At 40.3% G+C, this 72,089-nt stretch overlaps 1 long non-coding RNA gene across 1 annotated transcript; it reads left to right on the top strand.

Moving 5' to 3' along the window:
• The first annotated feature begins 26,970 nt into the window (after window positions 1-26,970).
• Window positions 26,971-54,586, top strand: LOC128579007 (uncharacterized). Its single transcript, XR_008378030.1, has 3 exons — window positions 26,971-27,491; window positions 29,350-29,456; window positions 54,455-54,586. It is a non-coding gene; the product is annotated as an uncharacterized LOC128579007 (long non-coding RNA).
• The last annotated feature ends 17,503 nt before the right edge of the window (window positions 54,587-72,089 follow it).

A 72,089-nucleotide genomic window follows, 5' to 3' on the forward strand; every position in this document is an offset into this window, starting at 1 on the left:
TAAACTTTATTGGCTACAACCATTCCTAGCCAAAAAAAAAAAAAAGTATTGTATGACCAAATCAGCTTTCAGTTCACAAAAATAAAGAAATAAAAGTAGCTTTTCAAAAAGGAAAAAAAAAAATATATATATATATATTATTCCTTTTTTTATAATTCCAATATTTGTAAGAACCCCTTTCTCCCAAATTATAGTGTTTTCAATGTAGCAAATAGTACTATCTTACTTCATTTTCAATAGTTCTTTATTTTCTTTGGAAAATGTTTTATCAAAATATGTAATTTCTCATGATGCTGAATTCGCATGAAATAACTTGAAATAACAAAATAACTACTTTTGGGATAGGAAACTTGTGATCTATGTATGTATAGGAAATATAATATCCTAATGAAATAAAATATAAATATAAATATATATATCATTATGTATGCATATGTATATGAATTACTTTGGAGAATTAAAAAGTGAGCTTGCTTAAATTAAGTTATTAAAACACAGTGGGAAGATACCAAAAAAAAAGATACTTGATCAAATTTATTTCACAAAGGAGGTCAGTGACCTCTAAAGTTGGAGGTTCCATAAACTACACCTTTCACTCTGGATATTTCTGTGAAAGAACACAAGATTGAGTTTTAGATGTGTTTTCTGATGCTTTTTTATGTTGCGTTACCAGGGAGGCGAACGAACAGCAGCTTTGCCATGGGTGTAAACTTGCTCCTGTAATTATTAAGTCAAGAAACAGACTACACAAGATGAGATGGCATGTAGCGAAGATCTTTATTTAGGGGTTTGATTTTATACCTTTCTAGTCACATACACACTTAATCTATTATCTATTACTTTCACCATTACCTCAATTTACCTATCTGAAATCAACTAAAAAGGAAATATCCTGTTACCACATCAACACAATCACTTTTGCAGTAAACATCTTCTTCTAAACACTGACTAATCTCTGGATAGGTATGTAAACAAAATCATAAAGAAGAAAGTAGCCATGGGGGAACAGAGTCAATAGAAGAATATCTTCAAGCATTCATTCAGTTTACTCAGTATAAAGTAATGACTGTGTCTTTTCCTCAGGGAAGAGCACCTATAGACCTCTGACAATATGTTGTTAACATACATCAACCCTCTGGCCCTTATCTCTGAGGAAGGGCGGCATGCCCTTTGATTTCATGCTTCATGGGGTGTACAGCTTCAAAGAAATGGCTTATGGAATTAACTCCAGGGAAGCCAACTCTGCGTGTATCCCAGGGGGCCCCAGGTCCCTTAAGCCTCTGGAAGAAAAGCAAGTCATTTTAAACTCACACTGAGTTCATTTTGTGTGCTTGATTTAAGATATGTTTATTTCTAAATATTATTCTACACTTTTATTGTATAACTGGATTATTAAATGTTCTCATTTTATGTTTACTATTCTCATTTTAAGGAAACCCAGTGCAAAAAAAAAATGGAGTTAAATAACTAGGGAGTGATTATTTGACTATGATAATTTACCTATGTGTTTTTCTTAACAGTGATCTGCTACTTTAAGGAGTTTATATATTATTAACTAACATGTCCACCAGGAAACTGTGGCTGATAGAGAAATTTAAATTAAATTCTTTTAAGAATCTCTAGCATTTGATTATTAATTGATGATGAACTTCTATCCTGTGCAGTTTGTTGTACATAAATATTATTATACCATAAGGATACATTCATTCACTTTTTTTTTAATTGTTGGGGAGTCATTGAGGGTATAAGAAACCAGGTTACAATGATTGCAATATTTAGGTAAAGACCCTCTTACAATTGTGTCTTGCCCCAAAATGTGTGACACATACCCAGACCCCACCCCTTCGCTCATTCTCTCTCTCTGCTCTTCCTTTCCCCCACCCCTCCTTCATTCTTTCTCTCTCTGCTCTCCCCTTTCCCCACCCTCACCGTGTCAGTAATAGTCATTAATTGTCCTCATATCAAAATTCAGTACATTCATTTACTTCTTGATTGATACTATTGTGTTTTTTAGATATGCATTTCTTAAACTTGACTCAAATATTGGACTTAACCTCAGCAGCTAGTCCTTTATGAATATAACAATTTTTTTAATGTTTCAGTTAGATAACAAATATAACGTAAATAATAGATTTTGTAGGTGACCTGATTAGATTATAACAGAGCATTGCTATTGGATTTTCATCACAAAGTTTGCTTTTGTGCTTATGACACTCTTGGCCACTAAACGTGTAGTTACAGTGAACTTTTAACTATAAAGGCCATGTTCTTTAGATGGGGTTTATGAGTTGTCTGTGGATTTATTTCTCTTTTCAAGCAAGTTTGAAAAATAGCGTCCTTGATGATGGTCTGTGATTATTGTGATGATGTAAACGAGTTATTTCATACTTTGAGATTTTTGCTGTCTTGTTTTATTTAGAAATACATTTCACCACTTCTGAATGTTCTACAAAATTAAACTAATAATTTAAAAGATAAGTGAAATTACTTTTGATAAGCTTTTGAGAATTTAGTCCATTATTAGGATTATTTGTACCTTTTTTTATAATTTCAGGAAATCTAACTAGAAATTGTTATTCTCACAGTTCCTAAAGAATTAGTTGAGAATATGTTACAAAGTTTTTCAATTTGCTGGCCACTATTAGTTATTAAATTTTGGATTCCTGTCCTAAAGCAAAATCTGCTTAGGGATAGATGCTTGCAGTACCCAGGCAGGGTGCTTGAATATGTGAATGGGGTCTTTAGTAAGAACTTAGGAAATGGTGGGGGTGGTAGCTTAACAGGTGATGCATCATTCAAGACTCAATTTCATTTTCTCCTTCCTTTGGTAGGTTAGATCAACATAGATTTGAAGGCTCAAGACTCTTGCTGCAGAAGTTGACAGGCTAATTTGGGCGAAGCAAAACTTAACAAATGAAATGATTTAGTCAGAGTTTGAGGCAGTTTATTCATCTGTTCATCCTTCCCATCCTTTTCGTTTATAAATTCATTAATTTACTCATCACTGAAGTACCTACTACGTGCCAAGATATAGATATAAAATGCCTTCAGCAATTTATACTTTTATAGCAATTTGGCAGAAAGCCAGCCAAAAATAGTATAGAAATCACCTTATGTTCACAGGACACATCATTGGCAGAAATTATTTTTGCATTTTTTAACGTGTTTATCTTCTGTTCTTCTTGTAAAGATAGAAGCCTTGTCTGCATTATTTTCCTTTCTATCCTGCTGCTTAGTGCAATTCCTGTTACCCTGTATGTATTAAATAAATAATTATTAAATGATTTGAATGAGTGAATGAAGGTTCTCATTGGTCAGGTAGTGTTTATAGAGGCGAGGGGTCATAAGCCAGATGTTAAATGATATTTATTATGGTTATGCCTTGATGAGTAGAGAAAGGGGGAAGTGCCTAATTGATCTGGATGAAAAACAGGGTCAGAAAGTAAAAGAGGGGACCTGGAGAAGCTGGTGGGAAAATGCAAGGATGGATGAAGGTAGGAGGACCAGAGAAAGAAACCAGCCTGGATTAAGCAGCCCTTTAATGTTGGGTGGAAGCCAGGAGCTAACATGTGGGCATGAAATACAATTGGAAGGAGGAGAGGGCCAAGGCGCACACTGCACTCAGAGAAGTAATTTAGATTCTAGCATGACCTCTGGAATCACATGTGGGCACTATAAAATGGGTCACTTTGTTTCACCTGCTTAATTTCTCTGTGCCTGAGTTTCTCAATTACAGTGAAAAGAAATATAATCCACAAATTGAGATGGATTTATTAATATTTTGAATAGCATGGGGACGTGCTTATGTTGTTTTTCCTAAAACTAAAAGAAGTGAATAAAAATAAATATGGTAAAAATAGAACACACAGCATGATTTAAGGGTAGACTCTTCTTTATGATACAGAATTACAAACAAACAAACAAAAAGAATGGGTCAAAAATATGAATAGTGGCTCGGGGCCCATAGCTCAGTGAGTAGGGTGCCAGCCACACACACTGAGGCTGCTGGGTTCGAGCCCGACTCATGCCTGCTAAACAACAATACAACTGCAACCAAAATATACCTGGGCATTGTGGTGGACGCTTGTTCCAGCTACTCGGGAGGCTGAGGCAGGAGAATTGCTGAAGCCCAACAGTTTGAGGTTGCTGTGAGATGTGACTGAGGGCAACACAGTGAGACTCTGTCTCAAAAAACAAAAAAATCAATAGCAGTGTGATTACAGGCAATGATTATTTAATTTAAAAAATCACATACATAGTCTACTGATTAACATTCATAATTATGAGAAATTAATCTCCCAAGTTAGGGAAGAACATGTGTGTTGTCAGAATTAAGGATTATACCTTACACCTACTTATCTTTGCCATTTAACTTCCCTCCCAGTAAAACTCCAATTTGGCCTTTTTGACTTGTCACATTAGATCCTTTAGGCATCATTTTATGTATTTTCTCCTATTTTTAATATGAACTTTAGTGAAAAAATAAGCAGCCATTTCATTGTATTATACACACATTATTTGAGCCTGTTAATTATAGTCAATGACTAAATAAATATCTTTTGAACATCTACTATTTGACCATCCTCTTGTTGAGTTCTTAGGAAGCTATATAAAGAGGGTATTTGGTTCTTTACCCTCCCCTACCCCGAAAATCGTAGAAAACAAGGAAAAGAAAATGAATAGAGAACGAATAGAGAACAGTTGAATTCAAAATAGTTTATTCCTAATTCTGTTTTCCAGGTTTTTTACCTTCTAATCAGGTGGTCTTTACCTTGCTTCCAGATTGCCTTTTTGATCAAGTTATTTTGGTCTTTCAGATAGTTATTTGAAAATAAAAATATTACGGAGAAATGATCACTGATTCTACTTCTGACTGAGCAGCACTGGTTTGTGTGATCAAAAGATTCTTGTTGTTGCTGTTTCAAGAAGTTCCACCAGAGGAAGCATGAAAGCTAAAATCTTGACTTGGTTTTTTGAGCAGTGCCACGTAATTCTTATTTACAGTTTCAGAAATGGAATTATGCTTTTCATTGCCTCTGGACAGATATCTGATAGAGTTGTACCAGCTTTAAGCATAAAGATTTTATAAGTCAAATATTTACATGTTTCTTAACATAATTAAACAAAATTATATAAGTATTTTTATATATGCATTTATTTTTTATTGTCTGGGTAAAAGACATTTGCAAAGAAGATAAAAACAATAAAATATTTTTAATTATTGCAAATTTAGATGGGGTCTCACTCTGTCACCCTTGCTACAGTGTGGTGGTGGGATTATAGATCACTGCAGCCTCAAATTCCTGGGCCCAACTGATCCTCTGCCACAGCTTCATGAGTAGTTGGGGTACAGTTGTGCACCACCATAACTGGCTAGTTTTTTCTTTTCTTTTTTTTTTTTTTGTAGAGACAGAACTTCAAGTAGTCCTCTTCCTTGTCCTCTTAAACCTAAGGATTATAGGTGTGAGCCATGGTGCTGGCCTCAAATATTTTATATCGATCCATAATTGTACATATTTATGGGGTATATGTGATATTATGATACCTACACATAATGTATAATGATCAAATCAAGGTAATTGGGATATTCATCATCTCAAACAGTTGTTATTTCTTTGTGTGAAGAACATTCTAAATCTTCTATTCAAGGTATTTTAAAATATTAAAAGTATTTATACATTATATAATGCAATACAATATATTATTCAAAAAATTTTTGATAATGAAGTTATCCAACTGTGCTATCAAAACTTGAACTTATTCCTACTATCTGACTATATTTTTTAATCTTATGAACCAACTCCTGTTCCTCCCCCAGCCCCCACACTCTAGCCTCTGATAACCACCATTCCACTTCCTACTTCCACAAGATTGTTTTTAGCTCCCATACATGAGTGAAAACTATTTTCATCTATTTTACTTCAGTTTTAGGAGTCTTCACTTATCTTATTTTACCAGACCCTCTTTTATTTAAGATGTAAGGGTCAGTCAGAGCTCTGCCTACCTACACAGATGAGTCCCCTTTCTCTCAGTGAACATATGGGGCTGCTTGCCTGTCTGTCTTACATTTAGGAGCTTATTTACTCATTACTTACTTTTTTTTCAACAGTTACACCCCTGGGCCTAGGCACAACACTTGGGTTAAGGAGAGAGAGCAGGAATTAAGCTGCTTTAGAGTAGGGGGTCAAAGGTTCTACTATCAATGGCAAGACAAGTTGTGTGGTCCTGGGGAAGTCAGTTTGTCTGTTACAGTATTGCCCTTAACTTAGTTACCGACCTTTCATGACCTTGTTTTAATCCACTAAATCCTAATCAATATTGAGGATCTAAGATTATCACTAAGGAGATAGGATTCTGTAGTAAGTTCATTGGCAAAGGAAATCTTGAAAGATTAAAAAAAATACTTAAAAACGTTGAAATAATATTTCTTCATACATTTATTGAGAGCAACACTTGTAGTAGGTGCTGGATTGTAAAGATGAACAAAACATGAGCCCTCCTCTGTGGGATCATACTGTGTAAAGGGGAAACCAGATCTGTAGTCACAAATGGGAGTCATCAGCACTCTAATGGTGGTGGTGTACGCAGAGTATTTGGGAGCTCATGGGATGCAGCCTAACTGCCTGAGGGAAACCAGCAAACTATGATTTCCTTTAATCCCTTTAAGTGGAAGAAAAGGCTTTAGGTTTAGACAAAACCTATAGAGGAAAATAATGCAGATTAAAAACCCAAAACACAGTTATTCAAAAAACCCAAGAAATAACATTCCATGAGCATATGATTTAAGATTTTCCAAAGGGACAGAATTGCAGTTCAGTAGTTGGGTGAGAGGATTCACGGGGCTCTGATATTTTTAGAGGCAAATGCTTTTCATTGTGCCTGTATCAGGTCATCAATGAGGGTTGATTAAAATGATCACATTTTTGTCCCAGGGTCAGATAGCAGTTATGAAATTGACAACTTGTATCACAGGCCAGATTTTTGCCATGTTTTTTCTTCTTTTAGACATCCAATAAAATTTTATAAACTTAAGTTTGTCATTTTTGAAGTGTTTCCCAACCTATTTAGTAAGTGATATTTTTTCATGTTCCCGGTTTCAGGCCTTCATTTGCTTTTTCCCTTCTGCAGCACATCATTTTATTCCAGGAACCAGTTTCCTTCTTGACTCCTTCCCAGAAACCCTTGCTCCTAGTCAGTCTCTCTTAGTCAAGTCTCAGCTCTTTCTGTCACATCACTGGGGGTATTTCATAGACTCAGGCCCTGCAGGCTAACTAGCAAGAAGGCTGATGATGGCAATGGAGATGATGATGGTGGTGGCGAGAATAAAGGTAGTGCTGTAGTTATTATCAATTCTAGAGAGGCAATAGTTCTGATTCTGCATCCCGGAGTCAGAATGCTTAGCCTCAGTGTCAGCTTTCATGTCTTTGCTGTCTGACCCTAGGCAGACCTCTCCTGGACAGCCTCATTACTTATTAGTAAAGTTGGAGTGAAAATAATGGTACCTACCACATAGGATTGTTGAAGAATTATGGGAATTAAGACACCATACAATAAGAGCTTAGAAAACATTAGTTATTATTTAGTAAATTTAAGTTTATAAATGGCATGTGCTAAGGATACTGTCCCTTTTAATCCCTATAAATGCTGTTACTGTCTTTTGTAGATGAGGGAATTGAGGCTTAGAAAAGTTAAATAACTTGCACAACAGTTACGTCCTATGGATTCAGACTCAGTTCTGTGTAACTCCGGAATACCTGCAATTTAGACTGAAACGTGGTGTCCCGTAGGAGTCACAGAACAGAGTGGGAAGACTGCTGCTGCTGCTGCTGCTGCTGCTGCCTCTGCTGCTGCTTCTGCTTGCTGTGGTCCTTGCTTGCTGTGACAGTTGCTTCAGTGGGGAAGCATACTTGCTAATTAACTTGACTGGGCCATCCTTCTGGGGCTTCAGTTCTAGTTCTGACTTTCATTTGCAGCCTTTGTGATCTTGAGCAAGTCACTTCAGTACATTTGAGGCTCAGATTCATAATTAATAACTTGGAAACATAATAGAGTTGTATAGAGTATCAAGAAAGTATATATAGTAATAGTAACAAGCAATTCATGGAAGAGAATAATATGCATAGCTTACCACATAGGCATTTTAAATAGAATACCTTGTAGGTAATATAATGTAAACTTTAAGAATTTTATCTCCTTTCTCATGTTATTTGAATTTTATTTGCTACTTTTTTTTTTAAGACAGTCTCACTTTCTTGGCCCCCTGTAGAGTGCCATGGTGTCATAGCTCAGAGCAACCTCAAACTCTTGGCTGAAGCGATTCTCTTGCTTCAGCCTCCCAAGTAGTTGGGACTACAGGCGCCTGCCACAGTGCTTGGCTATTTTTTAGAGAAGGGGACTCACTCTTGCTCAGGCTATGCCTCAAACTTGTGAGCTAAAGCAATGCACCCACCTCGGTCCCCCAGAGCACTGGGATTACAGGTGTGAACCACCACTTTGCCTGGCTATTTGCTATTTTTTGAAAGTGAAAATTTTATTTTGTGCTTCTGGGAATGAATCTGAGGTTTCAAGGCACTAGGTGAACCAGGAGCTTGGAAACTGAAGCTTTGCATTATCAAATACTATAATCAAAAACATTCAGTCAGCAGAAAATTAATGAAAGTAATATTGACCTGTGTGGGTAGCTGGGAGAAGGATGGTTTGATATTAAAATGAATGAGGATTACAACTTAAAAATATGTTGGGCCTCTCCTTTCTGTGAATCTTTTGTTATATAAGACTTGATTGAGGTTTTGAATGGAACATATCTACTTAAATCTTTCTATACATTACTCGCCAATCACTATCGATGATCCAGAATCCACACTCTGGAAGCAAATATGACAAATTTGATATACAGCTAATTCCTGAAGAACATGGGAGTTCGGGACATTGACTCCTGTGCAGTTAAAAACTAAATATGACTTTTGACTACCTCAAAACTTAACTGCTAATAACCTACTGCTGACTAGAAGCCTTACCAATAACATAAATAATTGATTACTGCATAGACTAGTATCTACATGTATTTTATACATTCGTGACATACTTAACTTTTTCTTAAATTTTTTCAATATTTATTTTTTTCTTCTAAGACATTGTCTCTGGTGCCTGGGTATAGTGCAGTGGTGTTATCATAGTTATCATAGCAACCTCAAACGCCTGACCTCAAGCAGTACTCCTGTCTCACCAGTAGTTGATCCTGTAGGCACTAATCACCTCACTGTGTAATTTTTGTATTTTTAGACAGAGTCTTGCTTTAGCTTAGGTTGATCAATTTTTTTTTTAATGTTTATATTGGCTACATAGTTGGTCTGTGAGTTGTTTCAAAGTATTGCAAATCTCTGACATATTTTGAAACCACACCATTCAAACTCATGTTCAAGGGTCAGCTGTGTTTTATGGATGACAAACTCATCCTATATTTAACCCGTTTCTGTTAGAATTAAATAAATAGATCTGATTAACATATTGGCAGATTTTCAAGACTAACCAATGAAAAACGGAGGCAGCAGTGGGGGAGGAGTACTTCATGCAGGCTGTTAGTGGTGAGAAGTGGTAGGAGGAGCCTTACCAAAAGGGAAAAAAAACCCTGAATATAGTAAGATATAGTAAGTTCATGTCAGTTTTGTGAGATAGTTTAAGAAAGTGATATTATTAACAACTTTTTAAAGTGAAGAAAGTTGGAGCTCAGAGAGTCTCCAGTGCTTTTCTCCTAGGCTGGCAGCTGATAGGCTGGATCAGAAATTGAACTTGGCTCATGAGATTCGATACCCTGTCAGTTGACTAGTGGAAATGCAGATGGCCAACCAGCAGGAGCCTGGCTGTCTGGGGGCATTATGATTGAGTGCCCAGCAGGACGGTGCTACTAATGATTGCCTAGAAAGGCTAATACAGATTAAATCATGATGATGTGATCTGTTAAGAAGATAGGAGAGTGTTCCCCATATTGAAAAGATTTTCATATAGAATATTTAAAAATTAGAAAACAAAACTAGTACTCAAAGAATATAACCATAGATATCAAGAGAACTTAGTTGATCTAAGTAATTGATTTCTTAAGGTTCTAGAATGCTGTTTTTTTTTCTCTTCTTTTTGTTTTTCTGTGTAGTAACATTTAAAATGTGTTTTATATTTGGAAATACAAGGTAAACCAATGCAGTGATCTTTAAACTATTTTGTTGCAGTAAAAGAATTTTGAAAACTGTGGATTTCCTCATCCATTTCTTCATTTACATTTAAATTTTCCATCATAAGTTTAAATCATTTGCTAGTGATATAATTGTCACTTATTGTAAATACTGACTTTTCTTAATAAATTTGCTGTAGCCTTTTAAAATACATTTATGTTACTCAATTGGTATAGTTTTATAATGGAAGGTGTTCCATTATCCATTTACAGGTATGCTTTAGCAATCTGAAATTTTAGTGTTATTTTTTGCAGTGAAGTCTTATTTTATTATACTTTTCCCACCAAATGTTATTTATGTATTATTATATTTAAAAATCTAGTATTGATCAGCCTATCATATTTCTGTGATAAAAAATTAATTTTCAGTGACCATATGGTTCTAAGTTATTTTTTAAAGGGTTATCATTAGGGTGATGATTAATATACTGTTGATCAAAATAACATGCCTCAATTCCAAATTTTTATAAATAATATTGGAGATAAAGATATTTTGTTGGAAATGTATCCGTTAATACATTCTTGGTGTTTTTCTTGTAATTAGTTCATAATTAGTAGGTGAATGCTTTTCATTGAAGAAAGATTTTAGCATATTTTTTATTTTTTGATATATGCACTGTGAAATTTTGTTGACATAAATAATTTGAAGAGAGGGAGACTATTTACAAAGCAGTGTCACTCATTTCTTTGAACTCCTTCTGGATTACATTCAAAATCACAGTGATTTATCATTTAAAACTATCTTTAATGATTTATCAGCTGACAATTCAATTAGGTCCTTCTCCAATTTTATTCTAAGCAAAAAATTGGCTAAGTCACCTGAATTGCAAAAGAAGAGTGATTAATTGTGGTCATTCACTTTTCACCAAGAGTATTTCTAATTGTCCCCTTGTGTACTGCACGGAGATTTTTTTTCCTTCCTACCCGAAGCAATGCCCCAGAGTGAGATTTTGATGGATGAGCTGTAAAGTGGGATATTAGGAGATTGAGAAGGGGAAGGTGGGGAAGGTTATGCTACTCTCCAGGAGCCTTCTCAGGGAAGTCAGTTTTAGGAAAGGTATTTAGAAAAGTTGATCTGGAAATTGATTTATTATCTGTATGCTTGAATACCCTTTGGAAAGTCATGTACTTCCAGGAGATTGCATACTTAGCTTTGACTGAAGACTGTTCCGCTAAAAGCCCACACTATGGGGTGTTAATTAATTTTTTTTTAATTTCCAATATGTTTATTTGTCCTCTGAACTTAGAATACCGCTAACTAAGGTAAATGCTTTATACTGTGTAGGTTTTGATTGCGTCTGTGCATCTGTATATGAAATCTCTTCCTGAGCCAAGAGTCTTTCCTATTCTAATTCTCTATACATTCTCCAGATCAGGAATAATATTTAAGCTGCTTGTAACTTTTCTCCTTGTTTATCTTGTGGTAGTTTTACTCACATTTAATGGTATTTTGGCATATCATATCTAAAATAGCTTAATATGAGGAATTACATGCAATTTTGAGTAAACAACAAACAATTGGCCATGTGAGAATACTTTTTGAATCCTGGCTCTTTTCCAGGGGATAAAATTACAATAAAAGACCTCAAATACAATTTATATTAACTCTTTTCTTTTACAGAAAATGAAACCAGAGATGTTAAGCTAATTTCCCAAGGACACAAAGATGGTAGCAAAAGAGTAAAACCTATATCTCTTAACTACTAATATTAGACTACTTGCTGTATCACACTTTTGCTGCCTGTTGCTAAAATGCTCTCCTCACCTCAAACCTATTTAGTATTATTTCTCCTGGGACAAACAAGCTTTTCGTGATTCAGCTTTATTTTTTAGATAGAAGGTCATTTAGTTTCTCATTGAAGACTTTCTCAAATTAATACTCCTTACCCACTGGCCCCAGGGCAGTGGCCCCAGGGAAGGGAGGGGATATTAACAGGTTAGAATAGAAATGGATTGGCAGAGCAGGTGCTCTTGAGAGGTGGGAAGCTTACATCATTTCCCTGCCTTACTTTCCCCTGGTGTAATAGTTTACCAGATTGACCGAGATTCATAAAAGAAAGAAAAGGTACAGTATGATGGATGCTCACTTTATTTCTAGTAGATGAAACTGTCAATACGTAACTAGAAGCAGCCAGGGTTGTATGTGCTTCGCTCACCCCTAGCTCAGTTCCTTTCTGCTTCGCCCCATCCCTGCTCTCTGCTGCTCAGATCAGCTTCCTGCTTCTAGGGAAAGCTGTACTCCTATGAAGCTGGTCTGCTTCACTGAAAGTGTTATGTATTCACAAGTCGGAGGCAGGTTTTGTTGGAAATGTTGTTGCTTTAGTGTTCTTTAGTAGGTGGAAAAGGGAGGAAAGAATTTAAAAAAAAAAAAAAAGGCAGGCTGAAAAAGCAAAATCATCCTGAATTTTGTTGTCACATCTTGCCGGTGTTAGAACCAGCTCTGCAGACTGCCGCACTGAAAATATTTCTGTAAGCGGTATGTGCTCAAAACATGGACAGGTGACTGTTGGCTGTGGAGCAGAATGCCTGGCAGCCGCTGCTCAGATGACTGTGAGGTCGTAATGCTTTCTAGTGTTTTGAGGTGGAAAGAGTGATCCTTACTGGAAACTTAGTACAGTTAGCCAGCTTACTGGTTTAAAAGAGGTTAAATGTGTGCTTCCTCCACAAATCAGGACTCCTGAAATACTCATTTAGGCTGAAAATGTCTAGTCAAATCCACATAGTTATTCCAGGCTCTTTTGGTGGTGGTTGTCTGTAAACAAGATGATGGTCTTTCATATCTCTCTCATTATTAATGAACCACACGACGAAGATTAATGAGAGAGACTTTAAGTAGCCTAGAAGCAGCTTCAGATTCATTAGGAGCTTTTTGTGCTGATGCCAAAAGTAAAAGGAAATGGGTGATGTTTTAGCATAATCTAAAGTGAAAGTTTTAAAGTGTAGAGGGTGTGTTACATCTAAGTGGAAAAATCTGGAGGGGACACTAAAAGTTAGATGCATAAGTCACTACTGTTGATGCTTGACCTGCATTTACAGCCAAAAGGCTTTGAACACACATGGATCTATCTTATCAAAGGAGATTAAGAAAGCTGTGTAAGTGTTTTTATTCAGTAATCAGAGAAAAGGATTAAGACCAAGAATATAACCAATGCCTAAGGAAGCATGGAGAACTGTACATTCATTACTAAAAATTCAAGCTTTTCTGGTACAGAAAGTTTTAGAAAATGTTAAAAGTAATAAAATCTAACACCTTGTCACATACACTAGATAAACTACTAGTGGCAGTTACCTGATTTTAACTATTTTATCATGGAAGAAACTGGAGAACTCTTGAATGTTAGTATGTTTCAAATTTATTTTATAAAATTTTGGAATTAAGTTGCTTATTTATATATGAAGTTGCTGGTACTGTTGTTTTCCACCAAGACAGTAGTGCTTACATCTTTGAAACCTCTTATTTGTGATTACAGTATGCTAGCTATTATAATTCCACCTAATTTTTTCCCTTTTAGAGAGTGCACCATTTAAGCTTCATTTCTTAAATATATGCAGAGAGGAATTAATGTTTATAATTATAGAGGATACTGTTGGGTTTTATAAGTTAAAAATATGAAAGTATGTAGAGCAGAAAAGATCTGGTAAATAAATGCAGGCCTCTTAGGAGAAATACCCCCTACACCTCATATAGACAGATGGCCACCTTGATTGTACAGATATACCTTGCTTGATTGAGATTCACAGATACTGTGTTTTTCACACATTGAATGTTTGTGGCAACATTGCATCAAGCAAGTCAGTTGGTGCCCTTTTTCCAACAGCTCATGCATGGTTTGTGTCTCTATGCCTGATTTTGCGATTCTTGCAATTATTTCAAAAATTTTCAAATTATGATTATATCAGTTGTGGTGACCTGTAACTGAAGATCTTGATGTTACTATTGTAGTTGTTTTGGATGCCACTAACTAGGCCCATACAGGCGAGAGGACTTAATCAGTGAATGCTGTGTGTGTTCTGATAGCTCCACTGCTCAGTTACTCTCTCTTCTCAGGCCTCCTTATGACAAAACAATATTGAAATTAGACCAATTAACCTTGTAATAGCCTCTAACTATACAAGTGAAAGGAAAAATCACACATCTCTCACTTTAAATCAAAAGTAGAGATGATTTACTTAGTGAGGAAGGCATATTGAAAGCCAGGATGACACAATAGCTAAGACCTCTTGTGCCCCTCAAAATAAGCCAAGTTGTGAATGAAAAGGAAAAGTTCTTTGATGATGATGATGATGATGATTTTGAGACAGAATCCACACTATGTTGCACTTGGTAGGGTGCTGTGACATCACAGCTCACAGCAACCTCAAACTCTTTGGGCTTAAGCGACTCTCCTGCCTCAGCCTTCCCAGTAGGTTTGACTACAGGTGCCTGCCAAAACACCTTGCTATATTTTTGTTGCAGTTGATGTTGTTTTAGCTGGCCCCATTTTGGTTCTAACCTGCCAACTTTGGTGTATGTGGCTGCCTCCATATCCACTGTGCTATAGGCGCCAAGCCAAAAAGAAAAATTCTTGAAGGTAATTAAAAGTGCACTACAGTGAACACATGAATGATAAGAAAGCAAAACGGCTAGGAAGAAAATTTCACTATACAAGATCGAAGATCTGGCCGGCCACACCATTCCCTTGATCCAAAGCCTAATTCAGAGCGAGTCTGCCTAACTCTCTTCAATTTTGTATGAAGGCAGAGAGAGATGAGAAAGCTGCTAATGAAATGTCTGAAGCTAGAAGATGTTGGTTCATTGAAAGGAAGAAGCCTTCCCCATAACACAAAGTACAACGTGAAGCAGTAAGTGCTGATGTAGAAGCTTCAGCAAGTTATCTGGAGATCTAGCTAAGACCATGGATGAAGGTAGCTACTGTAGACAACAGATTTTCAGTATAGATGAAACAGACTTCTATTGGAAGATGCCATCTAGGATTTTTATAGCTAGAGGAGAAGTCAATGCCCGGCTTTAAAAGTTCAAAGAACAGGCTTGTTCTCTTGTTAGGAGGTAATGCAACTGATGACTTTAAGTTGAGGCAAGTGCTCATTTACCATTTTCAAAACCATAAGAATTTTGCCAAATCTATTCTGCTTGTGCTTTATAAATGGAACAACAAAGCCCAGATGCCAGCACACATGTTTACAGCATGGTTTACTCTATACTTTAAGCTTCCTGTTAAGACCTGTTGCTCTGAAAGAAGATTCCTTTTAAAATATTACTGCTCATTGATAATGTACCTGGTCACCCTAGAACTCTGATGGAGTTATATAGAGAAATTAATATTGTTCTCTTGCCTACCAGCACAACATCATTTCTGTCGTCCAAGGATCAAGGAGTAATCTTGACTTTCAAGTATTACTGCTGTTGTATGCCAAAGATTCCTCTGATGGATCTGGGTAAATTCAATTGAAAATTTTCCCCCCAAAATTCACTATTCTAGATGCCATTAAGAACATTGGTGATTCATGGGAGGAGGTCAAAACATGCATATTAATAGGAGTTTGGAGGAAATTGAGTCTAACCCTCACAAATGACTTTGAGGGATTTGAAACTTCAGAGGAGAAATTAACTGCAAATGTGGTGGAAATAGCAACAGGACTGAATTAGAATTGGAGCATGGAGATGGGACAAAATTGCTATAATTGCATGCTAAAACTTGAAGACATGAGGAGCTACTTCTTATGAATGAGCATAGAAAGTTTTTTCTTGAGATGGAATCTACTCTTGGTGAAGATTCGGTGAATGCTGTTGAAATGCCAACAATGGATTTAGAATATTAAATAAGCCTAGTGGATAAAGCAGTGGAAGGGTTTGAGTGGATTGATGCCAATTTTGAAAGAAGTTCTACTGTAGATAAAATGCTATAAAACAACATCACTAGCTACGGAGAAATCATTTGTGAAAGGAAGAGTCAGTCAATGAGGCAAACTTCATTGCTGTCTTATTTTAAGGAATTGCCATAATCACCCCAACCTTCAGCAACCACCACTCTGATCAGCAGCCATCAATGTCAAGGCAAGCCCATCCACAAGCAAAAAGCTTACAACTTGGCTGAGAGGTCAGATGATTTTTAGCATATTTTAGCAATACGTGTCTTTAAATTAAGGTCTGTCTTTTTTTTTTTTTGTACACATGATGCTGTTGATATTCAGAAGAAAATAGGCGAGCGTAAAGATAACTTTTTGGTTTCCCAGTGCATATAAAACTTGAAGACTACAACTCACACAGTGTCTTTGAGACATGCCTGTGTTTACCTTGGTCATTTTAAAGTGTCGCTGCATATTAGAACACCCAGGGGGAGTTTTTAATACCTACCGTTGCCTAGGCCCTCTCCTAGAGATGCTAATTTAATTGGTTGGGGGAGGGGCATGGGCATTGATAGTTTAATACTATTCCCAGGAGTTTGTAATGTGTAGTCAGAGTTGACAACAGTTGCCTTTCCTAAGCATTCTCAGTGCTGAAGAAGCTCATTCTGTTTTAGATACTTTTTATATCTGCTTTGGAATGTGTCCTCGTAGGTCTGAATTCCTGTGTTACATAGCAGCTGATTAGATATTTCATATTATCTTTCCCCCAAGACTTCAAATTTCCAGGCAAATTACTCCTAGTTACTTTAGTATTCAGAACTTGTTTTCAAGGTCTTTCGCCATTCTGGTCATTCTCCTTCCGGTATTGCCCTTCTTTGGAAGTATTATTCTACATAAGTTCCTTGTGACTGATCCTATCATTCGGGATGCGTGGGACCCAGTGCAGGGCGTAGAGCACACAGTAAAGTTGTAGCTCCTTTGCTCTGGAGACTACACTTCTGTTACTTGTGTCTAAGATTACGATAGCTTTTTTGGCAGCTTTGTCGCACTCTTAACTCATGTGGAGCTTGGAGTCAGCTCAGGCTCTTAGTCTTCTTCATGTGAACTGACCTTAAATCCGGTCTTTCCTAGTCCATGCTTGTAGATTTTTTTTCCCACTTTAGTGCCAGGATTTACATTTATACTTGTGAAACATAAGGGGAATACCCAGTTAGTTAGTTCTTTCTCATAGGGAAAGTGATATGTCCATACTGAATGCCAGAAGTTTATTATCTGCATTTAGCAGTAATTTAAAAGAGTGATCTAGGCCATTCTTTTGAATCCGCAGTTAAATTTATTCTTGTTAATTCAGTCCATCTTTCCAGTATTCCTTCTGATTCATTACTCAAAACTTGCTGCTCAGAGTTAAGAATCCATTTGACTGTACATGGCCTGTCTTAATGTTTATGTTCAATAGTTGGTCAAATGCTTTTCCAGAATTAAAATGCATTGTAATCATGGCATCAACTATTGGCGTAACATTTTTATTTTAAAATAATTTTTTTGTGTTTGTTGTAATATTCTTGATTAACGACAGAAATAAAAGAAAATATTTTTCAGATGAGCGGGTGACTTGTCCAACATCACACAGTGGACTACTGTTGGAGGCTGGAATTTGCTCTTGTACTCTTTGTATCAAACCACGAGTGCTGATACAATTTGTCATTTATGATAAGACTTCACAGATAACTGAAAGGAAACAAAAGCCTCCATGGATTCCTTACTTTCTTCTTCTGGATATTTAATATTTTAACCTGATGCATTTTAACATAGAAAACAGTCATTGATTTGTTATTCATTTAGTGTTCTGCCCAAAGCAATGAAAGAGTAAAATAACTAGTTAACATTCTTAAGTTAACTTCAGAGAAAAGTTGTCTTAGTAATTTGGGTATCCTTGCGTTCCTTGGACAGTTAGATATTCTCCCCATCTCTCTCCTTCCTGAGCTTGCCCTCTCTGTCCCTCTCCCTCTCTCTGTCAGTCTTACTGTGACACAGGCACTCAGTTGATGGTAGAGTAACATCACTCTGCACTTATTGAATCATAGCATGGGGAGCTTTTCTCATATTAGGGGGAGACAAATATTTAGTCCCCTAATTTTGCAGATGAAGAAACAGAGATGTACATCCTTTCATGTATTTTAAATCATCTCTACATTATTTATAATATCAGATACAACGTAAATGCTGTGTAGTTACTATACTGTGTTTTTGTTTGTATATTTTTTTTAATTTTTGGAGTGTTGTCAAACTGTGCTTGACACAATCTGCAGATGACTAGCCCTTAAATTAGGTGAGCCGACTGTATATTGATTTTTATCTTAGACATTATTTTTCCGTGAATCTTAGAATTGTTTATTTTTTATTATAACACTTTAAACAAGTTGTATTTGAAGTTGTGTGAGTGTCCCTTTCATTATTTAACAAGTACCCTAGTCTGAGTGTTCAGGAGAACTGGCCTTAGAGGAGGGCATAGATAAGCCAAGATGTGATACGTGGATGTGAGGTAGATTGGGCTGGGAGTGGTGAGAGGGAATTCTAGAGGCCCTGGAGGGAGAATAGCCCAGTGCCTTGGAGAAAACTGTTATTATCGCTTGAGTTTAGAAATGAGCATGGAAGCCAGACTTTGTGGGATTTTGTGTGCTTTAGAGATGAGTGCGAAGAATGGCATGAAAGCCAGACTCTGTGAGCCTTTGTATGCTTTTGTGAGGATTATGGTAAGCACATTGAAAAGTTTTAAGCTGGGGAGTGAAGTGTTTTGATTTGCATTTTGTAAAGATCAGTCTTGTTGCTACAGGAGAAATGCTTTCACAGAGGGCTTAAGTGGGACTACAGAAATCAGCCAGGATGCTGTCACAGAGGTACTTCAACTGGATGACAGCACTGGGATGGGAAGAAGTAGACTGACCGTGTATTTAAGAACTTGAATTAATGGTATTTTGTGATTGACTAGATGAATGAGAGGCAGAATAAACCACATACAAGCTTGAGCATCTGTGTGCATTGGATGGTATTGTGATGTCTTGGATTCATTCAGTCTTATATAACAAAATAACATGGACTGGGTAGCCTGTTTACAACAGAAATAAATTTATTCTCACACTGTAGGGGCCGGAAAGTCCAGAACGAAGGCAGATACAGTATCCATTTAGGGTTCCCTTGCTGGTTCATAGATGGCACCTGCTCACTGTGTCCTCACATAGTGGGAAGGGCAAGGCCACTGTGGAGCCTCTTTTATAAGGGCATTTGATTTGTTTTGGGAAAGGTCCACTCCTATAACCAAATCACCTCCCAAAGGCTGCCTTCTAAGACTATCCCCTTGGGATTTAGGATTTCAACGTAAGAATTTTGGGGGAATACAAACGTTCAGACCGTAGCAGGTGACACCTGCTCAAACAGTGAAAAGCCCCAGGAGAAGCAGATTTGGGGGATGTAAGGGAAAAGATGGTATGTTTAAATGTGCGCATGTTGAGCTTGAAGGGCTTGTGAGATACCTAGATCGAGGTATATATTTAAAAATAAAATGTGTTTGGACTTTATAAGGGAGGAATGAACTTGAAATACAAATTTGGCAGTCATCGGCATATGGTGATTGAAGCCTCAGGATAAATGAGAGAGCTAAGGAGTGTAGACTGAAAGTAAAATCTAAACTTGGTGACTGAGGCTTGAAGCCTTTGCATAGGAGCCTACTCCCACCCACGGAATAAAAACATGAGGAGAAGCATTCCCTACTCACCTGTTTTCATTTTTTTATATTTCAAATCAGTACTGCTCTGTAATTTTTTTGCTAATTTTTTTTTTTTTTCTGCCGGGGCCAGGTTTGAACCCACAACCTCTGGTCTATGAGGCTGGCGCCCTACTCCTTGAGCCACTGGTGCCACCCTTTACTAAACTTTTTTGAGAAAATTGTAGAATCACATGTAGTTATCAGAAATACAGGTTGAACATCCAAAACCAAAAACTTTAAAATGCCCCAAGAGAGTTTTTTAAGTTCTGGCATGATACTCAAAGGAAATGCTTATTGGAGCATTGTAGATTTTGGATTTTCTGATTTGGGATGCTTAATTGGTACAATGTAAATTCTCCAAAATCTGAAAAAATCCAAAATCCGAAACACTTCTGATCTAAGTCATTTTGGAATTTTTTTTTATGTTTGTTTTGTTTTGTTTTGGATATAGGGGCTTTCTCTGTCACTTAGGCTAGAGTGCATGGCCTAATCATAGCTCACTATGACCTCATATTTCTGGGCTCATAAGTGAACCTCCATAAGTGATCCTCCTTCCTCAGTCTCCCACGTAACTGGAATTCAGTATGTGGCATCTTACCTGGCTTTTTTTTTTTTTTTTTTAAGAGACTGTTGCTCAGGCTACATAGTGTTTTGGCTAAGGGGTACTCAATTTGTAATTCCATGTGCACTTTACCTACGTTCCTTTGGTGGAAATTTCTTAAAAATGATAGTATAATATCACAACCAAGGTGTTCACACATGTATGGTCAAGATGCAGAACGTTGCTATCACCCTAGTAATCCCTCATATTGCCCCCATTGCCTTTCAGACATTTAGGTGTTCTTGATTTCTGTGATTTGTCATTTCAGTAATCTTATAGAAGTCAAGTGGTATAGTAGGTAATCTTTTGAGATTGTCTTTTTTTCACTAGGCGTAATTCTCTGGAGATTCATGCAAGTTTTGTGTGTATCAAGAATCCTTTTTTTTCCCACTGAGTAGTACTCCATGATATGTAGATACCATAGTTTGTTTTTAACCATTCACCTGTTGAAAAACAGACTTCTGGGTTTGTATTTGGGGCTATTCTGAATAAAGTCACTGTAAGCAGTCATGTGTATGTTTTTGTGTGAGTTTTTATCCCTCCATGACAAGTGTCCGGCTAATGCAGTTGTTTGGTTGTATGGTAGTTACATGTTCAGTTTTTGTTTGTTTGAAGAAACTGCCACATCGTTATCTAGAGTGGTTATATTATTTTCATTCCTACCAGCAATATGTGAATGATCCAGTTCCTCTCTTTTCTCACCAGCATTAAGTATTGTCATTTTTTTTTTTAACGGCTTAAGCTGTTTAAGTAGATGCTTAGTGATCTCATTGTGGTTTGAATTTTCATGTCTGTGAATGGGTTGTTGAATCATATCTAATTATCTAATATGTTTTGCATCAATTGATATGATCATATAATTTTTCTTCTTTGGCCTGTTAATATGATAGAGAACATACAAATTTCTGATTAGTTAGGTTGTATAGTTCTTTTGTTTATTTCTCCTTCTTTCTTTCCTCCCTGATTCCCTCTGTCTCCTTCGTACTTTATCTCTCTCCTTCCCTGCCTTCTCTCTCTTCCCTATCTTTTTTTTTTCTTTTTCTTCCCAGGCTTTGGTTTCGCCTCATTGTGTCATCTAGGCTAGAGTGTAGTGGCATGAACATAGTTCACTATAACCTAAAACTCAGGCTCAAGTGATCCTCCTACCTCAGCTTACTATGTAGCTAGGACTACAGGTATGCACTACCTTAGCTACTATTTTTTTATTTTTGTAGAAACAGGGTCTTGCTATGTTGTACAGCTTGCTTTTTGATTTCTGGGTTCAAGTGATACTCCGGCCTTGATTTCCCAGTGTGCTGGGATTACAGGTGTGAGCCTGGCCATTGTATAATTCTTTTATGTATTTCTGAATTTTATTTGCTTATTTTTTATTGTTTGGGATTCATTGAGGTTACAAAGAATTAGGGTAAACTGATTGCATTTGTTAGATAAAATCCTTCTATAATTGAATCCTGCTTGCTTATATTTTATTAGAATTTTTTGCCCTTATATTCATGACAAATATTCATGTGTACCTTTTTCTTTGTGCTATTTTTGTATGGTTTCAGTATGAAAGTGATAACAAAATTGTTTTTCTGTATTCCATTTTATTTTTTCCTAGTCTTTATTTAATTTTCTTTCTGTATTCCTTGGTTTCATTTTGATTCTTTTTCAGGTTCTTGAGCTGAGAATTTATATTATGGATTTACAAGAGTTCCTCTTTGCAAAAAAGGCTGGGCACAATGGCTCAGACTTGTAATCCTAGGCAGGGGAGGCTAGGGAGGAAGGAGGATAGCTTTGAGGCCAGAAGTTTGAGATCAGCCCGGGCAACATAACAAGACTCTGTGCTACAAATTTCTTTCTGTGCACTGCTTTATCAATGTACTGCAAGGTTTTATATGCTATTTTTAAATTTTTATTTAGTACATTTTTTCTCAATTCTTGAGAATTTTGACTCATGGATTATTTATAAGTATGTTGTTTTGTTTCTAAGTGTTTGGGAATTATTTGTTATCTTTCTTATTTTATTTTATTTTATTTTATTTTTTGAGATAGAGTCTCACTATGTCACCCTTGGTGGAGTGCTATTGTGTCACAGATAACAGCAACCTCCAACTCTTGGACTTCAGCGATAATCTTGCCTCAATCTCCCAAGTAGCTGAGATTACAGGCGCCCATCACAATGCGCGGCTATTTTTTCTTTTGCAGTTGTCATTGTTTAGCAGCTTCAGGCCAAGTTCGAAACCACCAGTCTCGGTGTATGTGGCCAGTATATCCTGTCGGATTTCTTCCGACATCCCAGGACAGAAAGGCGACTGAGCCAGGACAGGTAGGGACCAGAGCTACCAGGGAAACAGATGTGGGTGGGTGAGGCTTCAATGCACCCAGCACATTGGTCGAGGTGGAAGGCACAAGCCAAATGGGACATGGCCAGGCAGCCCCGTGGGGAGGACAGCCACAAGGCAAGCTGCCCAAGGGGCAGTGGCACCAGTCTTGCCCAGAGCAGCACCTCAGCGAGACACTTGATGTCCTCCTTCAAAGACTCCTCTGAACTACTGCACCTGAGAGAGGCCACTCTCACAGCTAAACCCCGAACACAGTGGCTCTTAGGAACCACGGCCCGCAGACGGTGGAGTACTGTGGCTTTCTCCAGAAAGCCCCCCACATGCAGACTTCCTTATCCCAAAAATCACCTCCTAGGACCCCAACTGGACCTCAGAAACCCCCTCCCTCAAGGGTCCCTTCTCAGATCTGGAAAGCCTCCCTGTCCCATTCCCTGCCATATCCAGCCCAGGGCACACCCGCTACTTCCCCAGCTGTTCCTCCTCCTGAACCCTGAGGTCAGTCCCCTTTCCTCTGAAAGCCAGCTCTGGGTCCCGAGGTTACCGTGGCCAGGGTCCTCCCAAAGCCCTGTCTGTGCACCGAGACCTCTGCCCTACCCCCAGCAGGTCAATCACTGCTGCCCCGGGCCCTCCTCTGCATCCCAATCCCGGGCCTGCCAGGCTCAGAATCCCCAGGCCATTTCTCAACCCCCTCCCTCCCTTTCCCCTTGCTCACCCATCTTCCAAGAGGTGCTGTGCTGTCCTGGCCAGGGATTAGGGTGACCGCTACTCCTCTTCCTCCTCATCCTCTTCTTCTTTCTCCCCCTCCTCGTGCTCCTCCTCCTCTTCCTCCTCCTAATCCTCCTTCTCCTCCTCTTCCTCCTCCTCCTGCTTCCCCGCCCTGGCTCTGCAGCCTGCCCCCCTTAGCGTCTGTCCGGTAACTAGCTGATTCTCAATCTAAATGAACCTCTTTGGATATCGATCAGGAAGAGAAACAAACAAGTCCCTTCACACTTAGGATTTTGGAAGGAGAGGGATGCCCGGGCCGGCGGGATCCTAGAACTTGTTCTTCACTCTTTGGCGTGGCTGCGGAGTTTTCTTGAGACACGGTCTCATCAGCGCCCTCTGCTGACGGTTGGCTCACTCCCGATTTTTCTGTATTGCACACTAGGTACGCTGGACTTTCAGCAAGAGAAATCTTGATGGCTTGAAGATTTCATCCGCGGGATATGTGCATCTAGGTGTTGCCAGACGTGGCCAAACTGCCCTCCCAGGTGCTACTCCGCTTGTGCAGGAGAGCCTGTGTCCACATACTGGGCCAAACCGGTCATGATCGATATCTATTCTTCATCTCCCAGGTCTCAAAACGGTCTGCTTTCAAATAGCGTTGGCTGATGAAGGCCAGCCTTTCTCGCGTGCCTTTATGGGTTGTCTGTCTACCGTGTGCCGTCCCTGGACATGAGTCAGGTCCTGCCCTCACTCGTGGAGACCTGGCCTGCAGGCAGGGCCCAGCTGAGGCCCACCACCCCACCCTAGGAGAGTCCCAAGCGGGGTGGGGCCTGAGGGAGCAGGAGGTCCCTGGTGTAGGAGGTCCCATCCTGGGGTGGGGAGGGCTGGTTGTGGTCAAGGGGAGGACAGAGGCTGATGGTCAGGGCAAGGAGCGGGTGGTGAGGAGTGGGTCGGATCTCGGGGTGCAGGGTGGACTCAGTGGCAAAGATGGTGAGACCACCTCGAGGGAACCCTCGCCTGAGCAGGGAGGGAAGGAGAGAGAGGGAGGGATGCCTGGCTCTCATGTTCACTGTCAAAGGCCGCGGTGACCCCCTCAGCTCAGCTGCCCGGTGGCCTTGCAGCTTGGGTGGTCAGCGAGGCTTTGGGGGAACACAGAGAGGGGTACGGAAGGCTCAAGAGGGCGAGCCTGGCCCCAGAGGGCTTTGCTCTGACACCACCCCTCCTCTGGCCTCCTCCTCCGGTGTTCACTGGATGCTCTGAGGAGGGGCCTGGGAGATGAGGTCCCGGAAGGGAGCAGAGGCAGAGCCCCCGTTCTCTCAGTCACACCCACCGCCAGGGCTTGCCCGGTGACCCAGGTTTGGGGGCGGATTCCACACTCCCTGCCCCTGTGGCCACAGCTCAGGACAGCATGGGGGAGCGGCTGCTTTCTGCCATGGAGAGGGACCTCTCCTTGCTGATCAGCTTCCACCAGGAGGAAGGGGCCTGGGCATGCCTGGCTCACTCCTTCCTCCGGCTCCATGAGCCAAGGGCCACAGGCTGTGAGAACCGTACCCATAGGCAGGGTTCATCTCCCCAGGCCAGGCATACACATGGCACGCTTACTGTATGCAACGCCCCCTGCAGCGAGCCGGGGCACAGGATGCCCAACAGAGGTCATCATTTAGCAGAGGAGGCTGGTTCAACAGACCAAGACGCACACACTCACGAGTGAATCCTTTCAACTCTGTCATTGTCACCGAGGAAAAACCCCAAGGGAAGGATTAAGGGAGCAGGATGAGGGAGGGCGGAGGTGACAGGAGAAGAGAATAGAGAGGGCCGCGGGTGGGCCCGTATTAAAGAACTCCAGCTGCACAAGGAGACGGGGGAAGAAGCCACACCTAGAAGATGAGGATGTTGAGTATGGTCTTTGCATCAGCCTGGTAGAAAAAAAGGAGGCAGGTGGTCGTGTCCAAGCAGGGGTGCTCCTGGGGCTTCTGAGCTTGGCCCAGAACTGCATGGCCCTCTGCGGAGGGGGCCTCTTGGGCAGGGACCCCTCCCTGGTCTCTCCCTGTGCCGGCTCCACACGGTTGGGGAAAACCTTCCGGGAGAGAGAGGCAGAGCTCTGAGACCCCTGTGCCCCTCCGCTACTCACGCCCACCCTGCCCACGGGCTCTACTCACCACCCTGCCTCTGGGGTGCCCTGGGCCCTGACTGGGCTCCTGGGCAGGGCTCTGGGTGGCCCCAGGGAATCCTCCCTGCTGCACGCCCCTCGGCCCCACTGCGGGGCCCTGTGGCTGGATGCCGCAGCCTGGCCTGAGGGGACAGGAGCACTGGAGCGGCCGCCTCCAGCTGCGGTTGAGCTGGGGCCGCCTGTTGAGGCGGGCCCTGATGCTGCCACATTGGCTCCTGCAGCTGCCTGGGCAAAGGGACTGACTCTTCTTCCTCCTCGGCGAGAGCCCCGAAGAAAATTTGCCGCCTGCAGGGAAGAAGTGGGTATGTTTGTGGAGGGTTCTTTGCGTGTAGGGACTCAGGGAAGCCGAGAAGAGCCCTCCCCACCTGGGGTGTCTCAGTGGTGCACCTGTGGTTCATTTGTGGCACAGCGTCTGGCCACTGGCTCCCAAGGAACGGAACAGTGGGGGGGGGTCTTTCAGGAGAGAACAGAGGGCAGGGAGGCCAGTAATACAAGGGTCTTCGGCAGGGACACAGAGCACGTCGGGAATGGTGTACAGAAGAGGGGCAGGAAGAGCGAGGGCCTACCTAGGCTCCTGGGCTCTCCAGGTCCTCCGTGATGCCCGGCCTGGGCCTAGCAGCCTCCCTATCCTCGGTCCCCTCTTTCCCTCGGGCTGCCACTCCTCCACTCCCTCCCTGCACTCCTCCACCGTCCTGTGTGTGGGTCTTTGCTGGACCCTCCTCGTCCTCTTCCTCTCCCTACTCCTCTTGGACTCCCTCTGGGGGCAGCCAGAAGGATCCTCAGAAAAGCCCAAGGAGGGAGGCCGAGTGAGCCCACCTCCCACAGGGCGTGCTCCGGGCCAGCCCCTCTCCACGGAATGGCCAGCCGTCCTGGACAGCCCCTAGCCCTCCCCGGGTCCCTCCTCTTGGCGAGAGCCATCCCACTTACCCTTCCCATCGTCAGTCATCAGGCTGAGCTGGGCCTGCAGCTGAAGGCTCACTGGGAGCCAGTGGCCACCAGTTTCCTGGTGGCTTCCAGGAGCTCCTAAAGGGCCAGGAAACAGCCTGAGAAGGCACAGAGCCCGCCAGGTTGTCCCACGCAGGGGTCATCCCTGACCAAGTCCATTCACCTGGGTCTCACGCAGCTCCTGGCGTGCCAGGTGGGCCACCAGCACTGCCTGAGCTTTCTCCTCCGGGAGATTCTCCGCAGTCTGCCTTGCCAGCAGGAGCTCCTACGCAGGGACTGGTTTTCCTGGATCATATGTCGATGTGCCAGTGAGTACTGCCGTGAGTGGAGCAGGCACGTATCCCTTTCCTGCAGCAGACTCTGTGTGGGAAGAGTCTGGACGTGAGGGCAGGTGGCGGCCTGCGTGCGGACCCTGAGCCCGCCGTGACCAGGGCAGCACAGTGCTGTGGAGCTCTGCTGCCTGCGCTCTCCAGGCCCGGGCCTGATTCTCAGTACAAGCCTGTGGCTCCAGACATCTTCTAAGGTCCAACAGGCCCTCTGGCAGGGCTTGGCAAGGATGGCTGACCCGCTGGAGCTCGGTGAGGGCAGACTTCTGGGGAGGCCAGGCCTGGTCAGGGAAGCCCGGTCTGGAGGGGAAGTGGCACCCCAACTTCCAGCGAAAAGGGCCGCCTGTGCTCGGGACCCGACCCTTCAGCCTTGGCCTCTGAAAACCCAAATCTCCTCCTCTCCTGACAGCAAGTGCTGCATAGCTTGTGGGGGAAGTGGGGCGAGACATTGGTCTCTGCAGCTCTGAAACCAAAGCCTCATTTCAACTTCTCTTCAGTGGAAGTAAAAGATTGCTGCCCCGACTTGACCCTGTGAAAAGAGACACCCACACCTGATTTGCCCCATTTGCCCCGTGGATGGGAGAGGTAGGTCTCTTAACCGTCACCTGATACTCTCTCCACCACCCGCTCACGTCCCCTGGGGAAGCAAGACACATTCTCGGCGAAGTAGCCGCCATCACTGCTGGCCTGGGAACTACTTTCCTGTTCGCTTCCCTCCTTCTCGAAGTAAGAAGAGGGCAAATGGTGTTGGAGTTGGCACTCCATCAGCTGTGGACGGGACAAGCAGTCGTGCTCGTGAGAAGGGGAAGCCCTTCTGCCACATTCAACTTTCCAAGGATCTTGTTGGTCTGTCGGGTCTTCTTTACAGTGTTGACAAAAGACTTGGTATCGTGTGCACCGTCCGATCGATGACGCGGACAAACAGACCAGTGATTGTGATGGTCACTCAGTAGCTGAAAGGGACCCATCATGTGGCTCACAAAGTGCAAGAGTGACGTCTAAATTCGGTCATCTGACACGAAGCTCCCGAGTTTTGACGGGAATCTGTGAGTGCCAGGGTGCAAAACGAAAGGGTTTTGAAAAGGAACTAGAAAAGGAAGCCTCGAGTTGGCAGGAGCTGTGCGCTGTGGACTCAGACAACGGGGGCCTTCCCTTGCACAAGTGTGATCACTGCACCCCAGCACGGATCCAACTTTGACAGCAGTGTATCCTAATGGCACAAGGGTTGTGAACATGCGTGCCTAGTCAATCTGCATCGTTTCCGTGATAGGGCTGCCTGAAAAATCAACGTGACACAACTTGAAAAATCTAGGCAGATCTTATCCTTGAGCCCATGAATGCTTGTTGACTCTCCAGAGCTTCTGGGAAAACCGATGCTCTACAAAGTTTTCCCATGTTAAGCGTGTGTCCACCGGAGAACCTCAGGTTGAGACCATTGGGGCAATATGTGAGGATTTGAAGTTCACTTTGCCAGGGTTGACCCACAGAAGCCAATTAGATCTCACTCCTGATAGAAGTGAGTGAATGCAAGGAGAGAACTCAGTGAAAAAGATAACAGTCTCTCCAGTCGCAGAGCACCATGAACCTAGCCTGTTCCCCCATCACCACTCAGAGACGCGCTGATGACTGAGTGAAGAGAGTGGTTGAGCCTGAGACTTCTCAGACCTGAATGCTGTGCTGTTTATGCCCCCTTGCCCCAGGAAATCTACGTGGAGATGGGCGAAAGCCGAAAGGGAGTTAACAGCTGGTTTTGCCGCCTGTCCAATCAGGGGCCAGGCTCTGAGCGGTAATATCAATTCTTAGGGGCGTGGTGACTTCACTGCATTCCACTCCTGCCCACCTAGTCCACCTGTGTCCCCAGTCTCTGCTCTGCTGCGCAGGAGGGAGGAGAACACAGGTTAGGAACCTAGGGCCTTGGAATGGGAAGCCGTAGAGCCTACGGAGGGCAGGATTGGAGTGACTGGAGGCCAGGTGGAATCAGCAGCCGAGAGTCACTGGGGGGCCACCAGGCTGTCTGTTGAGGGGTCAGGATCGATGAGGAGACATTGTGGAGATAACCAAGGGGCACCCTGGTCAGAGCTTTGCATGTGTCAGGTGTGGCACATAGACTGTATCATGGTCCTGACCTGAAAGACTGGAGTGTGTGTGTGTGTGTGGGGGGGGGGGTCTTTGACTGTGTTGGGAGCCTCCAACATAGTATATTGTACCTTCTTCCTGGCTCTGGCCAGTTTGTCCTGTCGGATTTGTTCAGACATAACTGGTGGTGGCTTGGAAAGCGGGACCCAGGGATGGGAACTTATGGATGAGACCCAGCTAAGCACATTGCCTTGTCTAGACAGCCTCCACTCCCTAGTGGGGCAGAAAGGAGACTGTGCTGGGACAGGTGATGCCCGGAGCTACCTTGTCCTCTTGTCACTTACCACCACTTTTACTTCCTCACCAGGGCTCTCACCTGTGAGAAGGAATGGTCCTGGCTCCAGGCCAGCCACCCAGTTCCAGGAACACTCGGACTTCTTGTGTCCAAGTTCATCTCAGCCTCCTGGCAGCAGAGTGAGTCTGAAGGGGAATGGGGAAGTAGGGCCGGGGAGAGGGCACTGTGGCAATGCTTGGGCGTCCGTGTCTTTCTGGGTAGAGGATGGGAACCCAGTTTCGCTTGGTGCTGTTGTTGCAGCCACACACTGGGTTGGTTTCATGGGAAGGGGGTGGGGTTCACGGTGGCTGCCAGCCTGTGACTGGCTCTGCAAGCAGCTGGAGGGGCTTCCGGGCAAGGACAGGGGCAGGGGCAAGGGCAAGGTCAAGGGCAAGGGCAGAGGCAGGCCCAGGATGCTTGGTCACACAGGGGCGCGCCAGTTGCTTAGTGCGGGTGCAGGCCAGGTGGACACCCCGGCAGAGGGGCCACCACGCCAGGAAGGTCGAAGTGGCTGGGGCCCTTAACCCCAGGGTCAGATCTCTGGGGGTGGTGGGAGTAGGCCATATGGAGGCTTCTGCACCTGGGTGGGGAGACCAACAGGAAGGGTGGGGGCGCAGGCAGGCCCTCCCCCCTCTTGGGGGTGATCAAGGCCTCTGGCAAGGCCTGGCGGGGGCAGCAGGCAGGAGAGGGCAGACACAGCTGTCCCGGGGGTGTGGGAAGAGGTGCTTGCTGGCGATCAGCGTGAACATCGCAGCCCACTCCCGCCAGGCCAGGGCAGTCTGAGCGAGCTGCAGCCAAGCCTCTGGGGCTCCCAACTACTGCCAACAGACTTGACAGCCAGGCTTAGCGCCGGTGGGCTTGGTAGCGGTCGCCAGCCCTGCCGTGCCACCTGAGGCGACCTGGGGAGGCAGCAGGGAGACATTGAACCCCAAGTCCCGCCTCAGACCCTCATGTTGAAAGAGTAAGAGGGAAAGGGCATAGGGCCACCACCCCCCAGAAGAAATCTCCGAAAGGGGTGAGGGTGGGGGCCATGGTAGGCGCCTTGTCCCTCTGGAGGACGATGGATGATGACTCGCCCCCGTTCCCTAGGGGCCAACTGCTCACCACAGTCAAGCCTGGCTGTCCAGTGTAAAAGGTTAGGCACCGGCATCGGGACCATCCCTCACACCCGACCAAGGCTGAGGTGGGCTGTGATGGGCCTGACCACAGCGGTGGAAGGAACCACATGGTAAAAGAGGACCAAGAGGCAGGGTGCTGGGGGTGGGGCGAGCCCCGCACCCCGTTGCCGCTCCCACACCTCCTTGGTGTTACCCAGGCTTCTTCCAAGGCTAGGGGGCAGCTGGGAGGACAGGGCAGCTGCAACCATCCATGGGGGCCAGAGAGAGTCTTCTGGGGGTCGACCTGTGTCGACCCATGCCCCATGCATTGAGTCGGACTGGGCATCATGCCACCCGTCCTCCCCACATGTCCAGACTTCCATTCCCATCTTCACAACTGCAACAAAAGTAATGTCCAGGTACTTTGGTGGGCGACTGAAGTCCTAGCTAGTTGGGAGTCTGAGGGAAGTGAATGGCTTAGGTCTAGAGTTGGAGGTTGCTGTGAGCTCTGACGCCAAAGCACTCTACCCAGGGCAACAGCGTGAGTGTCTGTCTCAAAAAAAAAAAAAAAAAAAAAAAAAAAAAAAAACAGTAAAAAACTGTTTACACGAGAACGTTTTTTTTTTTTTTTTTTTTGTAGAGACAGAGTCTCACTTTATCACCCTCGGTAGAGTGCCATGGCCTCACACAGCTCACAGCAACCTCCAACTCCTGGGCTTAAGTGATTCTCCTGCCTCAGCCTCCCGAGTAGCTGGGACTACAGGCGCCCGCCACAACGCCCAGCTATTTTTTTTTGGTTTTGCAGTTCAGCCGGGGCCGGGTTTGAACCCGCCACCCTCGGTATATGGGGCCAGCGCCCTACCGACTGAGCCACAGGCGCGGCCCCGAGAACGTTTTTTTTTTATTGTTAAATCATGGCTGTGTAGATTAGTGCAATCCAGGGGTATAATGTGCTGATATCATATATAATCTGAAATATTCTCATTAAACTGTTCAACGTAGCCTTCATGGCATTTTCTTAGTTATTGTATGTATACATTTGTATTCTTCATTTAGTAAGTTTTTCCTGTACCTATTCTAAGATGCACCGTAGGTGTGGCCCCACCCATCACCCTCATTCCACCAAAACCTCCCCACTCCCTTCCCCTTCCTTGGCCCTTTCCTCAGAGTCTTGTGCTATAGTTGGGTTATAGCCTTCATGTGAAAGATACAAATTAGCTTCATAGTAGGGCTGAGTACATTGGATACTTTTTCTTCCATTTCTGAGATACTTTGCTAAGAAGAATATGTTCCAGCTCCATCCGTATAAACATGAAAGAGGTAAAGTTTCCATCTTTCTTTAAGGCTGCATAATATTCCATGGTGTACATGTATCACAATTTGCTACTTCATTCGTGGGTCAATGGGCACTTGCACTTCTTCCATGACTTAGCAATTATGAATTGGGCTGCAATAAACATTCTGGTACAGATGTCTTTGTTATGTTGTGATTTTTGGTCTTCTGGGTACAAACTTAGTAAAGGAATTACAGGATCAAATGGCAGGTCTATTTTTAGGTCTCTAAGTATTCTCCAAACATCCTTCCAGAAGGAACGTATTAGTGTGCATTCCCCCCAGCAGTGTAGAAGTGAGCCCTTTCCTCCACATCCATGCCAACATCTCTGGTTTTGGAATTTTTTTATGTGGACTACTCTTACTGGGGTTAGGTGATATCTCAGAGTAGTTTTGATTTGAATTTCTATGATGATTAAGGATGATGAGCTTTTTTTCATGTCTTTGTAGATCTTGCATCTGTCTTCTTTAGAGAAGTCTCTCTTCAAGTCCCTTGCCCACCTTAAGATGGGATCACTTGTTCTTTTCTTGATAATACGTTTGAGTTCTCTGTGGATTCTTGTTATGAGAAATTTATTGGAGGTATAACCTGAAAATATTTTCTCTGAGAGCTTTCTGCTTACTTTACTCACTATGCTCTTGGCTGTGCAGAAGCTTTTTAGTTTGATCAGGTCCCAGTAGTGTATTTTTTTTTCCTTTTTTTTTTTTTATTGTTGGGGATTCATTGAGGGTACAATAAGCCAGGTTACACTGATTGCAATTGTTAGGTAAAGTCCCTCTTGCAATCATGTCTTGCCCCCATAAAGTGTGACACACACTGAGGCCCCACCCACCTCCCTCCTTCCCTCTTTCTGTTTCCCCCCCATAAGCATAATTGTCATTAATTGTCCTCATATCAAAATTGAGTACATAGGATTCATGCTTCTCCATTCTTGTGATGCTTTACTAAGAATAATGTCTTCCACGTCCATGCAGGTTAATACGAAGGATGTAAAGTCTCCATTTTTTTTAATGGCTAAATAGTATTCCATGGTATACATATACCACAGCTTGTTAATCCATTCCTGGGTTGGTGAGCATTTAGGCTGTTTCCACATTTTGGCGATTGTAAATTGAGCTGCAATAAACAGTCTAGTACAAGTGTCCTTATGATAAAAGGATTTCTTTCCTTCTGGGTAGATGCCCAGTAATGGGATTGCAGGATCAAATGGGAGGTCTATGTTGAGTGCTTTGAGGTTTCTCCATACTTGCTTCCAGAAAGGTTGTACTAGCTTGCAGTCCCACCAGCAGTGTAACAGTGTTCCCTTCTCTCCACATCCACGCCAGCATCTGCAGTTTTGAGATTTTGTGATGTGGGCCATTCTCACTGGGGTTAGATGATATCTCAGGGTTGTTTTGATTTGCATTTCTCTAATATATAGAGATGATGAACATTTTTTCATGTGTTTGTTAGCCATTCATCTGTCGTCTTTAGAGAAAGTTCTATTCATGTCTCTTGCCCATTGATATAATGGATTGTTGGCTTTTTTCATGTGGATTAATTTTAGTTCTCTATAGATCCTAGTTATCAAGCTCTTGTCTGATTGAAAATATGCAAATATCCTTTCCCATTGTGTAGGTTGTCTCTTTGCTTTTGTTATTGTCTCCTTAGCTGTACAGAAGCTTTTCAGTTTAATGAAGTCCCATTTGTTTATTTTTGTTGTTGTTGCAATAGCCATGGCAGACTTCTTCATGAAGTCTTTCCCCAGGCCAATATCTTCCAGTGTTTTTCCTATGCTTTCTTTGAGGATTTTTATTGTTTCATGCTTTAAGTTTCCCAGTAGTGTATTTTTGATACTGCTTCAATTGCCTGGGGTGTCCTCCTTCTAAAATATTCCCGCAGGCCGATTCCTTCAAGAGTTTTCCCTGCACTTTCTTCAAGTATTTTTTTTTTGTTGTTGTTGTTGTTGTTTTGCCTGGGCTAGGTTTGAACCTGCCACCTCCAGCATATGGGACCGGCACCCTACTCCTTGAGCCACAGGCACTGCCCCAAGAATTTTTATACTTTCATGTCTTAAGTTTAAATCTTTTGTCCAGACAGTGTCTATCTTATTTAATGGTGAAAGTTATGGGTCCAGGTTAAATCTTCTACAGGTTGCCAGCCAGTTTAACCAGCAAAATTTGTTACATAGGGAGTCTTTTCCCAACTGATTGTTTTTAATTGGCTTATCAAAGATCAAATAATGTTAAGTAGCTAGATTAATCTCTTGGTTCTCTATTGTTCCAGACATCTACTTCTCTGTTTTTGTGCCAATACCATGCTGTTTTGATCACTAATGATTTATAGTACAGTCTCAGGTCTGGTAGTATGATTCCTTCTGCTTTGTTTTTATTGATGAGTAATGTTTTGGCTATTTGAGGTTTTTTCTGGTTCCATATAAAAGGAAGTATTATTTTTTCAAGAACTTTAAAGTATGTCAATGGAGCTTTAATAGGAACTGTGTTAAAATTATATATTGCTTTGGGTAGCATAGACATTTTAACAATGTTGATTCTTCCCAGCCACGAGCATGGTATGTTTTTCCACTTGTTAACATCTTTAGCTGTTTCTTTTCTTAAAGATTCATAGTTCTCTTTGTAGAGATCTTTCACGTCCTTTGTTAGGTATACTCCCAAATATTTCATCTTCTTTGGCACTACTGTGAAAGGAATAGAGTCCTTGACTGTTTTTTCTACTTGGTTATTTTTGGTATATATCAAGTCTACAGATTTATGGGTTTTGATTTTGTAGCTGAGAAATTGCTGTATTCCTTGATCACTTCTAAAAGTTTTGTAGTAGTATCCCCAGTGTTTTCCAGATATAGGATCATATCATCTGCGAAAAGTGAAAATTTGATCTCTTCCGACCCTATGTGGATACACTCGATTGCCTTTTCTTCCCTAATTGCAAAGGCTAAAACTTCCATTGCAATGTTAAAGAGCAATGGAGACAATGGGCAACCTTGCCTCGTTCCTGATCTAAGTGGAAATGATTTCAATTTAACTCCCTTCAATAAGATATTGGCTGTGTGTTTGCTGTAGATGGTCTCTATTAGTTTAAGATATGTCCCTTCTAAACCAATTTTCTTAACTGTTCTGATCATGAAGGGATGCTGGATATTATCAAAGGCTTTTTCTGCATCAATTGAAAGAATCATATGGTCCTTATATTTTAGTTTGTTTATGTGCTGAATTACATTTATAGATTTATGTATATTGAACCAGGTTTGAGAGCCTGGGATAAATCCCACGTGGTCATGGTATATAATTTTTTTTGAAGTGTTGTTTGGTTCTGTTTGTTGAGATCTTATTGAATATTTTAGCAAAAATATTCATTAGTGATATTGGTCTATAATTTTCTTTTCTTGTTGGTTCTTTCCCTGGTTTGGGGATCAAGGTGATGTTTGCTTCATAGAATGTGTTGGGTAATATTCCTTCTTTTTCTATATTTTGGAAGAGATTTAGTAATATAGGTACTAGTTCTTCTTTAAAGGTTTAGTAAAATTCTGACGTAAAGACATCTGGTCCTGGGCTTTTCTTTTTAGGGAGACTTTTTATAGTTGTTGATATTTCAGAACTTGATAAAGGCCTGTTCAACATTTCCACTTCGTTCTGGCTAAGTCTTGGTAGGTGGCGTACTTCCAGGTATTGGTCGATTTCTTTCAGATTTTTATATTTCTGAGAGTAGAGTTTCTTACAGTTTTCATCAAGGATATTTTGAATTTCTGAGGGGTCTGTTGTTATTTCATCGTTACCAGTTCTGATTGATGAAATTAGAGATTTTACTCTTTTTTTCCTTGTTAGGTTGGCCAAAGGTTTATCTATTTTATTGATCTTTTCAAAAAACCAACTTTTGGATTTATTGATCTGCTGTATAATTCTTCTGTTTTCAATTTCATTTAATTCTGCTCTGATTTTGGTTATTTCTTTTCTTCTGCTGGGTTTAGGGTTAGAGTGTTCATCCTTCTCCAGTTGTTTTAGATGTACCTTTAATTTATTAAATTCCTCTCTTTCCATTTTCCTCAGGAAATCTTGCAGTGCTATAAATTTTCCTCTTAGGACTGCCATTGCGGTATCCCAGAGGTTCTGAAAATTTGTGTCTTGATTGTTGTTTGTTATAAAAATTTGGTGATTTCCTTCTTAATCTTGTCTATAACCCATCTACCCTTCAGCATAAGGTTGTTTAGCCTCCATGTTTTTGTATGGGTATGCAGGTTCCTGTTGTTATTGAGTTCATCGTTTATTCCATGATGGTCTGAGAAGATACAAGGAATAATTTGTACTTTTTAAAATTTGCTGAGGTGAGATTTGTGGCCTAGAGTGTGGTCGATTTTGAAGCATGTTCCATGGGCTGATGAGAAGAATGTGTATTCAGTTTTTTGGGGATGAAATGTTCTGTAGATTTCTGTTAAGTCCAGATGTTGAATGGTTAAATTTAAATCTAAGATTTCTTTGCTTAGCTTCTTTTTGGATCCAGCACTGCTAAAGGGGTGTTAAAATCTCCAACTACTATGGAAGTGGAGGAAATTGAGTTGTTCATGTCTGTTAGAGTTTCTTTTATAAATTGAGGTGCATTGTGGTTAGGTGCATAAATATTTTGAATTAAAATCTCATCATATTGAGTATTACCTTTAAAAATATGAAGTGTCCATACTTATCTTTCCTGATTTCAGTTGGTTTAAAGCCTATTGCATCTGAGAATAGGATAGCAACACCCACTTTTTTCTGCTTTCCATTTGCCTGAAGTATAGATGACCATCCCTTCAAATTGAGTTTATATTTTTCTTTTAATGTAAGATGCGATTCTTTTATGCAGCAGATACCTGGCTTGAGTTTTTGTATCTATTCAGCCAACCTGTGCAACTTTAGAAGACATTTTAAACCATTCACTTTAATTGAGAATATTGATAAGTCTTTTGAGAGTCCAGTGGACATTTTCAATCCTTTTGTGACTATGGAAGTTGAAATTTGATCAGAATTTTCTGGGCGGGTTTACTTTTGTGATGGAGGATTACGCTGGTCTTTATGAAGGATACATCTGAGAATATCCTGGAGAACTGGTTTAGTTATGGCAAATTTCTTCAACATGTGAATGTTGTTGAAGTATTTAATTTCTCCATCATAAATGAAACTCAGTTTAGCTGGGTACAGGATCCTGGGTTGAAAGTTATTTTGTTTTAGGAGATTAAAAGTCGATGACCATCATCTTCTAGCTTGAAAGGTTTCAGCAGAAAGATCTGCAATTATTCTAATATTTTTGCCCTTGTAGGTGATTGTTTTCTTTCATCTGGCTGCTTTCAGAATTTTCTCCTTCATGTTAACTTCAGTGAAATTGATTATGATGTGTCTTGGGGATGTATTATTTGGGTTGAGCCATGCTGGAATTCTGAAACTGTCTGCTATCTGAATTTCAGAATCTCTTGTCATGTCTGGAAAGTTCTTCTTCATAATCTCATGGAGAAGAGACTCTGTGCCTTGTGAATCCACTTTGTCGCTTTCGGGGATCCCTATAAGATGAATATTTGTTTTCTTCGAATTATCCCAGAGCTCTCTGAGAGAGTGATCTGTTTTTCCCCTCCATTTCTCATCCTCTTTTAGAGTTTGGGAGTGTTCGAAAACTTTGTCTTCAATGTCAGAAATCCTTTCTTCTGCTTGCTCCATTCTGTTACTGAGGGATTCTACTGTGTTTCTCAAATCTTTGAGGGATGCAACTTCTTGCCTCAATGTGTCAAAATCTTTAGTCATTTGGTCTTTGAATTTGTTGAATTCTTGAGATATCTTTTAGGTTACTGCTTGGAGTTCTAATTCAATCTTATTTGCTATCCAGATTCTGAATTCGATTTCTGACACCTCAGCTATTTGTTTGTGCATGGGATCTTGTGCTGTGTCTGCCCCATTGATCCTTGGGGGAGTTGATCTACTCTGACTATTCATATTGCCAGAATTTTTCTGTTGATTTGGCCTCATGATTGTTTTTCACTGTTGCCTCTGGACGTCCTCAGAGTTGGGGAGGTGTCTCTCCAAGATTAGACCCCCAGCAAGATCACTCTATTGTTGCTGGATCTTTGTAGGGAGTGACCCTGTGTAGTTCCTCTGAGGCTGCCCCATCTAGGGAGTTCTGGTTGTGGAAGCAGCTCTGGAGAGTGACACACCCGTATCCAGCAACAGGGTGGGAGGTGGTGTGTATGGTTCTGGGAGTGCCTTGCACCCAATGTGTTTGGCAAGGATAGCCCAAGGCTCCAGCAGTCTCTGGTCATGAGAAGGTCTCTGCGCAGAGGCAGGAAGGTCTCCGGGAGTCATGCGGCTGCCAGTGTCTCTGGCCAGATGAGTGGGCTGGTGTGGAGGCACGGAGGTTACAGTAGTGAGGGAGGACACAGAGTTGTGTGTTTCCTACTGTTCCTAGTAAGGGAATGGGGAGGCCCAGGGTCACATCTCTTATGGAGGTTGAGGTGGTGCAAAGCCCAGGAGTTTGAGGATGCTATGAGCTGTATTACCAAAGCACTCTACCTAGGGCAACAGCCCAAGTCTCCAGGTTGCCATAACCAGTCTCACTCTGCCCCTGAGGTTTAATGCTTTAAGACAGCTCAGTCCCCACCTTTAGGCTGTTCAGTCACTAGGTTACTACCTCCGGCCCCATCCTTGCCCTGTAACCCTGAGGGAGGAGCTTGCCAGTGCAGTTCTCTCACAATGGCAGGCCACATGAGGCGGTGTGATTGTATTTGCTCCCGTTCTGTTTTTTTACTTCAAAATAAGATATGTGCAGTGTGCATAGGAATTTGTTTACAGTTTGTTTTTTTTTTTAACTATAGTCCAGCCTTCCAACAGTCTGAGGGACAGTGAATTGGCCCTCTGTTCAAAAAGTTTGAGGATACCTGAAATGAAGAATATGAGCAATGTGCCCATTATTACACTCTTAAATAACTTATATATTCTGTACATTTACCAACAAAATCACCTAATTTTTTTCACTTACCTTTATAGTAAATCTCTTATTTTATTTTATTTCTTCTTATTATTTTTTTTGGAGACAGAGTCTCACTTTATAGTCCTTGGTATAGTATCATGGCATCACAGCTCACAGCAACCTCCAATTCCTGGTCTTAGGCAATTCTCTTGCCTCAGCCTCCCAAATACCTGAGACTACAGACACTCACCACAATGCCCATTTATATTTTTGTTTTTCAGTTTGGCTGGGGCTGGGTTTGAACCCACTACTCTCATTATATAGGGCCGGGTCCCTAAGCACTGAGCCACAGGTGCCACCCATCTCTTTCTTATTTGTGATACAGAGTCTCACTATGTCACCCTTGGTAGGGTGTGGTGATGTCACAGCTCATAGCAACCTCAAACTCTTGAGCTGAAGCGATTCTCTTGCCTCACCCTCCCAGGTACCTGGGACTATAGGCACCCACCACAATGCCTGGTGATTTTTGTTGTTGTTGTTGCAGTTGTCAGTTTTGTTTAGCTGGCCTGGACTGGATTCCAACCATGTTCCCTCACTGTATGTGGCTGGGCCTGTAACCACTGTGCTACTGTCAACAAGCCTATGGTAAATCTCTTTTTAAAGAAATGTATATACTCGATTCACTAAAACTAAATAATATATTAACATTCCAGTGAATATCACCTAAGAAACACTAAGTATCACCTTCCATAATTGCCATTTTCTTACACTTTATACCTACACATATAATAATAAGTAGTGAAGCTTTTATACATATAAAGTTCACAGAATGTCATCCAGTGGTTAATATGATACATTAATTTTTCCTAGATAAGTAAACCCTCTTAGAAATAGACGACTACAGAAAAAAAAAGGCAATTTTCTGTGTTTTTTTTTTTTTGTTTTTTTTTTTTTGCATTTATTCCACCTTAATCATCTGGTCTTAAAAACTTATTTACCAACTCAACTTCCACTTTTTTTTTTGAGACGGAGTCTCACTGTATTGCCCTCAGTAGAGTGCTGTGGTGTCACAGCTCACAGCAACCTCCAACTCTTGGGCTGAAGCTATTCTCTTGCTTCAGCCTCCCAAGTAGCTAGCACTATAGTTGCCTGCCACAATGTCCAGGTATTTTTGTTGTTGTTGTTGTTGTTGTTGTTGCAGTTGTCACTGTTGTTTAGCCTGGCTGGGCTGGGTTCAAACTGGACAGACCTGTGTATGTGGCCGGCACACTAACCATTGAGGAATTGGTGCCAAGCCTGAACACTTCTTAAAGTCTCCCAAATTGCCATTGTTGCCCTCATTCCCTGACATATCCTTCAGAGAGAAACTTTCTCTGCTTCTCTATTATAGACCCATTCTTTGTCTTTCCAGCTTTTCCCAATATTAACAGGTAGGCCTTAATACACCCCTCTTTCCAGTCACCTCCTCTCAAAATAAAAATAATATGAATAATTTAGTGATGTGCCAAGCATTATACACTACTAAGCACCTATGTGAACTAACTGAATCCTCAGAAAACTGTCAAATAGGCATTATTATTATACTCATTTGACAGCCAAGGAAACTGAAAGCTTATAAGAATTTAAGGCCTTGTCAAATAAATCTGACTCAAGAGCCCACCTTTTTATAAAATCATTATTCAATATTGCTCCTTTCCAAGAGTTGATCAAGAATTATAACTTAGTAAAAATGTATTTGCATGGTAGAAGTTGGCTATCTTTTTTAGATGCCCAAAACATACAAAGGTTTTTTTTTTTTTTTTGAGACAGAGTCTCACTTTGTTGCCCTTGGTATAGTGCTGTGGCATCACAGCTCACACCAACTTCAAACTCTTGGGTTTAAGCAATTCTCTTATCTCAGCCTCCCATGTAGTTATAGGCGCCCACCACAATGGCCAGCTATGTTTTTGTTGTAGTTGTCATTGTTGTTTGGCAGGCCTGGGCCAGGTTGGAACACACCAGCCTCAGTGTATGTGGACAGGACTGTAACCGCTGAGCTATGGGAGCCAAGCCTACAAAAGCATTTTTAAAAAATGACTAGCCTTGTGAACAAATATTAATCTGTACACAATGTTAATACCAGATTGAAATCAAACACCAAATTTTTAAAGTAATAAAGACCCAAGTAATGGCAGTATCTAAAACTGAAAAAGTTAAGAAAAAAATTTCAAAACAGAAATAAAGCACTAAGCTGTTGGTAAACAATGAACAGTAATTGATCACATGTATAAACTCAACATTCAGGGCTGTTATGATCTGGCCTTTGCTACTAACTCAAGAGCCAGGGCAGGCTTCTGCACATAATTTCTCCAAAGTGCAGGTTCCCTCTTACTCCACATCTTTGTACTTCTCAACCTGAAATGTTCTGTCCTAACTGTTCTCTTTATTATTATTTTTTATTTATTATTTTTTTTTTTTTTGAGACAGAAGCTCTCTATGTCAGTTTTGGTAGAGTGCTGTGGCGTCATAGCTCACAGCAACCTCGAACTCTGGTTCGAGAAGCTCAAGAGCTTCTTTTTCTTCAGCCACCCTAGTAACTGGGACTACAGGCACCAGCCACAACGCCTGGCTATTTGTTTTTTGTCTTTTTTTTTTTTTTAACAAATGATTGTGTTTATTGAAAAGTTCATATATCAGTACAAATGGAGGTTAATATTCATTTTTTGTCTTAACAGGCCTGGGCCAGGTTCAAACCCACCAGCCCCAGTTCGTGTGGCCAGTGCCCTAACCACTGAGTTACGAGCGCAGAGTCTGTCCTAACTTTTCTTCTAAGAAAATTCCTATTCAACTGTCACAACTTACTTTATACCTACTTCCCTTAGGAAACTTTCTGAGATATTATCTCTTTCCCTTACCCCAGAATACTTCTTCCACATGGCATCTGGGACATGATCTTATTCTATATAATTAATATAGTTGATTAAAATGCATTTGTTTATGTTTGATTCCATAAAATAAAGCAACTTGAGGGCAGTGCTTTACTGATGTGGTGTATTTAGCACTCAGGATGGTACTTAACACACAGTACTCAGAAAGTGGCACTTGAGTGTTATTATTTTACAAAATTGTCACATCATTTGTGTTCTGTAAACTTATTATAGTATAAATAACATTCCAAGTCAGAAAGTAATAGAGAAATCCTCTAAAAATAGTATAAGCAATATCTAACAGGGATGATTCACTGCAGGATTCAATACCTTGGTAAGAGTACCCTAGTTTCCTGTTTCCTGAATTATCATCAACCCATTGGTCTACCTAAAGTTTAATTCTCATACCATCCTAGGCATTAAAAAAAAAAGAATTTACTTTCTATTGTATGAGAAACAAAGAAAGAAAATTAAAATAAAGGGTAGCCATAAAGTTCATGTGCAACTATTTAAATTGCCCACGAACTTTATGGCCACCCTGTACAAAATATATATATATATATATATATATATATATATATATATATATATATATATATATAAACTTGTTTTATATATATATATGTATATACATATACATATATATACATATCAACAAGTTTAAAATCAAGATTCTGTCTCAGTACCTGTAACCTAGTGAGTAGGGCCCCGGCCACATACACTAAGGCTGGTGGGTTCCAGCTTGGGCCCAGGCCTGCTAAAGAACAATGACAACTGAAACCAAAAGGTGGCTGGGCATAGGGGCAGGCACCTATAGTGCCAGCTATTCCAGAGGCTGAGGCAAGAGAATTGCTTGGCAGGAATTCGAGGTTGGTGTGAGCTGTGATGCCACTGCACTCTACCAAGAATAACATAGTGTGACTCTGTCTCAATAAAAAAATAAATAAATAAAACATACAGGATTCTTATCTAAAGCATTACCCGATAAAAGACCTGAACCCTCTCTTTTCTTGAATTATATTAATAGAACTCTGATATTAAATATTCATTTTTTCATCTCTGGGTTATTATTTCCTATAGTCCCAATATGACTTCCTTCTCCCCAGGCACAGGAGTTTTAATTACTTAGAATTATAACACAGTTAAATGAGATGACAGACTGGGGAAAGACCCTGACCTCTGCATAAGTAAGAGGTAGTCTAGATACAGGGATGCCTTGATTCTCCTCTCCATACTGTATTCTACAGCATGCAATATTCAAATAAGCTGATATGCAAATGATACACATGTAAGTTGAGATGAAAATATCACTGTAAATTATGAATATTATTCAAACTATGAATTTGATAATACTAAAAATTAATGTAAATTATCAAAGGAAGGGTACAGTTTCTTTTTTAATTAGTAGAAAGTCAGTTCTCACTACCTTTGGATTTTTTAAAAAAATAAAATACAAAAGATAAAAGGAAAAAAGTCACAACTTACTTAAGACAGGTCTATTCTGCAGGGCTTCCACTGCCTGAGTTAATACTGGACATATATGTCATGATACTGTTGTCAATGTTCTACATTCACCTGAGAAATAATTAACATTATAATTTCATTAAATTAAAATTAACTCTTTTTATGTCCATTGCATACCTGCAATCTAAATTCTATAGCAAACATGCCAGGAAAAAAGGTTATAAAATCCTAAAGAATAGGGAGGCACCTGTGGCTCAGTCGGTAAGGTGCCAGCCCCATATACTGAGGGTGGCAAGTTAAATCCCAGCCCCGGTCGAACTGCAATAAAAAAATAGCCGGGTGTTGTGGCAGGCGCCTGTAGTCCCAGCTACTCGGGAGGCTGAGGCAAGAGAATTGCTTAAGCCCAGGAGTTGGAGGTTGCTGTAAGCTGTGTGATGCCATGGCACTCTACCAAGGGCCATAAAGTGAAACTCTGTCTCTACAAAAAAAAAAAAAAAGCCAATCAAATCTAATTCATGTCCTCAAACAAACTAAAAATTTAAAGTTAAGTAGTTATGTAACTTTAAGTGACCACATATGCCATCAGCACACCACATGTGTGTATTTTATTTCCACAAAAAATTACAGTTAGGAAGAAACCAATCAAGGAACAAATATTTCTTGAATAACCACCATAAACATGACAGTGTAAGACAGGTAGGAGGAGTACTAAAATATATATTACCAGTTCTTTCCTCAGGAGCAATTTTTAGCAACGTGTTAAAAATCTTCATGCATATAACTAATATACAGTAATAAAGCTATAATCTCAAAGTAGTTCAGATTTTAAACTCCCCAAAATCTCTATACCCAACATTTTCTTTATTTTACCATTCTAAATCTATCCATAAAGTGCTTATTAAGTGCCTACTATGTTCAACAAATTTGGATACCAGCAGGGTATCAGGGCATGCACTGAATGAAGAAAAACATGCATGTTTAGACATGAAAGTGTCTTAAAATGACTTCGCAGTCCCTAGGAGACAGAAACCCACAGTCAGAAATGCTGTTAGATGTTGTCAAAGCAAAATGAAGTCTGGGGCAATGCCCTTGCCCTTGAGAAAGTAGAAATTCAACTGGAGAGAAAAGGTATGGTGTGAAACGTAGTAAGAGTAGTGTGCTACTGAGTGCTGAATAAATATTTCCAGTGATTTGTGTTCAGAGAGAGGAGGTCAGTGTGACTTCTGAAGTCCTGGGCAGCAACAGGAAGATGTAGAACCTGAGCACAGCCATGATGGATTTGGATACAAAGAGAGAAAGCCAAATAGCACTTGGGAGTAAACAACATAAACAACAAGAGAGGTAGGAAAACAAGCTTCAGGGATGAAGAGCAAATCTTTCAGACCAGAGAATTCGGTTTTTATAGTATAGAAGAGGTGTAAGTGGTAACTGCATTTAACTCCAACTCCTTGCAATAGCCATTTGGTTCCACCTATCACAACATCACATGCTCCTGTTCCTCTGTTGCTTGTTTTATCTATCTTCTCTGGTTTTAAGAGGCTGTTTGCAATTAGTGTATTGAAATATTTAAAAACAAAACTAAAGCAAATAATGCATATGTGGTAGGCAAATAATGGCCCTCCAAATATGTCCATGCCCCAATCCCTGGAATCTGTGACCATGCTATCTTACTTGGCAAAAGGGACTTTGTACACGAAATTAAGGTGACAGATCTTAAAATAGGAAATTTTCTCAGATTACCCCAGTGGGTCCACGATAATCATATATTGCCTTAAAAATGGAAGAGGTCAGCAAAAGAGTTAGTCAGAGATAGGAGATAGAAAAATAGGCAGGAACAATTCAAAGTTAGAGACTGACTTCATAACTTCACCCCCCCTCCCCTCTTGCTGACTTTGAAGACAGAGAAAGGGACACACACCTAAGAATACAGGCAGCCTCTAGAGACTAGAAAAATCCTGAGTGACAGTCATCAAGGAAACACAGACCTCGGTCCAACACAAGTGCAAGGAACTGAATTCCACCAAAAAAATGAATGAGCAAGGAATCAGACTATCCTTTAGAGAAGTAGTTCTCAACCTGTGGGTCGCGACCCCTTTTTAATAATGAAAATACAATGTGGCATTAGAAAGGTTGAGAAACACTGCCTTAGAGCCTAGAGAGATGAACACAGCCCTGCCAACACTTTGATTAGCATAGTGAGAACCTTGTCTCCTTCTGTTCCCCAGAACATAAGATAATGACTTTATATTGGTTTTAGCCGTAAGTTTGTGGTGATTTATTACAGCAATGGGACAAAATTAACTTACCATTTATAATTTTACAGTTATGTAAATAACAGGAGAGAGCTGGCTCAGCTCCCATAGCTCACTTGTTACAGTGCCAGCAGAGGTTGGCGGGTGGAGTGCGGCGCAGCCCATCTAAATGATGACAATGAAACCAGCAAAAAAATTTATCCAGGCATTGTGGTAGGCCCCTGTAGTCCCAGCTCCTTGGGAGGCTGAGGCAAGAGAATCACTTAAGCCCAATAGTTTGAGGTTGCTGTGAGCTATGATGTCACAGCACTCTATGGATGATGACATAGTGAGACTCAGTATCAAAAAAAAAAAATTTTTTTTTTTTTTCTTGGCTTAGTGTCTAAGCTCAGTGTTTAGGGCCCCGGCCGGGGCTGACAGGTTCAAATCCATTCTGGGGAAGCTAAAGCACAAGGACAACTACAAAAAAAAAAAAAATAGTGAGGGGTTGTGGTGGACACCTATTGTCCCAGCTACTTGGGAGGCTGAGGCAAGAGACTCACTTAAGCGCTTGAGTTAGAGTTTGCTGTGAGCTGTGATGTCATAGCACCCTACTTAGGGAGATAGATTGAGGCTATGCCTCAAATAAAAGAAAGAAAAAATAAATAGAATCAAAACATATGAAATAAAGACCAAGTAGAATTTCAAAAACAAAATGTGAATATTCATGAATCCAGACAACATGAAAAAAATCACTAATTTTGAGCCCATTGGTAAAGTCTTTCATAAGCTGCTGCTTTATTTATTTTTTATTGTTAAATCATAGCTGTGTACATTAGTGCAATCGCCTGTACCCATTCTAAGATGCACCATAAATGTGGCCCCAAACATTATCCTCCCTCCACCAAAACCTCCCCCCTCCCTTCCCCTTCCTTGACCCTTTCCCCATAGTCTTGTGCTATAGTTGCGTTATAGTCTTCATGTGAAAGCTATAATTTAGCTTCATAGTAGGGCTGAGTACATTGGATACTTTTTCTTCCATTCCTGAGATACTCTGAAAGAAGAATATGTTCCAGCTCCATCCATGTAAACATGAAAGAGGTAAAGTCTCCATCTTTCTTTACGACTGCATTGTATTCCATGGTATAAATATACCACAATTTGCTAGTCCATTCGTGGATCAATGGGCATTTGGGCTTCTTCCATGACTTAGCAATTATGAATTGGGCTGCAATAAACATTCTCGTACAGATGTCTTTGTTATATTGTGAATTTTGGTCTTCTGGATATAAACCCAGTAAAGGAATTATAGGATCAAATGGCAGGTCTATTTTTAGGTCTCTATGTGTCCTCCAAACATCCTTCCAGAAGGAAACGTATTAGTGGGCATTCTCACCAGCAGTGTAGAAGTTTTCCCTTTCCTCCACATCCATGCCAACATCTCTGATTTTGGGATTTTGTTATATGGGCTATTCTTACTGGGGTTAGGTGATATCTCAGAGTAGTTTTGATTTGTATTTCTCTGATGATTAAGGATGATGAGCTTTTTTTCATGTGTTTGTAGATTTTGCATCTGTCTTCTTTAGAGAAGTTTCTCTTCAAGCCCTTTGGCCACCCTGAGATGGGGTCACGTGTTCTTTTCTTGTTAATACGTTTGAGTTCTCTGTGGATTCTGGTTATTAGACTTTATCGGAGGTATAACCTGCAAATATTTTCTCCCATTCTGAGGGCTGTCTGCTTGCTTTACTCACTAGGTTCTTGGCTGTGCAGAAGCTTTTTAGTTTGATCAGGTCCCAGTAGTGTATTTTTGATACTGCTTCAATTGCCTGGGGAGTCCTCCTCATAAAATATTCACCCAGGATGATTCCTTCAAGAGTTTTCCCTGCACTTTCTTCAAGTATTTTTATAGTTTCATGTCTTAAGTTTAAATCTTTTATCCAGTGAGAGTCTATCTTAGTTAATGGTGAAGGGTGTGGGTCCATTTTGAAACTTCTACATGTTACCAGCCAGTTTACCCAGCACCATTTGTTAAATAGGGAATCTTTTCCCCACTGAATGTTTTTAATTGGCTTGTCAAACATCAAATAATGGTAAGTAGCTGGATCCATCTCTTGGTTCTCTATTCTGTTCCAGAGATCCACTTCTCTGCTTTTGTGCCAGTACCATGCTGTTTTGATCACTATGGATTTATAGTACAGTCTCAGGTCTGGTAGCGTGATTCCTCCTGCTTTCTTTTTATTGCTCAGTAATGTTTTGGCTATTCGAGGTTTTTTCTGATTCCATATACAACAAAGTATTACTTTTTCAAGATCTTTAAAATATGACAATGGAGCTTTAATAGACATTGCATTAAAATTATATATTGCTTTGGGCAGTATGGACATTTTAACCATGTTGATTCTTTCCAGCCATGAGCATGGCATGTTTTTCCATCTGTTAACATCTTCAGCTATTTCTTTTCTTAGAGTTTCATCGTTCTCTTTGTAGAGATCTTTCACGTCCTTTGTTAGGTATACTCCCAAATATTTCATCTTCTTTGGCACTACTATGAAAGAAATAGAGTCCTTGACTGTTTTTCTGGCTTGGTTATTGTTGGTATTTATAAAGGCTACAGATTAAATGGTTTTGATTTTGTAGCCTGAGACATTGCTATATTCCTTGATCACTTCTAAAAGTTTTGTAGTAGAATCCCTAGTGTTTTCCAGATATACGATCATATCATCTGCGAAGAGTGAAAGTTTGATCTCTTCTGACCCTATGCGGATACCCTTGATCGCCTTTTCTTCCGTAATTGCAATGGCTAAAACTTCCATTACAATGTTAAAGAGCAATGGAGACAATGGGCAACCTTGCCTGGTTCCTGATCTAAGTGGAAATTATTTCAATTTAACTCCATTCAATACGATATTGGCTGTGGGTTTGCTGTAGATGGCCTCTATTAGTTTAAGAAATATCCCTTCTATACCAATTTTCTTAAGTGTTCTGATCATGAAGGGATGCTGGATATTATCAAAACTTTTTCTGCATCAATTGAAAGAATCATATGGTCTTTATTTTTAGTTTGTTTATGTGTTGAATTACATGTATAGATTTACATATATTTAACAAGCCTTAAGACCCTGTGATAAATCCGACTTGGTCATGGTGTATAATTTTTATGATGTGTTGTTGGATTCTGTTTGTTAGGATCTTATTGAGTATTTTAGCATCTATATTCATTAGTGATATTATTTATTTACTTATTTATTTATTTATTTATTTATTGAGACAGAGTCTCTTTATGTGGCTCTGGGTAGAGTGCTGTGGTATCACAGCTCATAGCAACCTCAAACTCTTGGGCTTAAGTAATTTTTTTTGCCTCAGCCTCCCAAGTAGCTGGGACAACAGGCGCCTGCCACAATGCCAGGCTATTTTTGGTTGTAGTTGTCATTGTTGTTTGGCAGGCCCGGGCTGAGTTCCAACCCACCAGCTCCAGTATATGTGGGCTGGTTCCCTAGCCACTGAGCTGTAGGCACTGAGCACATAAGCTGCTTCTTTAGGTAAGGGCATCTATTCCACTATAACTAAAAAAAAAAAAAAAAAATCAGCATTTATTATAATTTAAACTTTTAGTCAACAGCTACACTTAAGCACCTAATTATTTCATTTAATTATAGAATGACTTGGCTACAGTATACTAAATTTTGATCGTTTATGGAATAATTTTTTATAGTTAAACAAATGTCAAATTTTAATACTACAAATTACTTAATAACAACTGTTTTAATCTAAACATGTCAGGGTGTAACTTGCCCCTTTTCCAAAGATAGATAAAGATTAAACTTCTATTTCACAACATGTCACACAGTTTCGAAAAGAATCTCTGCATAAAACAGCTTTAAAAATTTAGAAATGTAAGTAGCAATTTCATTAGTTCAATGAGCTGTTACTCACCCAGCTGTTTGCTGATTTGTACACAAGAGAACTTTTACATGACTATTAATCTGTTTTACTCTTACCAGTGTCTTGAAAAAAATCCTTTAAAATAAGAGTGTAAGCATCACAGCTCACAGCAACCTCAAACTCTTGGCCTTAAGCAATTCTCTTGTCTCTTGCCCAGGCTTTCTGGTAAAATTACATTACTTGAAATTGAAGGATCACTCTGAACGGAAAACAAATTCTTTCACCGATTCTAATTAGGCTTCCCATATAGATCTCTACTTTCTCTAAATTTTCATGGAAGATCTAACAGGTATTTGTTCTCATTTTAAAACATGGATTAATTTGATTCCTTCTATGTGCCAAATACAAATAGTGTGCTAGTTGCTAGTAATACAAAATTTATAACAAAAATCCCTGTTCTCAAGAAGTACATAGTCTAGTGAAAGGGAAATGCAAACCTAAACCTAAAGACTGTGACATAAAGAAATGCATACTACACATCACATATCTCTGATGTAAGCACAACATTCTTAGGCTGAAGACGACGTTTTATAGATCTGTTAAACACTTGTTCTTGCCACCTCATTCTGGAGCAGAATGCCAAGTTAGACAAATAAAAGCTGCTTATTAAATATATGGTTGACTGATATCAACACTGATTTCTTTGTTTTGTAATACATACTGAATCCTAGCACTCTGGGAGGCCAAGGCGGGTCTATTGCCTCAGCTAACAGGTTCGAAACCAGCCTCAGCCAAAGTGAGACATCATCTCCAAAGAAAGCAGCCAGGTGCAGGCAAGATGAGCTTCCATAGCTCAGTGGTTAGGACACAGGACACATGCACCAAGGCTGGTAGGTTTGAACCCTGCTGAGCCTGCTAAAGAAACAAAGAAAAGAGAAAAAAAAGAAACCATATGTAACATTTCCATAACTCACATAAAAATGTTATTATAACATGTTAACATAATTAATAAATATTACATAATAAATAAAATGTAATAATGTAAATAAAATTTATTTTCATTCTATAGTGAATGGATTATATTCTCAAGTATGATAAATCTTATTTATGCATTGAAATAATTGACCTTAATGTGGTTTAGTGGTTAGGAAACCAGCTCAGGTGTGCTGAACAATGACAACTACAAAAAAAAAATAGTTGGGCATTGTGGCACGTGCCTGTAGTCCCAGCTTCTTGGGTGTATGAGGCAAGAGAATTGCTTAAACACAAGAGTTTGAGGTTGCAGTGAGCTGTGATGCTATAGCACTCTACTGAGGGTGACAAGGTGAGACTCGGTCTCAAAAAAGAAAAATAAAGAAATAATTGACCTTAATCTGAAAAATTCATACTTTAAGATTCAGTAACCTTTACTCCATTGGATATTAGTTAATTCTAATAAATAGTTAATAGTTAATAGTTAGTTAATTCTAACTAATATCCAATGGAGTAAAGGTTATCAAGGAGTGGACAGTCCTATTGGAATGCCATTCAAAGACATGTTATTTTTTGTTTAAAAAGATAAAATTCCTAAGATAATCTCCTAGAACAATAATACAACTTTCTAAGAAGCAGCATTAGTGGAGATCTGATTCTGAATCACAATAATGTGTGGTCCAAATAGAGACCAAGAGTTCATAGTATATGAACAACAAACATATCAACCTGATTAAAAAATATTTTGCACAGAGCCAGGCGTACAGTACTTTCTCAATAAATGCTATGTGAAAAGAGTTTACATAACCCCTTTACTTCCTTAAAAATGCCTACAAATTCTTCATTGATGGCTAAATGTCTATGTTCAGTATCTCCATGTAAATTACTTCAAGTCTGCAAACTATTTTCAATGAAAAATGTTAAAAGTACCTTTAGAGCTTCCAACATTTCCTACACAATTGGTAAGAGAATAAAGTGAATGGGAGTTTTATTATATTTGATTATTTTATTTTATTTTATTTTATTTTGAGACAGACTCCCAAGCTGTTGTCCTGGGTAGAGTGCCATAGCATCACAGCTCACAGCAACCTCAAACTCTTGGCCTTAAGCAATTCTCTTGTCTCAGCCTCCCAAGAAGCTGGAACTACAGACACCCACTACAACGCCTGGCTATTTTTTGGTTGCAGTTGTCATTGTTGCTTAGCTGGCCAGGGCCAGGTTCAAACCCACCACCCTAGGTGTATGTGACTGGGGCCCTGCCAACTGAGCTATAGGCACCGCCGGGACTGAATTTTAAAAGTTTCCTAATCTGAAGCTAAAATATAATGAGATCATTTCCAAATAATTTCTTTCTATTAAATAATCTAAAACATGCTGGAGAACCTTCAAATTACTGAAGGTTAAACTTATCTCCTGAAAACAGTAAAGGTATACTTACTTTTGCATAACAGCAGATATTTACACACACATATAGATATATATATGTACATGTATATATGTATATGTATGGATATATGCATGTATAGTCATTCATTGCAGAACTGCTTGGAATTGTAAAGATTGGAAATAGTACAAATGCCTATCTAATGATATATCCATTTTTTTTTAACAAGAGAAAATTCTTTAGATAGTGACATAGTATGAACTTTGAGATACGGTAAGTGAAACACCAAGGTAAATTTATAATAACAACTGTTACAAAATAAAAAGGAATATACACATGTATTTTTACTTGTATATACATAAAGTATACCTGGAACTATGTACACAAGAATAAGTACCACTGGCAGTCTCTAGACAAGGAACTGAGTAACTGGAAACAACTCACAGAAGGAGTCCTCTTTGATGGAACTTTTGAACTGAAGATTGAGTGGTAGACAACAGCCAGTCACAGAGGCCAGGCCTTCCCCAAACAGAGGAAACATTGAGTACAATTGACCCTAAAGCAGTAGAAAGACCAGTGTGACTGGAGGTATGGGAAACAATTAAGGTGTTAAGCAGCAATATGCACTATATGTTTAAAAGTTTATTCCAGCTTTGTAAAGAGAATGAATGGTTGAGGGGTACAAGAAAGCAAGCAGGTAGGGTAAAATCCAAATCCAAGCAAGATGTGATAGTGACTTAGACCAAGATGGCAGTAATGCAGATGAAAAAGATATTCCAGGCTTGGCGGCAGCCACATACACTGAGGCTGGTGGGTTCCAACCCAGTCCGACCAGCTAAACAACAATGACGGCAAGTAAAAAATAGCTGGGCATTGTGGTGGGTGCCTGTAATTGGAGGCAAGAGGATCGCTTAAACCCAAGAGTTTGAGGTTGCTGTGAGCTGTGACACCACAAAACACCACCGAGGGTGACATAATGAGGCTGTCAAAAAGAAAAAAGAAAGAAAAAGGTATTTCAAAAACATGTTTTTCCAGGTCAAAACTAGAGGATATGTTAACGGATTGGATTGTCAAAAGCGACAGGGACCAAAATTACATATATCTTTCTTGCTTGAGTAGATAAATGGTGATGTTCTTTACTAACAGTGAGGGTGAAACAAGTTTAGAAAAAAATGCAGATTCTGCCCATGTTATGTTACTATGATGTCAACCAGGTACCCAACTGGGGGTATAAATAGACAACTGATTGTACAAATGTGGAGTTCTATTGAGATGTCAGAACAGGATTATAAAGATGACAGTCACAATGCTTGTTAGTATTTAAATCATAAAAGCAAAAGATTCCTTCTACAAAGAGAATACAGATTGAGGAAAGGACCAAGCCCAGGACATCCCAACAATATCCTAAGCTATACAGATTTCTACACTTTAACTAATGTATAATTCTAACAGGCTTACCATTTTATGTCTGTTATAATGTTATTTTGAAATATTGGCTGAATTGACAAAAACAGTAAAGCTATTCAAATTGAATTTAATATTTGAGAGCAAAAAAGTATTTACAATTACCAGTACTTATACAAAAAAAATCCACAAAGTGAAGCACTTTCTTTTCACTACAGCCTTGTAATATCCTAAGACCCGGTTCAAAGTATTAGTCAGTAAATGCAGAATAAACAAAGATCACACAGACTCAGGTGCAGATTACAGCTCCACCAGTTATTAGTTACAGAACTTAACCCAGCTGCACTCTCTCCATGCCTTATTTTGCTCAGGGTTAAGAGTATCTCTATTAAATGAAATAATAAATATCAATACTAGACACATTAAACACTTTATAAATTGCATGATAAAATTAACATTCGTTAAGAAACAGTAAGTGCTGGGCACTGTGCTAAGGGCTTCACCTGGATTCTCTCAGAGTCCTCACAACAGCCATGAGAAGTTACCAGCTCTGTTCTCAATTCCTAAACAGAGGCTTAGAGAAGTTAAAGGACTTATTTAAATCACAGCACACACATTTAGTGGTTATTACATCTTGTAGTAAGTGGTGGTCAAAGCTCTTCTTTTTCATTACACTGTAATGTTATATTTTTTACACGCAGGAGTCAAAGTCCTATTAATGGCTTATTTTCAGTCATCTCTAGATTCTCTGTAAAATTGTCATTTTTACATACATTTTTAATGTTACACTGGCATGGCCAATTTATCTAGCCACTCAGGGACACAAAGAGATAACTGGGTAGCTGGAACGTTCAGCTAAAGATTCTGGAGGTACTTGGGAGAGCATATGGATGATTGATTTTGGAAAGAAACACAGCCTGACCCCATAAATAATATACTGTGTTTAGCTAACAACAAAATTAGTAGTTATGAGTTCACATGAGCCAAAGGCAGAAGGGTAGATAGTTCTTTTGGACTGTGGCTTTTGTCACTTCTCTTACTGCGGACCACTGTTCTCTGGTTCCTACCACTCCCCCTTCCGCTGCCATATCTGCACTGGTTTCGAATCCTACCCGGTGCTCTTATCTCTCCCATCTCAGACCACCGAAGACCTCTGGGGGAACCCTGGTCCACTAACCCCGTCCATTGAGTCTTCAAAGGATCTTTTTTTTTTTTTTTTTTTTAGACAGAGTCTCATTTTGTCCTCCCGGTAGAATGAAGTCTGCATCACAGCTCACAGCAACCTCAACCCCCAGGGCTCAAGCGATTCTCTTGTCTCAGCTTCCCAAGTAGCTGGAACTACAGGCGCCTGCCACAGTGTCTGGCTTTTTTTTTTTTTTTTTGAGAGGGATCTCGATATTGCTCAGGTTGGTCTTGAACGTGTGAGCTCAGGCAATTTACCCACCTCGGCCCTCCAGAGTGCTGGGATTACAAATGTGACCCACCGCCCCCAAGGAACCTTTCTAAGCAGGGAAAGCACCCGAGAAAACCCTTTGCTTTTCCAGGGGCTCCTGACATCCCCATTTACACCCACTCCGTTCCCGCTAAGCAGCGGCTTCCTTGGCGGCAGGAAGACCGCAGCAGCTGCCGGACTGACACCGCCATAGCTCCGCAGAGGACCCAGAACAACACCCCCGCTGGCCGAGTTACCTTGTCCTTGTCAAGCATAGTCTCCACGCAGCTTGTGGGAGAGTGTGTTGTTGGACAGCCTCAAGGTCAGGCCTGTTCCATTGCTGAGTCCTTTGGCAGTCCTGGAGGTCAGCACTGCTACCACTTCCCCGGTGCCCTGGACCATAGCCCAGTGCTAACCAACCGCAGCAGCTGAAGTACCGCCAAGGCCTTCCACATGGACGGGCGCAACTGCGTAAGTACTGCGCACGTGCGGGTCTTACGGCATCCCAGCCCTGGAAGCCTCCACTGGTTAGCACCGATCAGGCTCTTGGAAGCAGGAGGAGTGGACTTGGGGGAGGGCGGCGGTAGGTCCTCAGGTGGGGCGAGGAAATTTCAAGAATTAAGAGGCTGGAGTTCTGAATGCCTGCCCTTGAGAAATGCATGTAAAATACAATGAGACCTGTGCCTAAATTATACATTCTAATTAAATTCTCTTTATCCAGGACTTAAATTTAAGGCATGAAACAATAAAAATACTCAAAGAAAGCATAGGAAAAACATTGGAAGATATTGGCCTGGGGAAAGACTTCATGAAGACTGCCATGGCAATTGCAACAACAACAAAAATAAACAAATGGGACTTCATTAAACTGAAAAGCTTCTGTACAGCTAAGGAGACAATATCCAAAGCAAAGAGACAATGTACACAATGGGAAAGGATATTTGCATATTTTCAATCAGACAAAAGCTTGATAACTAGGATCTATAGAGAACTCAAATTAATCCACATGAAAAAGCCAACAATCCCATATATCAATGGACAAGAGACATGAATAGAACTTTCTCTAAAGATGACAGATGAATGGCTAACAAACACATGAAAAAAATGTTCATCATCTCTATATATTAGAGAAATGCAAATCAAAACAACCCTGAGATATCATGTAACCACAGTGAGAATGGCCCACATCACAAAATCTCAAAACTGCAGATGCTGCCGTGGATATGGAAAGAAGGGAACACTTTTACACTGCTGGTGGGACTGCAAACTAGTACAACCTTTCTGGAAGGAAGTATGGAGAAACCTCAAAGCACTCAAGCTAGACCTCCCATTTGATCCTGCAATCCCATTACTGGGCATCTACCCAGAAGGAAAGAAATCCTTTTATCATAAGGACACTTGTACTAGACTGTTTATTGCAGCTCAATTACAATCGACAAAATGTGGAAACAGCCCAAATGCCCACCAACCCAGGAATGGATTAACAAGCTGTGGTACATGTAAACCATGGAATACTATTCAGCCATTAAAAAAAATGGAGACTTTACATCCTTCGTATTAACCTGGATGGAAGTGGAAGACATTATTCTTAGTAAAGCATCACAAGAATGGAGAAGCATGAATCTTATGTACTCAATTTTGATATGAGGACAATTAATAACAAGGTTATGGGGGGAAGCAGAAAGAGGGATGGAAGGAGGGGGGTGGGGTCTTGGTGTTTGTCACACTTTATGGGGGCAAGACATGATTGCAAGAGGGACTTTACCTAACAATTGCAATCAGTGTAACCTGCCTTATTGTACCCTCAATGAATCCCCAACAATAAAAATAAATAAATAAAATAAATTCTCTTTATCCGTGAAAATACTTATTGAAGGCATAGTGTGTACCCTGTACTCTGGTAGGCACTGGAGGAAGGAGTTGGTAGATGTTATTAGGTTGTGATGGGTGCTCAGAAGGAAATGAAGTTCAGGGAAAGAATGATGGTGGGAGAGGCCCAATTTGGGAAAGGAGTTTACATTATAACTGAGATCTGAAAGAGAATCAGAAACTTAAGGAGAAATCATTCCAGGCAAGAAAAAAAGTGTAATGTAAGTGCAAGAAACTTGGTTCTTCCACAAATGAACTAGACCAAATGTTAACTGTGAAGTAATGAATAAGGATGGGAGTAATAAAGGAGATAAATAAATTCCCAGGAAACTCTAGAAGACAAACACTGTGATTTTTTTCCTTTATTTTCTCACTTTTTAAATTTTGCATCAAAACAAAATCCTTGAATTTCTTGGAAAGTATTTGTGTGAAACACTAACCATTTAGGTCTTGTGGTACATTTTATATTGTTTCATATATACATAGAGGTAGAGATATACTGTTTATCAGACTTCAGGAAAATCATCTATTACACAGATCACATCAAGCACTAACAGAATCACTCATTTCTACTCTGGTATGTGAAGAAGAGAAGGCTGAAGTAGAAAAACGAAAAAAGATGAAAAAGAAGCAATAGCTAGGGATGAATTCAGTAGGAAAGGTGAAGGACCTACTGTGGAAAAACATTAAAGTGCTATGGAGGAAACTTCAAACTTAACTTGGCCTCCCAGAATGTGAGGATTACAGGGTCTTACTATGTCACACTTAGTACTATGATCCACAATGCCCAGCTAAGATGCTAATCTTAATGTTTCTGTCAAAGGCTCCTTAAAAAATCTTGGCTTTGGCCATAGTTCCTTATCCACATTCCAGGCCATTTAATCCCACAGGTAAGAGTTGGAATGAGGTATCTTTTTACTTACTCCTATGTACATATATCTAAATGGGAACTTTTTAGGTTTAGGACATCTCAGAGTTACTAGATGGAAAAGGTACACAGTAACCAGTGGGGATGTTGGGTGAGGAAGCACATAGTGTATGGAACAACTTTCCCTAGGGCTCCACTTAAACTAGGGTATGTTGAAACATTAACACAACTTTTCTGACAAGCAAACTATCTGTCCATCCATTTTCATTCCATACTGTCCTCAATAAAAAGAATAAAAGGCAATGTTATGACACCTGGAATGGTCTATGTTAGGCTGTGACACATTAAGGAATGTATGATGTCCCCTAATAAGCCAATACACTGATTTGACATTACAAGATTGGTTATTTAATAAAATGAACTATTAAAACATTTTTGAAAAACTAGATATATCTCAGTGAATATATCCTCAGATTATGGATATCTTAGCAACATCATATCTGACAAGGATTGTCATCTAGAATACATTCAGAACTCTTACAACTCAGCAGCAAATAACCAAATAAAAGATAGACAAAGCAGTGCCTTTAGCTCAGTGGGTAGGGTGCTGGCCACATACACACAGGCTAGTGAGTTTGAACTCTTCCCAGGCCAGTTAAAACAACAATGACAACCGCAACATAGAACAAAATAACTGGGTATTGTGGTGGGTGCTTTTAGTCCCAGCTACTTGGGAGGCTTTGGCAAGAGAATTGCTTGAACCCAATGAGGGTTTCTGTGAGCAGTGATGCCATGGCACTCTACCCAGGGCGACAGCTTTAGACTCTATCTCTGATGAGAAAAAAAAAATGAAAAGGTCGGCAAAATAGGTTCAGCGCACGTAGGACAGTAATTATGGTGCCAGCCATATGAAGGTTCAAGCCCAGGCAGGGCCAGATAAACAACAATGACAACTGCAATAAGAAAATAGCCTGGGAGCAGAGAGCAAGATGGTGGCAAAGTAACAGCTTCTCTGCAACTGGGCAAGGTGAGTCTAGGGAGATAAGACTCCAGGCATCTCTGGATGTTGGGATCTGCCTATAATTATACCTTTGAGGATACAGGGAGTCAGCTAGAGAGTTCTGGACCCCAAGAGGAGGACAAAAACAGTGGAAAACTGGCAAGTGCTCAGGTGTGTCCGATCCATTTAATCCCACTACCACCTGTAAGTACATCAGCAGAGAGACTGCAAACCGGAAAGGCCTTACCTGTGAATTGTTTTGGTGTTTTTTGACTTGGCAATCAGTTGTACTGACTTGGGGAGCGCTTGAGCAGGATTGTGGAGAACTTTGGGCGTTTTCTAGGGCCCCAGACTGAGTCACTGAGCCAGACGGAGCTAATAGTGTTTGGCTGTGGACTGCAGGGAGCCATTGTGAGAGAAATGCCACACAAGCTCCGCCCACAGGGTCGCAGAGCAAGGATCAGGAAGAAGCTAGTAACCTAGAGACTGAGCAGCCTAAAGGCGGAAACTGAGCCACCTTACACCCTTAACCCTCAGAGGCAGAGAGAGACTGATTTTGGCACACTGGGTAATTGGATAGCCACTTTAGCAGTGATCACAGTGACAAGCAGTTTCCTTGGAAAAGCTTCTGCTTAGCCAAGTTTAGAAGTTTAAAGTGCCTTTTAAGATGGCTGAAGAGAGATTTAGGGTTACCAACCTGTGGGGTTTGAGAAATCAGCAGAGGCCTCCAGTTGTATCAGCATTGTATTAACATCTCATACCCTAGAAGACCACCTGTTGCCCAGACAATATTCAACAAAGTATATATACTGCTTTGTTTCTGGTTGTTATTTTTGTTGTTGTTTGTTATTTATTTTATTGTTTTTTTTTAATTTCAACATTTTGTGTACAGATTTTTTTCTTTTCTATTTTTCTTTCTTTTCTTTCTCCATTTTTCTAGTCTAAATACAATTTCTCATTGCTGCCTTTTTCATTAATTAGAACTTCATTTTTGCCAGTGTTTCTACTGTTATTATGTGTTTTTTTACTCAATTTTATCCTGTGAAGTTTTCTGTTTGCTTGTTTTGGTTTGATTTATAGCTTTTTTGTCTTTCCTTTCTACTTGGTGGAGGTGGGGTACTGTGTCAAATCAGGTTAGCAAAGAGCTACTGAACTCAAGGGAAACACCCAACCGGGCACCCCCAGAGGTTTGGATTTTTTTAAGATTGTGTGAAAGTACCCTACTGTACAACTATATTCCTCTGTCTCCCTCTTTCTGTGCATCTCTTCTTTTTGTCAATATTTCCTTTTACACACCCCCTCTCCTTTCTCTATTTTCTTTTCATTCTTCTTTCTTTCTTTTATCCATTTTTCCTCTTCAACCTTCGCATCTTTCTGGCCTTGTACCAAAAGGAAACATCAAAACCTTATTCCACAGGCACAGGAACTTAAAGAGCATGTGGAAACAAAAAGAAAATTAGTGCAAGGAAACTGATAAAAGAAATCACTCATGAAGAAGAATTAGCAGAAAACTCCAGGCAACATGAAGATCCAGTCAAGAGCAACCCCTCCAAAGGACCATGAGGTAGATACTGCACAGAATTATACCTATAAAAAAAAATGTTAGGAATGACAGAAAGGGAATTTAGAATACACACGATGAAAAGAATGAAGGAAATGATGGAAACAACGAAGGGAACTGCTAATAAAGTGGAAAATAATCAAAAGGAAATAAAAAAGCAGAATCAAATACGAGAAGAACAATCTGAAGAATATAGGAAGGATATAGCAGAGCTGAAGGAACTGAAGCAGTCCATTAGAGAACTTACAGATACAATGGAAAGTATCAGCAACAGGTTAGACCATGCAGAAGAATGAACTTCGGAGGTAGAGGACAAAGTTTTTGAGATAACTCAGATAATTAAAGAGGTAGCAATGAAGAGAGAGAAAGAAGAACATTCACTGTCAGAATTATGGGACTTTATGAAGCACTCCAACATATGAGATATAGGAATCCCTGAAGGGGAAGAAGAATGCCCTAGAGGAATGGAAGCCATACTAGAGAATGTTATAAATGAAAATTTCCCAAATATCACCAAAGATTCTGACACACTGTTTTCAGAGGGATATCGGATGCCAGGTCACCTCAACTCTAACTGAGCTTCTCCAAGACACATTGTGATGAACCTTTACAAAGTCAAGACAAAAAAAAAAAAAAAAAGATTCTGCAGGCTGCCAGAACTAAGCTCAAGTTTACCTACAGGGGCAAATCCATCGGAGTGACTGCAGACTTCTTTAATGAAACTTTCCAAGCAATAAGACAATGGTTATAGATCTTTATTCTACTTAAATAGAACAATTTTCAGCCAAGAATTCTGTACCCTGCTAAGCTAAGCTTTAAAATTGACAGAGAAATCAGATCATTTACGGATATACAAACATTGAAGAAATTTGCCACAACAAGACCAGCTCTACAGGAAATACTTCAAGCTGTTCTACACCCTTACCATCACAATGGATCAAAAGCAAAGTAAGAACTCAGAACTTAAAGACAGAACCTAACCTCCACAATGATGCAAAAGATAAAACTAAGCAATGGACTCTCACAAAACATAAATAGAATACTACCACACTTATCAATTATCTCAATAAATGTTAATGGCTTTAATTACCCACTGAGGCACACAGATTGGCTCACTGGATTAAAAAACACAAGCCATCCATTTGCTGTCTGTAAGAAACACACCTGGCTTCAAAAGACAAATTAAAACTCAGAATCAAGGGTTGTATGATAATTTTTCAGGCAAGTGGAATTCAGAAGAAAAGAGGAATTGCATCTTATTTTCAGATATATGTGGATTTAAATCAACTAAGTCAAAAAAGACAAAGATGGTCACTTTATATTGGTCAAGGGAAAAATACAACAAGAAGACATTTCAATTCTAAATATTTATTCACCCATTTAAATGCTCCCAGATTCTTGAAACAGAACTTAATCAGTCTGAGCAATATGATAGCGGATAACACCATAATAACAGAGGACTTTAACACTCCAATTACAGAGCTGGACATATCCTCTAAACAGAAATTGAACAAAGATATAAGAGATATAAATGAGACACTGGAACAACTGTTCTTGATAGACGAATATAGAACACTCCATGCCAAAGATAAAGAATATACATTCTTCTCATCACACCATGAAACATTCGGCAAAATAGATCATATCCTTGTGCACAAAAAAAATCAACAGAATCAAAAGAATTGAAATTTTACCTTGTATCTTCTCAGACCATAAGGCATTAAGGTGGAACTCAACTCTAAAAAACACTCAACCCCAAACAAATGCATGGAAATTAAACAACCTTTTGTTGAATGACAGATGGGTGCACAAAGAAATAAAACAGGAAATCATTATTTTCCTTGAGCATAACGACAATGAAGACACAAGCTACTAAAACCTGTGGGATACTGCAAAAGCAGTTTTGAGAGGAAAATTTATCACTTTAGATGCCTATTTTTGAAAAACAGAAAGAGAGGGCATCAACAAACTCACAAACCATCTTATGGAATTGGAAAAAGAAGAACAATCTAAGCCTAATGTCAGTAGAATAAAAGAAATATCCAAAATCAAATCAGAGATCAGTGAATTTGAAAACAAAAAAATCATTCAGACAATTAATGAAACAAGGAGTTGGTTTTCTGAAAAAAAAAAAAAAATAGATAAACCATTGTCCAGACTAATGAGAAATAGAAAAGTTAAATCTCTAGTAACCTCAGTCAGAAATGATAAAGGGGAAATAACAACTGATCCCACAGAGATACAAGAGATGATCTCTGAACACTACCTGAAATTCCGTGCCCAGAAATTTGACAATATGAAGGAAATGGATCAATACTTGGAATCAAACCATCTCCCTAGACTTAGCCAGGAAGAACTAGAGCTCCTGAACAGACCAATTTCAAGCACTGAGATCAATGAAACAATAAAAAAAGCTTCCAGCAAAATAATGTCCTGGTCCAGATGGCTTCACACCAGAATTCTATCAAACCTTCAGGAAAGAGCTTATTTCTGTACTGCACAAATTATTACAAAAAATTGAGGAAGAAGGAATCTTCCCCAACACATTCTATGAAGCAAACATCAACCTGATACCAAAACCAGGAAAAGACCCAAACAATAAGGAGTATTTCAAACCAATTTCTTTCATGAATACAGATGCAAAAATTCTCATCAAAATTCTAGCCAATAGATTACAGCTTATCATCAAAAAAGTCATACATCATGATCAAGTAGGTTTCATTCCACGGATGCAAGGCTGCTTTAACATACGCAGGTCCATAAATATTATGCACCATATTAACAGAGGCAAAAATAAAGATAATATAATCCTCTCAATAGATGCAGAAAAAGCATTCAATAAAATCCAGCATCATTTTCTAATTAGACTACTGAAGAGAATAGTCATAGGTGGCACATTTCTGAAACTGATTGAAGCTATCTATGACAAACCCACAGCTAATATTTTACTGAATGGAGTAAAACTGAAAGCATTTCTTCTAGAACTGGAAGCAGACAAGGTTGTCCTCTGTCACCTTTACTATTCTACATAGTGCTGGAAGTTCTAGCCAATACAATTAGCCAAGACAAGAAATTAAAGGGAATCCAAATGAGAGCAGATGATGTCAAACTCTCCCTCTATGATGACGACAAGATCTTTTACTTAGAGAATCCCAAAGACTCAACCACAAGACTCCTAGAAGTCATCAAAAATACAGTAATGTTTCAGGATATAAAATCAATGTCCACAAGTCAGTAGCTTTTGTATATGCCAATAACAGTCAGGGTGAGAAGCTAATTAAGGAGACAACTCCCTTCACCATAGTTTCAATTAAAATGAATTCCCTGGAATATATCTAATGAAGGAGGTGAAGAACCTGAATAAAGAAAATTATGCAATCTTCAGAAAGGAAATAGCAGAGGACATTAATAAATAAAAGAAAATATCATGTTCATGGATGAGAAGAATCAACATTGTTAATGTCTATACTTCCCAAAGCAATCTACCTATTCAATGCCATTCCTATTAAAAAACCAACATCGTACTTTCAAGATTTGGAAAAAAAGATTCTGCATTTTGTATGGAACCAGAAAAAAACTATATAGCTAAGGCAATTCTTAATAATAAAAATAAAGCTGGGGGCATCACCATACCAATTTTTAGGCTGTACTACAAAGCCACAGTGGTCAAGACAGCATGGTACTGGTAAAAAAAAATAGAGACATAGACACTTGGAATCAAATAGAAAACCAGAAAATAAAACTAACATCTTACAACCACATTATCTTTGATAAGCCAAACAAGAACATACCTTGGGGTAAAGACTCCCTATTCAATAAATGGTGTTTGGAGAACTGGATATCCACATGTAAAAGACTAAAACTGGACCCACATCTTTCCCCACACACAAAAATTGATTCAAGATGGATAAAGGAATTAACTTTAAGTCATGAAACAATAAAAATTCTCAAAGCATAGGAAAGTCACTGGACGGTATTGGCCTGGGGAAAGATTCCATGAAGAAGATTGCCATGTCAATAGCAATGACAACTGAAATAAACAAATTGGACTTCATTAAACTGAAAAGCTTCTGTACAGCTAAGGAGACAACAACCAAAGCAAAGAGACAACCTACATGATGGAAAAGGATATTTGCATATTTTGAATCAGACAAAAGGTTGATAACCAGGATCTAGAGAAAACTCAAATTAATCCACATAAAAAAGCCAATAATCCCATATATCAATGGGCAAGAGACATAAATAAAACCTTCTCTAAAGAAGACAGATGAATAGCTAATAAATACATTAAAAAAGTTCATCATCCCTATCTATTAGAGAAATGCAAATCAAAACAACCCTGAGATATCATCCAACCCCTGTGAGAATGGCCCACATCACAAAATCTCAAAACTACAGGTGCTGGCATGGATGTGGAGAGAAGGGAACACTTTTACACTGCTGATGGGACTGCAAACTAGTACAACCTTTTTGGAAGGAAGTGTGGAGAAACCTCAAAACACTCAAGCTGGACCTCCCATTTGATCTTGCAATCCCATTTCTGGGCATCTACCTAGAAAGGAAATAATCCTTTTATCATAAGGACACTTCTATTAGACTGTTTATTGCAGCTCAATTTACAATTACCAAAATGTGAAAACAGCCTAAATGTCCACCAACCCAGGAATGGATTAACAAGTTGTGGTATATGTATACCATGGAATACTACTCAGCTATTAAAATAAAAAATATAGACTTTACTTCCTTCGTATTAACCTGGGTGGAAGTGGAAGACATTATTCTTAGTCACAAGAAGGTAGAAGCATGAATCCTATGGACTCAATTTTGATATGAGGACAATTAATGACTATAAGGTCACTTTGGGTGTTGGGGAAGGGGAGAGCACAGAGAGAAAGAAGAAGAGAGGGGTGGGGCAAGGAAGAGCAGGGAGAGGGAAGGATGGACAGAGGTGGGGCCTTGATGTGCCACACCTTTTGGTCCAATTAAAGAGGTCCAAATCAATTGTCCCAGTCAGCACCAGTCTCAGGTGGGAGAGTGACTCTCTCTGCCTCTCTAGGAAACCAGAGGAAGCCCAGAATCTTCTCCAGTGGCAGACACTGGCAGAACAGATCTGGGATGAAAACAGATCTTATGAGTAAAGAGTATGCCTGAGGCCGTACCTCCCTGGGCCACGTGCAGCTGGGATGGCACAGAGATGGCATACTCCCAGAGCGTTCTGAGCAGAAGGACTGCTACAATGAACCTAAGTCACACCCGGCCCCCAGGGCATCATAACCGAGACAAAAGCAGGCGGGAAACTGAAAGCTGAGTGTGAGCTCTAACCGTGCTTGTCCCAACATAGACTGTAGTTGAGACAGACATCCCAGCTCCAGGCAGCGGCACAGACAGGGGCTGAGTTGCAATTTCTGTGAACTCAAATGGCGTCTGATCCACAGGGAAATATAGCCAGGACAGAAACAAATTGTGTGAAATTGTTCTGTCAGCAACAACAATCAGGGGCAGGGCTGGAACTGAGTGAACTGCCCCAGCCTCCATTAAGCACCTAAGGTTTTCAGGCCTCAGCCTCTCCTTCAGGATAGTGTCAGACAGCAGTGGCCTGGCAGAAGAGACATAGATCTCCCTGTGATTCAGGCAGGTGCAAACACCTGGAGCATTCGCTCATTGGAGGAACCTGGGTCACAGCCATGTCGAGTTAAGAGTGACTGGGTGTGATAGAGGTGCAAGGTGGAGAAGGAGGCATCAACCTTCCCAGACTAATTCATTTTCTGGGTGGGTCCTTCAGACTCTCCCACCTGAGACTGGTGCTTACTGGGACAATTGATTTGGATCTTTTGAACTGGGCCAATCAGCCAAGGACTATTGAAAGTAGTACCCTGGAAATGTGGTTGTGGGAAGGTTTGATTTTTCTTTTCTAGTTGTTGCCCTTGGTGGGTGGAGAGACTTAATTGCTGGTACTTGATCTTTGACTAGCCAATTAAAAACATTCAGTGGGGGGCGGCGCCTGTGGCTCAGTCGGTAAGGCGCCAGCCCCATATACCGAGGGTGACGGGTTCAAACTCGGCCCCGGCCAAACTGCAACCAAAACATAGCCGGGCGTTGTGGCGGGCGCCTGTAGTCCCAGCTACTCGGGAGGCTGAGGCAAGAGAATTGCTTAAGCTCAGGAGTTGGAGGTTGCTGTGAGCTGTGTGAGGCCACGGCACTCTACCGAGGGCCATAGAGTGAGACTCTGTCTCTACAAAAAAAAAAAAAAAAAAAAAAAAAAATTCAGTGGGGAAAAGATTCCCTATTTAACAAATAGTGCTGGGTGAACTGGCTGGCAACCTGTAGAAGACTGAAACTCGACCCACACTTTACACCACTAACTAAGATAGACTCTCACTGGATGAAAGATTTAAACTTAAGACATGAAACTATAAAAATACTAGAAGAAAGTGCAGGAAAAACACTTGAAGAAATCAGCCTGGGTGAATATTTTATGAGGAGGATCCCCGTGAATTGAAGCAACACCAAAATACATTACTGGGACTTGATAAAACTAAAAAGCTTCTGCACAGCCAAGAACACAGTAAGTAAAGCAAGCAGACATTCCTAAGAATAGGGAAGATATTTGCAGGTTATTTCTCTGACAAAGGTTTAATAAGCAGAATCCACAGAGAACTCAAATATATTAACAAGAAAAGAACAAGTGATCCCATCTTAGGGTAGGCAAGGAACTTGAAGAGAAACTTCTCTGAAGAAGACAGGCACACAGCCTAGAGACATATGAAAATATGCTCATCATCCTTAATCATCAGAGAAATGCAAATCAAAACTACTCTGAGATATCATCTAACTCCAGTAAGATTAGCCCACATCACAAAATCCCAAAGCAGAGATGTTGGCATGGATGTAGAGAAAAGGACACACTTCTACACTGCTGGTAGGAAAGCAAACTAATATGTTCCTTTTGTAAAGATGTTTGGAGAACACTTAGGGATCTAAAAATAGACCTGCCATTCAATCCTACAATTCCTCTACTAGGTATATATCCAGAAAAACAAAAATCACATTAAAACAAAAATATTTACATCACAATGTTTATTGTAGCCCAATTCATAATTGTGAAGTCATGGAAGAATCCCAAGTACCATCAACCCACGAATAGATTAATAAATTGTGGTATATGTACACAATGGAATATTATGCAGCCTTAAAAAAGATGGAGGCTTGACCTCTTTCATTTTCACATGTATGGAGCTGGAACATATTCTTCTTAGCAAAGTATCTCAAGAATGGAATCAAATGTATCCAATGTACTCAGCCCTACTATGAAACCTTATGAAAGCTATAACTCAATTATAGCCCAAGAATATGGGGAAAGAAAATAGGAAGGGGAGGGGAGGGCAGAGGATGGGTGATGGGAGGGTAAGTGGTGGGACTAAGCCCAAGCTTTTAATATGAAAGCTATACCCAATTATAGCCCAATAATATGGGGAAAGGCCATAGGGAGGAGAGGGGAGAAGCGAGGATGGGTAGAGGGAGGGTAATTGGTGGTACTACACCTATGGTGCATCTTACAAGGGTACATATGAAATTTACTAAATGTAGAATACAAATGCTTAACACAATAACTAGGAAAATGCCGTGAAGGCTATGTTAACCAGCTTGATGAAAATATTTCAAATTGTATATAAAACTAGCACATTGTACCCCATGATTGCATTAATGTACACAGATATGATTTAATAAAAAAACCCTAAAAAATAGATAAAAATAACCCAGAGAAAGTGATAAATACTGAAGATCATCAAAGACCTAACATATGGATAATAGAAATCCCCAAAGAAGAAAACCAGAACAAGGGATAAGGTTACATACTACTACACGTTATCTAATTCAAGAAAACTGTTATGAAATAAAAATATGTGTAATCATATATTGAAATAGCATACTGTACTCCCCACTAATATCAATCTCAAATTACGAACATCAGTGATTCTGGAAATAAAATTATTAGACAGGAAGCAAGGAAGGAAAAGAGAGAGGAAGGGAAGAAGGAAAGAAAAAGTGAGGAAGGAAGAAAAGAAAGGAAGGGAGACAGGAAGAGAGTTAGAAGGACACTTGTAATTAAGTACCCACTGGGCATCTAGAAAAATATCTTTGGCATTTAATAATGCTTTGGGCTTTAGTGATTTGTTCACCTAATAATTACGAAGTAGCATAAGACCCCTACCTGGGCATCTTGCTCTGCCTGTGCCTGCCTAAGCTCAGCTTCCAAAGTAGTAATTAATTACTCCTTTTTTTATTTTTTATTTTCATATCTTCCTCTGTAGAATTCCATTCATGCAGAAAATGCAAGAAATAAATTATTTCATTACAAGAATTACAATTAGGTTCCAGCGCAGTGGCTCACACCTATAATCTTGGCAGGCTGAGAGGGTCGATGCCTGGGAGGCTGATGTGGGTGGATTGCCTAAGCTCATGGGTTCAAAACAAGCCTGAGCCAGAGTGACACCCTGTCCCAAAAAGATAGCTGGGCATTGAGTCAGGCGCCTGTAGTTCCAGCTACTTGGGTGACTGGGACAAGAGAATCTCTTGAGCCCAAGGGTTTGAGGTGGTTGTGAGCACTCTACTGAGAATGATAAAGTGAGACTCTGTCTCAAACCAAAAAAAAATACTATCAATATATATTTGATCTTTTGCTCTAATTTTCCCTTTACAACTGGTGAAAGCAACACAAAGCACCTGACCTAACTACAAGTAAAGAATCCTAGGGTTTTCCAGTTACACTATGGCCAAGCAGCTCCCAGTAGAGTCACCCTCCCACAGATAACAGCTCTTTACTGTGGATAAGACAGAGAAAAGCCATCTGAAAAGAATGGAGAGCAACTAAGGCAGGAAAATGCTGGGAAATTATACTTGGGAAACATGGCACTGAGTTTCCCATTGTGATGGCTTTTTTTCTGAGGGCAAAATCAATCAGTACCATGTAGGACAAAACTGATTCAAATGCCACAGTTTTGTTGCCTTGAAGAACCAAGAATAGAGTTCAGGAAACTACAACTGCCAAATAAGAAGAAAAATTTCAGAAAAGAACAGAAAACCAAACCTTTCAGTAATCTTTTTGGCTTTCTTCCCACAATCTCTTAGATTGAGAGTTCTCAGCTGAGATTCTGCCTCTCAACTGAATTCACCTCCCAAAAGAAACCTAGCCCTGGTTAGTGAAAGTACAAAAAGAAAAAAAAAAAAAAAGTTTGCATTTTTTTTCATGTAGCATATCCGAGTTGCTATCATTTCTTTAATTACATTTCCGACAAAATACTTAGCCCTGTGTTGGCTTCATTGTAGTTAAAGTGTTACTATAACTGCTTGCTGGAGTTTAGAAATCATTTATTGAACAGAAGGAAATGATTTATATCACATTGCTGAGGTTAAGGTCTCATAGCTAAAAGTTAAATTAAAAAGTGCCATAGTAAATGGACAATTAAAAAAGCTAATGACATAACTATGGGGAAGATAAAGGAACCAACCAACATGGGGAAAGAGGTGGGTGTTACCGCAGCTGGTGGGGGTGAGAGTTGTCAGAGAAAAAAAAAACAGAAAGGAAAGAAGAATGAAGATAAATAAATTATTTGAGAAGAACTTTTAAAATATGCTTTGCAAGGTTAAATAAGGTTATCAATTCAGAGAAAAAAAGGTCCTCTAAACATAAACCCTCAGAAAAACCAAAAGAAAACAAAGCAAAACATAACTAATCTGGGTGCTATAAAACTAGCCAATGACCCCATGCATTGGGCCTAGATAAATTATTATTTATGTTATTAAATTATTTGCTCTTCACAAGAGCAAAGCAAATTGAGAATAGAATACTACTGGGCCAAAGGGTAAAACAGAGGAAAATTGTGAAAGTAAAAAGATCTCTTATGCAGGCAAAATCTGAACTCAATAACAATAATATGCACATGTGATATTCCTCCCTCCATGTGCCAAACTCTCCACAAAACTGAAGTCTCTGCTTCTCAAAATAGTTGGCTGAACACTAGTATCTGTAACCACAGAGGGAAGATGATGAAAGTGTGTATGGGTCAATGCTCTGATCCTCAAAAGGGAGTGCTGTCCTTATTCCCCTCTGTGTCCCCAGTCTTAAACTGTGTTAGTGGTAGCAGTTGAAAACTAGAAAGCCTGCCTCCGGGGAGTCCACGGTAATCTAACTCATGCACACAAGAACCCATGAAGCCATGGAGGACACAGAACATTCTGTATAGTGTAATTGAAATGAATGATTTCAGAGCTGGAATAAACCTTAGAGGTCCCCTAATCTTCTAACCAATGATGAAACGCCTCCAAAGGAGATGTATATCTCCTCTGTAAATTCTTCCTGTCAGTACTGTTTTCCTCTTGTTTTTTTTTTTTTTTTTTTTTTTTTATTTCTCTTCAAGTCTGGGTCACAGTGAGACATTCCATGTCCATGTTTCTGTAGCATTTTTCTTCTCCCTGTGTGCAGTCTATAGTCCAGCTGGACACCAAGGTCACTAGGAAAGGACAGCATTTAGTGTTGTATAATGTACCATCTCAAATGTCTGTGATTAGTGGAGATCCGCTTTACTATTCTGCTATGTTGGGAGGCATTTCTGAATGAAAAAATGTACATTCCACCCAGTCACCATACCCGGGAGAGTGGCTCCCCTGGTAGATGTTGTGCCTTCAGTTCTTCTATCTGTTTGTTCAACAGAGTGACTTCAGCCTTCACATGCAGTTTTTGGTTTGTTATTATTATTATTATTATTATTATTATCATTTTTACTGAAAGCTTTTTTTTTAAAGCTTTTTTTTTCAAGGGATGGGCAATAGACAAATGTGTATTCATCACTTACCTACCATATAACCATACTTATGTTCAGTAGACATCATGTTACTGTATTAGGGAAACAGGGACCAGATTCTCTAATAATCTACGTGAAGAGAAAAATCTAAAAGAACAGGTATCTGTGCTTTATTAAATGTTCTTCAAGAACTGAAAAAATGATACCTGGTAGGCTTGATCTTTCTGCTATAGCTGAACATCCTTCAGCCTGATGATGTCTTTGAGCTCTACTACCAACTGCTATGCACAAGCCAGGTGTTTCAGAACACTCTCATATGTTCTGGTAAAGTTCATCCCAGTTTCCTGGGTTGATTCCTAGTTTTCAGATAAAAGGAAAAAGTGGCCAGTGCAGCAAGGAAAAGGTATTATCTTCTACACAGGATTTTCCTTACTCCAACTTCATCCTTTGTTTTGCCTGACTCATATCCTATTAACTTAAGAATCTTTCAAACTTTGATCCAATAATAATAATACTCACAAACATTATACTATCTTCAGTATTTTAGAAATGTTAAACATTTTATAAATATTATCGCAGTTAAAGTATTATTCTACTGTACCAAAGAGAAAATTAAAGAGATGTATACATAACAAATCATTTAGCAAAAGTACAGGGAGGCACCTGTGACTCAAAAGAGTAGTGTGGCAGCCCCATACACTGGAAGTATTGGGTTCCACCCTGGCCCTGCCCAAAACCTGCAACAAAAAGAAAAAGAGGGAAGGGCCTGTGGCTCAGTGAGTAGGGAGCCGGCCCCATATGCCAAGGGTGGCAGGTTCAAACCCAGCCCCGGCCAAACTGCAACAAGGAAATAGCTGGGCGTTGTGGTGGGCGCCTGTAGTCCCAGCTGCTCGGGAGGCTGAGGCAAGAGAATCGCGTAAGCCCAAGAGTTAGAGGTTGCTGTGAGCTGTGACGTCATGGTACTCTACCCGAGGGCAGTACAGTGAGACGCTGTCTCTAAAAAGAAAAAAAAGAAAAAGAAAAAGAGCTCAAAACTTAAGTTAGGAGAGTCTTTGAAATCCAGTTATGCCCACACAGAGATCTGTCTCAGTAGAAAAATCCTCACGAAAGCTGTGCCAATTGGAAAGATGGTATTGGAACTGCAACAGAGAGTCCCTATCAGAGTGATGCAGTGTTTTGCTGCTCAAGGCATGAAAGGGAATTCTATTTTCTCACCCTAGGTGAACACAGAAAGCAGTATCATTACAGACCCCCATCGCAAAACACAAACAGGCTCCCTCTTTCAAAACCCAAGAGGGTTGGATTCCTCAGCAAAGATCAGGATCATTTTCTGCACATAGTCCTCTGGCTAATTGTGCCATACTCCCCTAAACACCCTGCCCAAAGGATAGGAAAAACAGCACTCAAACCCCCTACACTGAAACTGCTGGAAGTTCTTTTCCCACTGGCTTATCACTCTTTCTACTAATCTTTCCCTGTCAATAAAATCTATGATGTTAGTTATCTGCGTGGTCTGTGGTTTCAATCTTCCAACTCAGAGACCAAAGACTAGGCATAGAGAGAAATTTTCACAATGAGGCCAATGCTTACTAAAGCTGTGAGAGCAATGCCACTGACAAGTGTCTCCACTAGGGTAATGCCCAGTGG

The sequence above is a fragment of the Nycticebus coucang genome, chromosome Y (genome assembly GCF_027406575.1).
Source record: "Nycticebus coucang isolate mNycCou1 chromosome Y, mNycCou1.pri, whole genome shotgun sequence".
Classification (NCBI taxonomy): Eukaryota; Metazoa; Chordata; class Mammalia; order Primates; family Lorisidae; genus Nycticebus; species Nycticebus coucang.